The following is a 72,089-nucleotide window of genomic DNA, read 5'->3' on the forward strand; positions in this document are numbered from 1 at the left end:
CCCCCAACTAGGAAGTGTGCCATCAGCTCCAGATTTATATGAACAAAGACAATCTTTGAGGAAAATGCCCGCAGTTCCCTCGGGCGAAACCCACATACTAAAGGATAGAAACTCCCTTTTCTACAGGACTGAAAGCCTGCTTGTTTTCATACATCTGCATGCCTATTGAGCTCCAGAGTCTAAGGGAGTGTGATGGGGGGAACCCAGCCTCTTATCAGCATGCTCCAGACCAGCAGAGCCGTCATATCCGAGCTGGAAATACACTGCGCATCCAGTAACACAGACCGCGCCCCTCACAGCACTATCCCAGCACTGAACAAAAACTGGCCTCTTGTTATGACAGCAGACTTGAATTATACTGAATATGAATAATCCTGAAGTCTTCAACACCATCAATAGTTTCATTATGTCAAGAATGTTAGTCCATTCCAAGTTGGGAAAATCAGATGCATGCTTGAATTACATTCCACTATGCATTCATTTAACATGCGAAACAGCAAGCTACAGAGGCACATCATATTTTCCAAACTATCATTCAATTATATCAAGGTCATTCCAATACATTTCCTCATGACCTCAATGTTATCTGGGTGGATTATTACATTGTTGTAGGTTTGAAAAATATGAAAATGTGATTTGGGATGGTTTACATAGAATCCTTCCAGTCATATAAATAGGTCAAATATCAACATTGTCTAGGCACTGCTACTGAACCAGTTCTACATTGGAACATGAGGGCAATTCCACAGTAACAGAGCGGCAGTGAGACTCCGATTTTTCACTTATTGCAAAGTTAAATAAACCAGATAACTCTATTTACAAGGACTACTTTTAACAATTTCCACTGAACATTTGACAAAAACATACTTAGTTGAAGAACAGTGCAGATGCAAAGTTTGGTAACAGAACGACAGCACAAACCGTCATTCTGTTACCAAACTTTACATCCGCACTGTTCTTCAACTAAGTGTGTTTTTGTAAAATATTCAGTGGAAATTGTTAAAAAATAGTCATTGTAAATAGAGTTGTATGCTTTGTTTAACTTTGCAATCATTCGTTTTTGTTTGGCACACAACGTCAAAAAAATCTGAGTCTCATTAACACTCTGTTATCATGGAATTTCCCATTACAGTAGCCAGGACAAGCTCCTGAATCTCCAAAGTTTAAAGGTAAAGTGGAATTTCAGAGAGCCTCTCTTCACTTCTCTACCACGACATATCAAATGAATTGCATTTGATAACAAACTATATAATAGAAACCATAAACAAAATGAATTGTTGGTTAAAATCCAGGTCACAGAAAAAGGTTGATGAGTGGCTAGATTCACTTTTAAAAGGTCTAAATACACTGACATAAGGACCAACAAACAACAGTAGCAATAGCCTACCAGCTGACTGAAAGAATACAACGAGAATAGAGCAGAGTTTCAGAGTAACCCACTAATACTATATGAGTAGAAATACGTTTTTAAATGCCCAGCAAAAGTCTGTTTACAAATGAAAACGAAACTTTCTGTTCTTCAATTCCCTCTGCGATTAAGCTATTCGTCACCATAGGCTGATCAAAAAAACATTCCTGTTTGGCGATTTGGATAAAGTCCGTTTGGTGGTGAGGAGGATTACTATTGCATACCTCTTGTATAATCAAATAGGCTATTTACCTGCTTACGATACGGAGTCCTCAATGAGTTCGCAGAATTCGCAAAAATCATCGTCGGTTTCCAAAGTCCCAAAACAGATTTATTTCGAACTATTTGTATCCAATGGCTGTTTAGGATAAGTTGTACATTTGACCAGAGATGTGTTTTTAAAACAAATCGTATCTTTGCTACACTAAAGCATAGACTATAGGTTACTGTAGGCCTAAATGGTATACTGTATTTGACATATACTACTGTACTATACAGCGATGGCAATGTATCCGCGAATCAGTCTGAACTTCGTTTGCCCAACCCCGATCTTTTGACTGAGTTCATTGATTTGCATTGAGTCTTCCGCAGAACGGACCCAGCTACGGTGGGAAAAACCATTACTCTATCCGGTATAGGGATTATGACTTCACTGGATAACATGAAAACAACACTATATAATAACTTTTTCTGCAAATTCCAAGGAGATAATCTACAACAACATAGCCTATATAAGATGTAGAGGCCATGCTGGTTAATAGCTGGTATGATAAAATAATAGGTCTATAAACGATAGATTGTTACAAACAATGTTTCCCTGTTTTGCTACACTTTGTCTAGTCTGAAATGCATACCATACATTCCATAGTGCGGCCATCAGATAGTTAAAGGAGCAGTACGATATTTTTGATCGATTCAGGACTCGTATCTTATTACAATTTGAAGAATATTTAAGAAATGGAATGAACGCAGGCCACAACTTAGTCCATTAAACACAAATGATTGAATTGTTATGAAGATAATCAACACTGAAAGAAAAAGTACATTGGGGGTTATGGCCATAGGACACTCGTTGAAATAAGTATTAATCCGACTGATGAAAGCAGACAAAAAAGAGCAAACAGTGAGATGAAAATACACATGGAAAAATGTAATTGAAAAGATATACAACCAATTTGAAATGTCAACTGTTCTAATCCAGTAATAGTTACAAAGTATATTCTGATAGGGTGACCCCGCTTTTTATTATAGCAAAACATACACTTAGAGGCTGCACTAGGCTATAAATCAAAACCAATTCACCTGCCATTCTCAGTCTCTGATTGGAAAACCAACTGTGGTGATGTAGTCAGAATGTGAATGCATGCTGACCTTAAGGTGGTCGTTGCCTTTGTGGTCATCTTTTTGACCTCTTTCTTGTTCTACCAGGCTCTTTCTTTCACCTGGCTTGTTGTCATCCTTTACATCCTTTCCCCAACTGCATTTCCTGTCTTTAACTAAGTCTATTCGTTTTGTTCGCCCTTTTGTGTCAGGGGCTTTGAACCAACTGCTAATGAGATTATGCAACATCTGGTCTTTTGACCACTGCAAACAGAGCAATGTCAACATTGGTCTAAAACCAAATCAGCCCAAAAACCCAATCACAATAAAACGTTTCCTTTTGGTTTCAGAATGTGCTCACTTTAAACCACGATCTACCAAAAGCTCCAATTTGAATCTTTCCTTCCTCTTTTTTTCCTTGCTGATTTTTTGGGAGGTTGTCCAAGTGATACCGTATGTTCATTTTGAAACACACAGACGTTTTAACATATGGTTTCCTAAAAGACACTGCAGAGTCATATAGATCGAGCATGTAGGGAGGTCCTTTGGGCCACCATGAGGTGTCAATATATGTCACCCTTAAAGGGAAAAGAGAGACCTGAATTAGCACTCCGTGGAGGTCACTGAGAAATGGGGACCAGGGCAGGGAGAGCGACAGACAGTGCAACTATCCCTTTTATATAGGAGTCAAAGGTACATATCTCTATTGCCTTAAAGTTGTTACATAAAACACATAGCCGCCTGTAATTGTTCTTTCGTGTGAATGCATTTATTGACCTGAAGCTTCATTCATTCTTTTCTATAGGAATTGATGCTGGCAATAATGTCATCTAATAATATATTCCATTTAGCAGATGCTTTTATCCAAAACAATTCACAGTCATTCGTGCATGCATTTTACGTACACTACCGTTCAAAGGTTTGGGGTCACTTAGAAATGTAGTTGTTTTTGAAAGAAAAGCATTTTTTTGGTCCATTAAAATAACATCAAATTGATCAGAAATACAGTGTAGACATTGTTAATGTTGTAAATGGCTATTGTACCTGGAAACGGCTGATTTCTAATGGAATATCTACGTAGGCGTACAGAGACCCATTATCAGCAACCATAACTCCTGTGTTCCAATGGCACGTTGTGTTAGCTAATCAAAGTTTATCATTTTAAAAGGCTAATTGATCATTAGAAAACCCTTTTGCAATTATGTTAGCACAGCTGAAAACTGTTGTTCTGATTAAAGAAGCAATAAAACTGGCCTTCTTCAGACTAGTTGAGTATCTGGAGCATCAGCATTTCTGGGTTTGATTACAGGCTCAAAATGGCCAGAATCAAACACTTATTTCTGAAACTTGTCACTCTATTCTTGTTCTGAGAAATTAAGGCTATTCCAATGCGAGAAATTGCCAAGAAACTGAAGATCTCGTACAATGCTGTGAACTACTCCCTTCACAGAACAGCGCAAACTGGCGCTAACCAGAATAGAAAGAGGAGTGGGAAGTACATTAGAGTGTCTAGTTTGAGAAACAGACGCCTCACAAGTCCTCAACTGGCAGCTTCATTAAATAGTACCCGCAAAACACCAGTCTCAACGTCAATTCACCTGTCCAGTGTCTGTGTTCTTTTGCCGATCTTAATCTGTTCTTTTTTTGTTGGCCAGTCTGAGATATGGCTTTTTCTTTGCAACTCTGCCTTAAAATGATCAACTTGGATTAGCTAACACAACGTGCCATTGGAACACAGGAGTGATGGTTGCTGATAATGGGTCTCTGTACGCCTATGTATATATTCCATTAAATATCAGCCGTTTCCAGCTACAATAGTCATTTACAACATTAACAATGTCTACACTGTATTTCAAATCAATTTTATGTTATTTTAATGGACCAAAATGTGCTTTTCTTTCAAAAACAAGGACATTTCTAAGTGACCCCAAACTTTTGAATGGTAGTGTATGTGAAATAAAACTAAAGATTTGGTCCTCTACAGACTTAAAGCAACACTTCTAGTGCTTGAGAATTGCTGTTATACATGACGTATGACAAATATCTCACCTATGTGTGAACCTACAGTCACGGAAAGGCCTGCAGTGATATCCAATTTCCCACGGCCACAAATCAGTTCCTAAGCAGGCTGTTTTGACATGATACAGTCTCTGCTGAATCAGCAGAGCTAACAAATTATCAATTTAATTCTGGCTTTATGTCAGACCAAACCCTACAGACATCAGGGCTTTTACAAAGAATCTAGCAGCTTGCCTAATAGATGATAACTATACACACCATGCCACTATACATGCCAATTTTAGCCATTTATGAGAACGGTAGGTTTAAGACTGCAACAGGGAATTGCTGGTAAGGAAATCAGCTACTTCATCATTCAAGGAATCAGGCACCCACAGCCCATATAATTATAAGAATCAGTTTGTCTGGAAACTAACAGCAGCTATACGGTTTAACACAAGAGTTTGTCCTCTTTGAAAGGCTGACATCTCCCATCCATTTCCTTCCTCTCCGTTAGCTCGCTCAGAGTGAGATCCAGCAATACCACAGCACCCTGAAATTCAAGTGGAGGAAAGAGAGTCCCAGCAGTACCAGGAAGGCTTTACAAACAGCTCTGTATATTTACCTTCCTGCCTGGATGGAAGGGGTGAGTTCAGGGGACTGCCCCTCTGAGGCAGCAACAGAATCATTTTTGACGACACCCAGCGAGTTAGGGTGGAAGCAAGTAAGCCACAAAGTGTGTGTGTGTGTGTGTGTGTGTGGAATGGTGGTGGGGTAAGAACAGCTCAACCTAAAGTTGTCATTATCCAGGATTGGGAGTAGATTAATGGAAGGTCTTTCCATACTTCCAAATTAAAATAATATGATGATAAGTCAGTTAGGAAAATCTCACACAAAACATGATCAAGGTATTACATTAGATTAGCTATAAAGGAGACTCTGCAAGGTATCAGGAGTGTCAAATTGCACAGACAATTCAATAAAAGCTTGTAGAGTGGATGCTACACTCGTGACAATGATGGTCTTACAAACTTTTGCTTTAGACAAACAAAACTTCCCAAATGCCTGATCCTGAAAATGTGTGTCAATCTTGATTTTGACAGAAGTCTGCAGACAGTTTTGCAATGATAAACGAAGAGTAGCTTGGACAGGACAGTACAGTACAGGGTAAACATGGTGTACTGCCCATCTGTCTGAAGCACTCACTGGTCATGTGATGTCAGCACCAGGGATGGGATCATGTGGCAGGTGATCTAAGTTTGACTTACTGCACCAGCACTGAGGGATAGAATATCAAAAACGGATGTTTTGCTGTCAAGAGCACATTGCTCAATGAGAGATCTTTGGCTTTATTGGTGGTCAGTTGAGAGGGGTTGTAATAGAACATTGCAAATTCCCTTTTCACGTGTTTTTTTTATGTCATACTCAATGCCACATTCATATAAGAGCACTTCTAAAACTGTGAAGAATGTTTCATCTTGTGTACTGACTAAATGTAGAGCATGCAATGTATTCCAAGTAGGAAACAAATATTTTCATGTCATACTACTCTATATGGCAACAAATTAGATTTGTATTATTATTATTGTTTTACTGTGAAAGCAAATAGGAAACATTGAATAACCCACATCCATTCGTTAATATTCATTTGAAATCATTCATATCCATATTGCTTGAAAATAAATACATGATTGACATGAATGCACCCATTTTCAATTACCTTTCCTATTCCCCGCCTCAGATCCAGCGAGGTGTTTCATAAATAATTCAAGAAAGGGGAAATTGATTATCAATGCAATAGCCTGATACGAGATGTTTATGTTTTTCTTATAAGATATGTTCTCATGAAAAAAAGACAAGGGCCTTGATGAGAAGTGAAAATCCCAAATTCTAAAACCCTGACTACAGTCTGCCTCTGTAATAATTGACTTTGCAAAGTGAAGGAAAAAAAATTGATTGAAATATTCCTGCTATATTACAATTGATATAACAGCCCCTGTTGCTTTATTTCATTGCATGCTCATTTCAATTGTTTCACGCAAGAAGCAATGAATAAGAAATGATTACCTTGATGGCCTATGTGTCACCATTGACATCTTTCTAACTCTGATGAGGCTTTTCAATCTTTTCTCTATTTTTTATGAAAGAGCCTCTTGGCAGAGAGAGCCTCAACAGCAGGGTGGGTATTATTGTGCACCGTGTAAACCCACATTTTGTTCATGTCAAAAGTCCCCAAGAATGAGAATCATAGGAGCACAATGGTTGCTCTTTCAGCCCTGCACCAACATAAAGAGCAGCGACATTGTGCTGTTCAACTGTGTACATTCAGCTGCTAGGCAACTCTCCAAACTTTATTGTAAACATTGTATAGGGCTTTTTCAGCCTCGGCGTAATGCCATTGTTCACAGTCTCTGCATGTAATGTCCGATGGCAGTTAATGTGTTTACCTTCAATTGATTACTATAGGCTTGTGTTGACAACAAACAAGAATACAAAATAGTGATTTAATTGGATTTTAATCATTATTTAAGCTTGTAAAAGAGTATTTCCTTCAATGTAAACACTTCTTCACCAGTAAGGACCGTCTGTTCTTCAAACTATTGTAAATCTGTGAACCCCTAGTCTAGTGGATCACTGAAATACTGGATCACTCACATAGATATTCGACACCAGTTTGTACCAAGCACTTTGTTCTGAAACTAGAAGCAGTCTGTTCTGCTCCACTTGAATTACTCTATCAAAGTACTGTAGCTAGTCTCCTGCCGAAACAGAAATCCAGTTGCTTGACAAACATGCTAAAACACGCTATGAATTTCTGTGCTTTGTCAATGCGATTCCTGTGAGACTATCTCAAAACGTAACAACAAATGGAAGACAACAAAAGCACATATCATGAATAATGCAATATTTTGGCGCTTACTGAACATGATACAGCTCTTCTATACAAAATCAATATCACAACAAATAACATACAATATCACTAAACCTTTAAAGACTCCCAACATCACATACACACCAAAATAGACGAAAAATCTGTGCCAGGCCCCCTCAATAAGATCATAATAGGGTCATTGCATTTGGATTCAAGCAGAGAGGCCAGCAGGACAGAGCAGGACAGTAAAATGTAAACCACCATGTCAGCTATCCACAAATCCATGAGCAAGGCCCTGTTTGAAGTGGACAAGCCACTTCTGTACTAAGGCCACCTCACACATATATGGTGTGTCATAAAACAAACTGAAAGGGGCCACATCCCTTTCCATGTGTAAATCACATGAATGACCCTATTTTTAAATCGAATTCAAAGAATGACTCTTTAGCCAATGGAATAGTGAGATTTGAAGGGGAAAAAACACATAGTATTTTGCTCATCAGTAGGAAGATGGAGTTGGGTGTCTTTTATAAAGTCAGCATTTTATGACTAAATTTCACCAATGAATGCAGGTGCCATTTTGACTAACTTTGGCGAATAAGCTAATACTTTCTCTTCAAATTATATCGTCAAATAAAAGAGAAACCTGCTCTTGCTAGTATCACTTAGTTGTATGGAAGCTCTTCAAATGATATCAAAATGGAAAATAAATCGCCCATGCATTCATAACACAGCTATAATAGGCTGTGTAGCTAACACAACGGCATTGCAAAATCCCGTTTAAGGTCTTTTTCATTGGATCGACACACTCAGATGTCTATCTCTGTTTGAAAACATATCCTCATTTTACTGTTGCATACTAAGCAGCCTATAGGGCTGCCGCTCTGGGACCTTGTCTTTTAATAGGCAGCCAAGCTGATTAAACATGTATGGAGCTTAAGTGAGGCAAAGTATTCTGTAGGAGCCTCTTGATGATCAGTGGTGATGCCTGTAGGTCAACTGAGGACTGTCATTTGACCCCCATATGCCCTCTGATTTTCAACACATAATTCATTAATGATGCTGTAAAGAATTCGATCAAACCTGACTTGCGCTCTTATGATCATTCATCAATACGAAATAGCATATCAAAAACTACATAAACAATTCACAATAAAATTAATTGGGTTGGGAGATGCTATCTTGATCTAACACTTAATTATACATGGCAGTGTTTAAGGGATTTAGGAATAACAGTAATCCTATAAATTGTGCATCGTTTCTATTAGCTAACCCTGGAGAGCCACAGTCACCCCAATGTAAATCCAAATGATCCAAGTCAATAGTGAACCAAAATATCTGTCAGAAGAGTTTTACAGGTGTTGAGATGCACTAAAGCTGTCCAGGGTGCTTAAGTCAGAAAGTGATCTCAATCTATTTTCCTGAATACATAGGCCTATGCGTTTCAAATGACTTAATAAACAGAACCCCAACGAACAAGAAATCTGACAGACAAAATAGAGTACAATAATCTACCGAGGCAGATGAAGAACATGTTCTTATCAACTGTCGAATCTAACCGCGCATTGATCATTTTACGATGTAGAGTCAATCGCCCATTTTCAAGTATATAGAGCACTGTTTTACTGTACCTTCGCTTGCAGGTATCGGGGGTAGTAATATGAGTACTGGGGGTACATCTGTTGTTGCCACACTTTTCCCATGAATATAGAAAGATGAACTAGTCGCGCAGGAACTGAAGGTTACTTCAGTATTTCCTTCAATTCGGTTTTTCGTCAGTCAATTCTCTCGTTGTTGGGAGACCTCACCCTGGAACCAAACAGCGAAACAGTGGGATATCAACCAGCCTCTGCGCAAATGAACTGCGTTTCTGCGTGGGCGTTGGACTTGCTTCGGGTGATGGGTTCTCTGCTGTGGGCACATTCTGACTGGAGCCAAAGTGGTCACTGCAAATGCTGACCAGTTGGCTATTCATGCAATCTCATTCGGAACAGTGTCAAGAGAACAGTTTGATTAATTTTGATAATACATTTTGTATTTGAAGATACAATAAGGACGTTTTAGTCACTGATGCACCGGAAGTCCATAGGCCTACTCTCCAGACATCAGTCTCCAATGTTGGACAGGCACTCTCACCTTTGCACCAGCAATACAAACATTGCCATGTGACATCAATAAGTGCTTCACTGTAATGACACACTCATATTGGTTCAAGGAGTGATGGTACATTATATAAGGTACACTACCTTTCATGGCATCCAGACAAGGCAATGCAACTTCATTAACAAAAAAAACGAAGCCTGACATGATCACAATGCACATGTACTTAAACCAATCTATTACAGTTGCACACCAACAAACATCTGCCAACTGTGTCACAACAAGGTCCATGATTCTCCTTGGGTAGCTTATAAGGGTTTAAATCACAATCATATCTTCACACATTATTCATGGGAACTGCAAGGGAAGGGAGCATCTCATATCCGATATTTGTCAGTGAAACTCATTTATGTGTTCACAAGGTCACAACATGAAATGCGGTGGTCGACCCGATATGGCCCCAAGGCTGCTCTCTGAGTACAGTCTGAAAGTACTACTGAAGAACTATTGCATGCATTTGTCATCAACAAATTGTTGAAATAGCGAGGACACATAGCCACATTGTACATTTCTTATCAGGGGGAACCGACTAAGAAGCACTGTGGATGAGAATACAGAATGAGGAACTATGTTGTGTTTTTGTAGGGCGGGGTTTAGGATACAAAGCCACAGTATCACGAAGGAAGCTCAGAGAGGTTACATACAGGCAACATGATATATCGTCTGCTTTCCCTCGCAAAGGGAGAGAAATAATGCATGAAAATTAACGCATTTTCCTTCTCGGGAATATGAAGCCCTGACCTTTTGGTTCTTGATTGTTTCGAGCTTTTCGTGAATTCCTCCCCAAAATATCCAAACGCATTAGAGTAGTAATGTTCATCTTCATTAAAGCGCAGGCCACCAGCTGATGGTGTGAAGATGTCTGGGGATGGTCATATTGCTGTCTGTTGCAAATGTTGTTTGAATCCATTAATGAGGATGAAGACCTTCTTCTATCCTTTGATCCTGCAGTAATTAGAGCATGCTAGAGCCACATGGAGCCAAACTAACCTTCCACAGGTTTGCAACAGTGACTGTTTAGGCAACTACTACAGTACATAGTACTACTACATACTATATTGTAGTAGTGGTTATGGCTCTTTTCTGTCGAGTACAAAGTAGTCCTCCTGAACATCAAAATGATCAATTTTCATTCTTCTTCACCATTGCCATCTAACCCGGAGTGCTATAGGTAATGGCATGACCATGGACTTGGTTGTTCCTGTTACGTTTTAAAGGCTCAGGGGGGTCTGTTACGTGTCACTGGTGGTCTCGGTGCTCCCCTCATTGTCGATTTATTATCTGCTGTCTATGTGTCCTGCTACTCACTTCCAGATGTATATGGATGACATGCCTATTTATCAAATTGAATAGTCCACTATAGAGGCCAGGGCAAAATGTGCACAGGTGAAAAAATAGCCCATACCCCACTCGCGTTATTTCCCACACACTGGATACCGACTAACAACTTAATCACTCTACTGTTGGATCAACAAATAAATATATTTGAGTAAGGGGAATATTTTTCATAATTGGATGTTTTTAATTGTGACTAAAAGGTACAAATGCTTTATAATACTCTGAACACAAATATAAACACAACATGCAAGGTGTTGGTCCCATGTTTCATGAGCTGAAATAAAAGATCCCAGAAATGTTCTCTTATTTGCCAAGATAATCCATCCACCTGACAAGTGTGGCATATCAAGAAGCTGATTAAATGGCATTTTGTGCTAGGGACAATAAAAGGCCACTCTAAAATGTGAAGGTTTGTCACACAACACAATGCTACAGATGTCTCCAGTTATGAGGGAGAGTGCAATTGCATGCTGATTGCAGGAATGTCCACCAGAACTTTTGGCAGAGAATTTAATGTTCAATTCAATACCATAAGCCGCCTCCAACGTCGTTTTAGAGAATTTTGCAGTATGTCCAGGCGGCCTCACATCCGCAGACCACGTGTATGGCGTTGTGTGGGCGAGCAGTTTGCTGATGTCAAAATTGGGAACAAAGTGCCCCATTGTAGCGGTGGAGTTATGGTATGGGCAAACATAAGCTACAGACAACGAACACAATTGCATTTTATCGATGGCAATTTGAATGCACAGAGATACCGTGATGAGATCCTGAGGCCCATTGTCGTGCCATTCATCGGCTGCCATCACCTCATGTTTCAGCATTATAATGTACGCAAGGATCTATACACAATTCCTGGAAGCTGAAATTGTCCTAGTTCTTCCACGGCCTGCATACTAACCAGACATGTCACCCATTGAGCATGTTTGGGATGCTCTGGATTGACGTGTACGACATCGTGTTTCAGTTCCCGCCAATAGATTATGGCATAATGAATTTATTGGAATTAGTTGTAACTCAGTAAAATCCTTGAAATTGTTGCATGTTGTGTTTATATTTCTGTTCAGTATATATTTGTTGTGAAGATTGTTTTTGTAATTGTTCTGAAATTATTGAAATAAATAGCAGATTTCATTGAATTGGTTTTATGAGTGCTGAGTCTCAGGAGCCAGTTGAGTTTGATGCTTACTGCCATATTGACAAAAGCTCTGTGTTGTCATAGGGGTTATAGCCTACAGATGGATTGTCTCATACAACCATCAGGTTGTCCTCACCTGATGATGAACTCATCTTGGTGAGATGGTATGTGCTGAAAACATCATCATATATTGGCTGAATACTGCCACGTTTACATGTGTCTAAAGTTGGTATTATTTTAAATGACTCCTAGCACAAACGCATGTCATCATACTATTTTAGAATACAAAATGTACAATTTCTCAGTTTAGGAAAATAATGGAATTACATGCATCAACAGAATTGGCCATGCTACACATTGCAGAATTTGATTTATATGTAGTATAGATTAAATTGGTTCCATTGGTTACTATGTTATTCTCTGTAATATGCAATTATCTCAAGCCATTATTCTGCAAACATCCCAAAACATATCTCCCCAAATCTCCTCTCTAATAGCAGGAATCCCCTGAGGCCAGAGTCTCCACTAAAACAACAATATTACATCCAGCTCTGCCCTATGTTATTGATGGGAACCTCTGGCTTCACAGCCTTTTGTGGGGGGGTTGTCTGATTTCCTGTTGGCGGCCATTTTGTTTCCCCAAATACATAACTACTCCTGCAGTTTGAAAGACATGATTTTGAGGGTATTTTGACACAGACGGTGAGGGCCTAATCATTGTTTAATTACATTTGAGGCACCGTTGCAATGTTAGAGTTAAAAATTAAATGAAAAGCTAATGAAGTTGCATCCTATACCACTCTCTGCGACCTCTAACTCTTTGCAGATTTAATTTGACCTTAGTTTCATTTCAGGGCCGCTTCTTAGACGCTTATTCTCCAGGTTCCTGAAATATGATCTTTGAGTTTTCTCCGTGCATTCCTCTTCACTTCCCCTGGCATGCCTGAGCTTTCTGTCGCTCGGCTCTGCCCTCCGCCTGATCTCCCGTTTCTGCAGACCTACAGCAGTTTGTTTATTTGACTAGCTTCGGAGGCATCAGATTGGCCAAGATTTACTTGCATGCTTATGTCCAGATCCAGAGGACTATGCACCCAACAGGACAGACCACCTCTCAACAGGAAGTGGAGTGTCCTTTTTATGGATGTCATTCATGACACACACACGTAAAGAACATGGTGCAGTAAAAGCATCTGGAGTTCCTTGTCTGAGATCTGCAAAACCAGAAGAAGACACCCGTGCGTTGCATGCATTCATTGACGGACTAGCGGTGGAGGTGTAATGAATCATGCTGAAGTAATAGCCTCCACGCTACAACCTGTTAATGGTGTGCCGTAGCAGGTGTAGCAGAAATTGAATTTACGGATTGTGCCGTCAGTGTTTTAATTCAAATGGGGCCCGGCCATTTAAACGTTCCAGAGGAGTAATTTAGCTAAGAAGACAGTTGAGGAATGTACTTTGGTGTTGCCTACACTCAGTACCTTTTAATTAAAGTCAAAGGGGATTGCAGACATTGAACGTGCCCCATTAAGAGGCATCTCTCACTTATAATCTTGTCACATGTTATCGCATGATCTGCTTGCCAGGAGAACAAGGGCAATAATGAACCCTATTTCAGCTCACCACATTGGTTCTTCTGGCTGAGTTAAAATACCCCCCTTCCCCTTAAACAAGTGTTATAATAGTCATTAAGAATTGCTATGTTGTGTTGCGGTTGGGTGGGGCTGGTGAAGGACAAGTCCTCAGGCAGAGCCAAGCAGAAACATCAGACTCCGATGGCCATATTTGTGCTGCATAGTTACAAATCATCACACTCCTGCGTGGAGGGCCGTCAGCTAGACATTCTGAGAGAGAGAGAGAGAGAGAGAGAGAGAGAGAGAGAGAGAGAGAGAGAGAGAGAGAAAGGTTCTAGATCAAACAGGACAGATTTGCACATGAAAGGGAACAGAGTGTTCCTCCTAGAGTCTTGCATTCTGCTTATCAGTCTCTGGATCTCTCCACAGACCTGCTCACCTGCTCGCCCACAGACTGTGTTCAAACCTAATGAAGTGGGTTGGATTTATCTAGAAATAGGAGACGAGGTTTGAGTTACAAAACACGCTTGATTTAAGTATAGCTTAGACATTTAAATGGACAATTTGTGTTTTGGAGTTGTCAAATTGACACAAAAATGCTAGGGGGAGGGGCAGCGCATGGCAGCTGTCATAATTAATTTGCATCTCGTTAATTTGGGAATATAAAGTATTTCTGTCTGCATAATTACAGAAAGCAGGAGGAATATTGATGATCCTTATACTTATTTCAGGAAGTCCAGCAGTCGTTACTGATCTGTTGTCATAAATCTTATGGTCAAAGCATCCACTAAGACCCATGTTGTGAGTTGTGGAGCAGAGTGGCAACCCTATTGCTGTATATTCCCCTCAAGACAGGGACGCTGGGCTGATCATAATTGGGGTTGTTATTGCCAATCTGCACTCTTAGAAAAAAGGGTTCCAAAAGGGTTCTTTGTAAGGCAAAGGGTTCTACCTAGAACCTTTAACACCCTAAGAACCGTTTTTGGAAGAAAGGGTTCTTTGATAATTCTTTGGAAGGGGGGAAGGGTTCTTTAGAAGGCAAGAATGATTCTTTAGAAGGCAAGAATGATTCTTTGGAAGGCAAGAATGATTCTTTAGAAGGCAAGAAGGGTTCTTTGGTAGGCAAGAATTATTCTTTGGAAGGCAAGAATGATTCTTTAGAAGGCAAGAAGGGTTCTTTGGTAGGCCAGAAGGGTTTTACATACAGCATGCTCTATTCCAGGGTGATTTTCAGAATTGTTTGTTTTAATATCTGTGTTTTTGCATGTACATTGATTGGTTGATAAATGTTATGCTACACAAAGATAAATAACATACATATTTCTAAACTAATCCAATCCGTTAGTATTTATTTAGACTTATAGCATCTGTTACTGACATGGTTGTTCCAGTTAAGATGAATGAGGTAGTCTCAGTATTCAATCTTCCCTACCCTGGCAGTCATTCTGAATGCAAGTTGCGGATGATAAAAATGTCGCCTTGTTGGAAATCCTGATTCTGGCTGGATTCCAATAGGAATTAACATCACTTTGCAAGTCAGCATAATGTGACTTGCAGAGTTGGTGGGGTGGGGGTGGGGGGGGGTGGGGGGTTGGAATGTCTTGGAACCACACCAGGTGGAGAGGTGTCGGGTTGGAGGGTCATGGATGACAACTACAAAGCAGGGCTCCCAAGAAGGTGATCCCTGGCTAGGGTTTGAGAAGCAGGAGCCATGTCTAGGAAGCCCCCTCTGTGCCAGGCTGCGGGCCACAAAGACCAGCAGCAGATACATGCTGAGCTTCACCACAGACCGAGGACAGAAACAGACAGGACCTTCCAATCCACTTTATTCCATTCTCCCTAGGTCTTATAAATACAATACAAAACAGCCATGGCTATCAGTTGTGTTTTCCTCTCTGTACCTCATTGTACAAGTCCTCTATTGTATGGCTAAACACGTCTTAATTGTTAGAACGTGCAAACAAAATGCATTCGTCCTTTCACAGGGGGAATGTGTCAATCAGAGCCACAGCATCTCCCCCCTCTGGCCGTGAATACCAGGGCAACAGATAGAAGTGGCAAGGCTGACAAGGCTGACAAGAATGCCAAGAATTCAGATACCTCTCCAAAAGTCCATGTGGCTGAGGTTGAAGCATGTAGAGCAAGCAGTGGTGTGGTTACTGACCTCTGGTGGCAATGTGCATTATGTTCCTGAATGAACATTTTTCAAGAGGTGGATAGTTTTTTTCTTCTGAAGAGCACATTCCTTCCCTCTGTCTGAGACCATAGAAGTAGTTTAGGGGTGGGGGTGCTTCACAGGAGAGGCATTTGAACATTTTTAATTACAATATAGAAATTCCTTCTGGAACATGTGAACTTTCATGTGCCTTAATAACAAACTTTACGAGCCTAGTTGGTTTAGCCACGGAAGAATACAGGATATTATTGGTCCACTAATACAGGACTTGTAAAGGCCCACTGCACTACTTTTGTGAAAAAATGTAAACCAAATGTATTTGAGTGTTTACCAGCATTTGTAACTCGAGTCTGATAATTATCTGTACAAAACAGTTAATCTGATAATACTTGTGGAATATAAAAATACTTGCTTGATATTTGTTTTCCATTTTCTTGAAATACTTTGCAAATGCAACTTATTTCTATGTAAATCTGTCTGAGACAGTTTGGTCTGAAACAACACTGCTTAGACTCAGAGGGACACGCTGGGAGACAAAAACAAATCAAATCAAATTAAATATTTTCACATGTGCCGAATACAACAGGTGTAGACTTTACCGTCAAATGCTTACTTACGAGCCCTTTCCCAACAATGCAGAGTTAAAAAGTAAGAAAATTAGCTAATTAAAATAGAAAATTGCCATATAACAATAATGAGGCTATATTCAAGGAGTACTGATACCGAGTCAATGTGCAGAGGTATGAGGTAGTTGAGGTGATTGAGTTAATATGTACATGTAGGTAAGGGTAAAAATTACTAGGTAATCGCGATAGATATTAAACAGAGTAGCAGCAGCGTATGTGGAGAGTGTGTGTGTGTGTGTGTGGCGTCAATATGCATGTGTGTGTGATTTGTGTGTGTGAACTAGACAACTCACTCTACCAATCGATGGGGATAAACTCTCAAACTGATGCCCTGTTAAGGGACCAGCTAAGTAAGTGGAAACTTTTAAGTATGAATATTGACAACATTCATTATAAGCATTCTTTCACTAGTGCAAAAATCTGCATATCTCTTTTTCTTGAGGGAGAAAAATAAAGACAGCAACAACAGAGAGTAGGACAAAGGATTCTTTGTCAATCTGGTGTGTATCTAGAGCAGGCAGTCATGGGCTCATGACACAGTGGCACAGTAGCATGCACATCACACATAAACCTTTATTACCAATCATTGGCTAAAATACAATCAAATCCACACAGCAGAAACCTTCATTACCAATCATTGGCTGGAATACAATCAAATCCACACAGCAGAAACCTTCATTACCAATCATTGGCTGGAATACAATGAATCCACACAGCAGAAACCTGAACGGTTTACAGTAATGTGTATTCATTTGTAAGACATACTGTTTGTTCATAGTGGCCAATATGTTGTTCTGATGTGTTTTACATCGATGAAGATGGAGCAAATGTGTGGAACAAATGAAGTGGAACTAATTAATTTGTAATGTGGAATATGCACTTGTGTTTTCTGAAATAAATTGGAACATAGAGTAAAATGTTGAATTCGTAAATGCTTGTTTTATTTAAGGTGTCCTGATACTTGAAAGCGGCAGCTCTAGCCTTTAGCTCGATGTGGATGTTGCCTGTGCTTCTGGTTGGGATATGTACGTACGGTCACTGTGGGGATGACGTTGTCGATGCACTTATTGATGAAGCCAATGACTGAGGTAGCATACTCCTGAATGCCATTGGTTGAATCCTGGAACATATTCCAGTCTGTGCTTGCAAAACTGTTCTGTAGCGTAGCATCCGCGCCATCTGACCACTTCCATATTGAGCGAGTCACAAGTACTTCCTGCTTTGGTTTTTGCTTGTAAGCAGGAATCAGGAGGATAGAATTATGGTCGGTTTTGCCAAATGGGGGCGAGGGAGAGCTTTGTATGCATTTCTGTGTGTGGAGTAAAGGTGGTCTAGAGTTTTTTTCCCTCTGGTTGCACATGCTGGTAAAAATGTGGTAAAACTGATTTAAGTTTGCCTGCATTAAAGTCCCCGGCCATTAGGAGTGCCGCTTCTGGGTGAGCATTTTCTTGTTCGCTTATGTCCTGATAGAGTTGGTTGAGTGCGCTCTTAGTGCCAGCATCGGTCTGTGGTGGTAAATAGATGGCTATGAATAATATAGATGAGAACTCTCTTGGTAGATAGTGTGGTCTACAGCTTTTCATAAGGTACTCTACCTCAGGCGAGCAATACCTCAAGACTTCTTTAATATTAGACATCGCGCACCAGCTGTTACTGACAAAAAGACTCACACCCCCACCCCTCGTGTTACCAGACGTAGCTTCTCTGTTCTGCTGGTGCATTGAAATCCCCCAAGCTCTATATTGTCTGTGTCGTCGTTCGACTCGGTGAAACAGAGGATAATACAGTTCTTAATGTCCTGTTGGTAGGATAATCTTAATCATAGGTCATCCATTTTATTTTCCAATGATTGAATGGAAGTAGAATTGAACCATCTCAGTAATAGGTGCAATCAGTCCAACTACTAACAGATTGGATCAGTATAGAAACATTTATGTTATATATACTAAACAAAAATCTAAACGCAACATGTAAAGTGTTGGTCCCATGTTTCATGAGCTGAAATAAAAGATCCCAGAAATTTGCCATACGTACAAAAAGTTTATTTCTCTCAAATTTTGGCAACAAATTTGTTTACATCCCTGTTAGTGAGAATTTCTCCTTTGCCAAGACAATCCATCCACCTGACAGGTGTGACATATCAAGGAGGTTAGAGGTTAGAGCATTGGGCCAGTAACTGAAAGGTAGCTGGATCGAATCCCCGAGCTGACAAGGTAAAACATCTGTCGTTCTGCCCCTGAATAAGGCAGTTAACCCACTGTTCCTAGGCCGTCATTGTAAATAAGAATTTGTTTTTAACTGACTTGCCTAGTTAAATAAAGGTTTAAAAAAAAAACTGCATGATCATTGCACAGGTGCACCAATAAAAGTTTTGAGGGAGCGTGCAATTGGAATGCTTGAATTATCTAAAATGTTGTTTTAGATAATTTGCCAGTACGTCGTGTTGGCGAGCGGTTTGCTGATGTCAATGTTATGAACAGAATGACGGTGGGGTTATGGTATGGGCTGTCATAAGCTACGGACAACTAACACAATTGCATTTTATCAATGGTAATTTGATGGCACAGAAATACTGTGACGATATCCTTCGGTCCATTGTGAGGCCCATTTTTGTAAGGTATCTTTGACCAACAGATGAATATCTGTATTCCCAGTCATGTGAAATCCATAGATTAGGACCTAATTAATGTATTTCAATTGACTGATTTCCTCATATGAATTGTAACTCAGTACAATCTTTGAAATTGTTGCATGTTGCGTATATATTATAGGGAGGTATATCTTTGTGTAACATACAATTAATCAACCAATCGATGTACATGCAACAACATAGATATTAAAACAAACAATTCTGAAAATCACCTGGCAGTAGAGCACTCTAGGAAATAGATACATTGTTCTATGTAGAATCCTTCTTGCCTTCCTAAGAACCCTTCTTGCCTTCAAAAGTATTATTAAAGAATCCTTTTCTCCAAAAAATGGTTCTTAGGATATTAAAGGTTCTCGGTAGAACCCTTTGCATTACAAAGAACCTTTTTGGAACCATTTTTTCTAAGAGTGTTAGCTGCCCTCTGTTGGTCACTATTGGACTTGGCACTTAAAAAAATAGATGTATTCTCACATACTGTACACCGGATAGTTGTAGTGAAATGTGTTGTTTTACAGGGTCACACAGTAATACGGTGCCCCTGGAGATAATTAGGGTTAATTGCCTTGCTCAAGGGCACATCAACAGATGTGTAATCTTTCAGTTATTGGCCCAACGCTCTAACCACTAGGCTACCTGTCGTCCCATTTTCACGTTGCACTTTATTCTGCACAAATAAACTCTTTCAATGATAAGTGTGAAACAGCAAACATCATTATGATTGCATTTTCATTATTACATGGTAATAAATGTGTGATTGCATATTGTGGGAGAATAAGAGTAGGCTTATATCTTCCAGATACAGCACAGAAAGATGTTGATATGTATCTGTGTGCTATGTTTGTGCAATGAAAGCAGATCTTTGCTGTAGGCTACAGTACACAGTGGCATGCCCCTACTGTACATCTTTCAGAATCATTCAAATAACACTATAAAGTTTACTAAATTAATAAGGCCTAGTGCATAGACATAAGAATAGCTCAGCTAGTGATATTTCTTTTTTGCAAAGAGCATGTGTTGACATATTTTAATATAAACTATCTTTCAGAGACCAGTAAGTGTTCACCACAATTTGGGCAAAACACATTTCACACCAACACTGAGGGCTGAAATGTTGGGTTCTGATTAATTTAGCTAGCTATGCTTAACATTGTGAGAAAACACTTATCAGCGAAGGTCACAATAAATTCAACACATTTTTCTGCCACTTAACTTTGTTTTATCGGATTACTTTTTACATGCACAACATTGCAGACGTGTAGGCAGCAAGAAGAACCCTCAATTTGCTAAACCACCTAGCACGAATTTAGTACCTCAAAGTTGATTGGTCAGAATCCAGCAAGGCGGAAGTCTAACAGGCGCGGGGGATTCCCCGAGGGAAGTTCCCAACGCTTTATAAAACATGTAAAATGTACATTTGTTCGAAATACACCATATCCTCTCCCGCACGTCGTACATATAGGCCACTCGAAGAATAAGAAGCTGTCGCAGTATCAAAACAATAGTTTGGCAATTTTCGAATGAAGGTAAGATACTGTTAATATAGGCTACAATCAGATACCAAAGTTGAGGGCGAACTGACCTAGGCTAGATCTGATATCTAACTATCTCAACTTGCTAACTATTGACATTCAATACGACAAAACAGAACTATACCAATTTTGTATAGTCAACGTTCAATTTATGAGTGTCAACGTTCTGTGTAGCCAGTTCGTGCTTGATAGAATGTTGCTAGAAATGTAGAACTATTTGGCTGCTTCAGGCTACGGTGTAATCTTCATATCATGTAGCCAGCAGATTTGACCCGCTTGTTTACAGCTGCACTAGGGTCGGACAGGTTTCCTGTTTAGATTAAGACACAGCGGAGCTGGCGCGAGATATGGCTCAGAAAATATACTTCAATCCAGGGATGAGAAATGCGTTGTACTCCGAATTGTCTAGCAGTCGTTCAATCTTCTAAATGGAACAGGTGGGATAATGGGACAATTTGGGGTACGACGCATTTCTCATCCCTGGATTGAGGTACATTTTCCAAGCCATATCTCACACTTTGGTGTTTTAATCTACGCAGGAAGACTTTCTGGGTCAGAGTTACTGGCTGCATATCGTGCTACTTGGTCTGCAACCAGTGACATACAATGACTGTTTTAAGCTTGAGTGTGTTTAAAGTAAATTACTAGATAGAGAATGGGATTAGCTGTTTAATCAAATGAAGTAACCAAACATATTACCATGCTCATTATTCATTGTAAATTCAAAGTTAGAGAATGGGATTAGCTGTTTAATCAAATGAAGTAACCAAACATATTACCATGCTCATTATTCATTGTAAATTCAAAGTAAAAAAAAAAAAGATTCAGAACACCCAGGAAAAACAATACCCAACCGAAAAGCATTAGAGATGTCAAAGATTCACAGTTTAGGTCAGGGGTATTTAACCGGGGGTCCATACTGCAGGGGTCCGCTATAAACAAATATACATATACAGTGCATTTGGAAATATTCAGATCCCTTGACTATTTCCCACATTGTTACGTTACAGCCATATTCTAAAATGGAATAATTTTTTTTTTTCCCTCTCTCAATCTACATACTATTATACCCCATAATGACAAAGCAAAAACAGAAACATATCACATTTACATCGGTATTCAGACCCTTTACTCTGTACTTTGAAGCACCTTTGGCAGCGATTACAGCCTCGAGTCTTCTTGGGTATGACGCTACAAGCTTTGCACACCTGTAATTGGGGAGTTTCTCTACAGACAATTCCTTGAACCTCATGGCTTGGTTTACTCTGACATGCACTCTCAACTGTGGGACCTTTATATAGACAGGTGTGTGCGTTTCCAAAGCATGTCCAATCCAATCGAATTTACCACAGGTGGACTCCAATGAAGTTGTAGAAACATCTCAAGGATGATCAACGGAAACAGGATGCGCCTGAGCTCAATTTCGAGTCTCATAGCAAAGAGTCTGAATACTTAGGTAAATCAGGTATTTCTGTTTTATTTGTAATACATTTGCAAATATTCCTAAACCTGTTTTCGCTTAGTTATTATGGGGTATTGTGTGTAGACTGCTGAGGACTTAAAACATTTTTTAAATCCATTTTAGAATAAAGGTGTAACAACAAAATGCGCAAAAAGTCAAGGGGTCTGAATACTTTCCAAAGGCACTACATATATACATACATACAGTACCAGTCATGTTTGGACACACCTACTCATTCCAGGATTTTTCTTTATTTTTACAATTGTCTAATAATAGTGAAGACATCAAAATTATGAGATAACACATATGGAACCATGTAGTAACCAAAAAAGTGTTAAACAAATCAAAAAATATATTTTATATTTGAGATTCTTCAAAGTAGCCACCCTTTGCCTTGATGACAGTTTTGCACACTTTTGGCATTCTCTCAACCAGCTTTATGTGGTAGTCACATGGAATACATTTCAATTAACAGGTGTGGCTTGTTAAAAGTTAATTTGTGGATTTTCCTCTTAAAACCTCTTATGGCTGCAGGGGCAGTAATGACTAGCTTGGATGAAAGGTGCACAGAGGTGCCCATAGTAGACTGCCTGCTCCTCAGTCCCAGTTGCTAATATATGCATATTATTATTCGTATTGGATAGAAAACACTCTGAAGTTTCTAAAACTGTTTGAATTATGTCTGTGAGTATAACAGAACTCAGATGGCAGGCAAAAACCTGAGAAGTTCCACTTCCTGTTTGAATTTTTTCTGAGGTGGCAGATTTTCAACCAAGCTCTCATTGAAATTACAGCGAGATATTGATGTGTTTTCACTTCCTACGGCTTCCACTAGATGTCAACAGTCAATAGAACTTTGTCTGATGACTCTAATGTGAGGGGGGCCGAAGGAGACAGGAATTAGTCAGGTCTGCCACGAGCTGACCATGCATTCACTCTGTTCCTCCGCTCTTCTGAAGTCAATCTAATTCTCCGGTTGGAACGTTATTCAAGATGTATGTTAACAACATTCTAAAGATTGATTCAGTACATCGTTTGACATGTTTCTACTGACTGTTACGGAACTTTTGGACATTTCGTCACGTTATAGTGGACACGCTTTGTGACTTWGGAATTYTTTACCAAAKGRGCTAACCAAAMTAGSTAATTGGACKTAAATAACYGACATTATCGAARAAATCAAGCATTTATTGTGGACCTGGGATTCCTAGGACTGCATTCTGATGAAGTTCGTCAAAGGTAAGGAAACATTTATCATGTATTTTCTGGTTTCTGTTGACCCCAACATGGCGGCTAATTTGGCTATTGTTCTGAGCTCCGTCTCAGATTATTGCATGATTTGCTTTTTCCGTAAAGTTTTTTTGAAATCTGACACAGTGGTTGCATTAAGGAGAGGTATATCTATAATGCCATGTGTATATCATCTACATTTATGATGAGTATTTCTGTTGAAACGATGTGGCTATGCAAAATCACTTGATGTTTTTGGAACTAGTGAATGTAACGCGCCAATGTAAACTCAGATTTTTTGTTATAAATATGAACTTTATCAAACAAAACATGCATGTATTGTGTAACATGAAGTGCTATGAGTGTCATCTGATGAAGATAATCAAAGGTTAGTGATTAATTTTATCTATATTTCTGCTTTTTGTGAAAGCTATCTTTCGCTGGAAAAATGGCTGTGCTTATTGTGGTTTGGTGGTGACCTAACATAATCGTTTGTAGTGCTTTCGCTGAAAAGCATATTTGAAATCGGACACTTTGGTGGGATTAACAACAAGATTACCTTTAAAATGATAAAAGACACATGTATGTTTGAGGAATTTTAATTATGAGATTTCTGTTGTTTGAATTTGGCGCCCTGCACTTTCACTGGCTGTTGTCATATCGATCCCGGTAGCGGGATGCAGCCATAAGAAGTGCCAATCAGTTGTGTTGTGACAAGGTAGGGGTGGTATAGAGAAGATAGCCCTATTTGGTAAATGCCAAGTCCATATTATGGCAACAGCTCAAATAAGCAAAGAGAAACAACAGTCCATTATTACTTTAAGATATGAAGGTCAGTCAATCCGGAAAATGTCAAGAACTTTGAAAGTTTCTTCAAGTGCAGTCGCATAAACCATCAAGTGCTATGATGAAACTGGCTCTCCTCAGGACCGCCACAGGAAAGGAAGACCCAGAGTTACCTCTGCTGCAGAGAATAAGTTCATTAGAGTTACCAGCCTTTAAGTAACAGACACATGTCAACATCAACTGTTGAGAGGAGACTGCGTGAATCAGGCCTTCGTTGTCGAATTGCTGCAAAGAAACTACTACCAATAAGAGGAATGGACTTGATTGGGCCAAGAAACAAGAGCAATTGACATTTGACCAGTGGAAATCTGTCCTTTGGTCTGATGTGTCCAAATTTGAGATTTTTGGTTCCAACCGTGTGTCTTTGTGAGACGCAGAGTAGGTGAATGGATGATCTCTATATGTGTGGTTCCCACCGTGAAGCATGGAGGAGGTGTGATGGTATGGGGGTGCTTTGCTGGTGACACTGTCTGTGGTTTATTTAGAATTCAAGGCACACTTAACCAGTATGGCTACCACAGCATTCTGCAGCGATATGCTTTCCCATCTTGTTTGCGTTTAGTGGGACAATCATTTGTTTTTCAACAGGACAATGACCCAACACACCTCCAGGCTGTGTAAGGGCTATTTGACCAAAAAGGAGAGTGATGGAGTGCTGCATCAGATGACCTGGCTTCCACAATCACCCGACCTCAACCAAATTGAGATGGTTTGGGATGAGTTGGACCGCAGAGTGAAGGAAAAGTGGCCAACAAGTGCTCAGCATATGTGGGAACTCCTTCAAGGCTGTTGGAAAAGCATTCCAGGTGAAGCTGGTTGAGAGAATGCCAAGCGTGTGCAAAGCTGTCGTCAAGGCAAAGGGTGGCTACTTTGAAGAATCTCAAATATATTTTGATTTGTTTAACACTTTTTCTGGTTACTACATGATTCCATATGTGTTATTTCATAGTTTTGATGTCTTCACTATTATTCTACAATGTAGAAAATAGTAAAATAAAGAAAAACCCTTGAATGAGTAGGTGTGTCCAAACGTTTGACTGGTACTGTGTGTGTGTATATATAGATCTACAGTGGGGCAAAAAAGTATTTAGTCAGTCACCAATTGTGCAAGTTCTCCCACTTAAAAAGATGAGAGAGGCCTGTAATTTTCATCATAGGTACACTTCAACTATGACAGACAAAATGAGGAAAAAAAATCCAGAAAGTCACATTGTAGGATTTTTAATGAATTTATTTGCAAATTATGGTGGAAAATAAGTATCCCCCACTGTATACTGAACAAAAATATAAATACAACATGTAAAGTGTTGGTCCCATGGTTCATGAGCTGAAATAAAATATCCCAGAAATGTTCCATGTGCACAAAAAGGTTATTGCTCTCACATTTTGTGCACACATTTGTTTACACCCTTGACATCTCTAAAATGTTGAGCACAAATTTGTTTACATCCCAGTTAGTGAGCATTTCTCCTTTGCCAAAATAATCCATCTACCTGACAGGTGTGGCATATCAACAAGCTGTTTAAACAGCATGATTATTACACAGGTGCACCTTGTGCTGTGGACAATAAAAGGCCACTAAAATGTCTCAAGTTTTGAGGGAGGGTGCAATTGACATGCTAACTGCAGGAATGTCCACCAGAACTGTTGCCAGAGAATTTAATGTTAATTTTTCTACCATAAGTTGCCTCCAGTGTTGCTTTAGAGAATTTGACAGTACGTCCAACTGGCCTCACAACCGCAGACCACGTGTATGACATCGTGTGGGTGCGCGGTTTGCTGTGGTGGTGGTGGCGTTATGGTATGGGCTGGCATAATCTATGGACAACTAATACAATTGCATTTTATCGATGGCAATTTGAATGCACAAAAATGCTGTGACGAGATCCTACAGTGTAGACATTTCCTTGTTTTGAAAGAAAAGCGAATTATTTTGTCCATTTAAAATAACATCAAATTTATCAGAGGTAGAGTGTAGACATTGGTAATGTTGTAAAAGCCTATTCTAGCTGGAAACGGCTGATTTTTAATGGAATATGTACAGTTGAAGTCGGAAGTTTACATACACTTAAGTTGGAGTCATTAAACTAGTTTTTCAACCACTCCACACATTTCTTGTTAACAAACTATAGTTTTGGCAAGTAGGTTAGGACATCTACTTTGTGCATGACACAAGTAATTTTTCCAACAATTGTTTACAGACAGATTATTTCACTTATAATTCACTGTATCACAATTCCAGTGGGTCAGAAGTTTACATACACTAAGTTGACTGTGCCTTTAAACAGCTTGGAAWAVTCCAGAAAATGATGTCATGGCTTTYGAAGCATCTGATAGGCTAATTGACATAATTTGAGTCAATTGGAGGTGTACCTGTGGATGTATTTCAAGGCCTACCTTCAAACTCAGTGCCTCTTTGCTTGACATCATGGAAAAATTCAAATAAATCTGCCAAGACCTCAGAAAACAATTGTAGACCTCCACAAGTCTGGTTCATCCTTGGGAGCAATTTCCAAACGCCTGGCGGTACCACGTTCATCTGTACAAACAATAGTACGCAAGTATAAAAACCATGGGACCACACAGCCGTCATACCGCTCAGGAAGGAGACGCATTCTGTCTCCTAGAGATGAACGTACTTTGGTGCGAAAAGTGCAAATCAATCCCAGAACAACAGCAAAGGACCTTGTGAAGATGCTGGAGGAAACAGGTACAAATGTATCTATAGCCACAGTAAAACGACTCCTATATCGACATAACCTGAAAGGCCGCTCAGCAAGGAAAAAGCCACTGCTCCAAAACCGCCATAAAAAAGCCAGACTACGGTTTGCAACTGCACATGGGGACAAAGATCATACTTTTTGGAGAAATGTCCTCTGGTCTGATGAAACAAAAATAGAACTGTTTGGCCATAATGACCATCGTTATGTTTGGAGGAAAAAGGGGGCGGCTTGCAAGCCGAAGAACACCATCCCAACCGCGAAGCATGGGGGTGGCAGCATCATGTTGTGGGGGTGCTTTGCTGCAGGAGGGACTGGTGCACTTCACAAAATAGATGGCATCATGAGGATAGGAAAATTATGTGGATATATTGAAGCAACATCTCAAGACATCAGTCGGGAAGCTTGGTCGCAAATGGTTCTTCCAAATGGACAATGACCCCAAGCATGCTTCCAAAGTTGTGGCAAAATGCCTTATGGACAACAAAGTCAAGGTATTGGAGTGGCCATCACACAGCCCTGACCTAAATCCTATAGAAAATCTGTGGGCAGAAGTGAAAAAGCTTGTGCGAGCAAGGAGGCCTACAAACATGACTCAGTTACACCAGTTCTGTCAGGAGGAATGGGCCAAAATTCACCCAACTTATTGTGGGAAGATTGTGGAAGCCTACCTCAAACGTTTGACCCAAGTTAAACAATTTAAAGACAATGTTACCAAATACTAATTGAGTGTATGTAAACTTCTGACCCACTGGGAATGTGATTAAAGAAATAAAAGCTGAAATAAATCACTCTCTCCTACTATTCTGAAATTTCACATTCTTAAAATAAAGTGGTGATCCTAACTGAAGTTAGACAGTGCATTTTTACTAGGATTAAATATCAAGAATTGTGAAACTGAGTTTAAATGTATTTGGCAAAGGTGTATGTAAACTTCCGACTTCAACTGTACATAGACGTACAGAGGCCTATTATCGGCAACCATCACTCCTGTGTTCCAATGACATGTTGTGTTAGCTAATCCAAGTTTATAATTTTAAAAGGCTAATTGATCATTAGAAAACCCTTTTGCAATTATGTTAGCACAGCGCAAAACTGTTGTTCTGATTAAACTCTTAAAGGAACGGTTCCTTTTTTTTTTCAATTTTCGCCTAAAATGAAATACTCAAATCTAACTGCATGTAGCTCAGCCCCTGAAGCAAGGATATAAATTTTCTTGGTACCATTTGAAAGGAAACACTTTTTAAAGTTTGTGGAAATGTGAAAGGAATGTAGGAGAATATAACGCATTAGATCTGGTAAAAGATAATACAAAGAAAAAAAAACGTTTTTTGTATTTTTTTTGTACCATCTTTGAAATGCAAGAGAAAGGCCATAATGTTTTATTCCAGCCCAGATGCAATTTAGATATTGACCACTAGATGACAGCAGTGTATGTGCAACGATTTTGTCTGATCCAATGAACCATTGCATTTCTGTTCAAAATGTTGTATCAAGACTGCCCAAATGTGCCTAAGTTGTTTATTAATAACTTTTCATGTTAAACTGTGCACTCTCCTCAAACATTAGCATGGTATTCTTTCAGTGTAGTAGCTACTGTAAATTGGACAGTGCAGTTAACTTAAATTCTTGTTAATCTTTCTGCCAATTTCAGATATGTCTATGTCTTGGGAAATGTTCTTGTTACTTACAACCTCATGCTAATCGCATTAGCCTACGTTAGCTCAACCATCCCACAGGGGACCCACCAATCCTGAAACACCAGTCTCAACGTCAACAGGGAAGAGGCGACTCCAGGATGCTGGCCTTCTAGGCAGAGTTCCTCTGTCCAGTGTCTGTGTTTTTTCCCTTCTTAATCTTTTATTTTTACTGGCCAGTCTGAGATATGTATTTTCTTTGCAACTGCCTAGAAGGCCAGCATCCTGGAGCCGCCTCTTCACTGTTGACGATGAGACTGGTGTTTTGCGGGTACTATTTAATGAAGCTGCCAGTTGAGGACTTGTGAGGCGTCTGTTTCTCAAACTAGACACTCTAATGTACTTGTCGTCTTGCTCAGTTGTGCACTGGGGCCTTCCACTCCTCTTTCTATTCTGGTTAGCGCCAGTTTGCGCTGTTCTGTGAAGGGAGTAGTTCACAGCATTGTACGAGATCTTCAATTTCTTGGCAATTTCTCGCATTGGAATAGCCTTCATTTCTCCGAACAAGAATAGAGTGACAAGTTTCAGAAGTAAGTGTTTGATTCTGGCCATTTTGAGCCTGTAATCAAACCCAGAAATGCTGATGCTCCAGATACTCAACTAGTCTAAAGAAGGCCAGTCTTATTGCTTCTTTAATCAGACCAACAGTTTTCAGCTGTGCTAACATAATTGCAAAAGAGTTCTCTAATGATCAATTAGCCTTTTAAAATGATAAACTTGGATTAGCTAACACAACGTGCCATTGGAGCAGAGGAGTGATGGTTGCTGATTATTGGCCTCTGTACGCCTATGTAGATATTCCATCGAAATTCTGCCGTTTCCAGGTACAATAGTAATTTACAACATTAACAATGTCTACACTGTATTTCTGATCAATTTGATGTTATTTTAATGGACAAAAAACAAGGACATTTCTAGAGTGACTCCAAACTTTTGAACGGTAGTGTATATGATACATTTGGAAACTATTTAGACCCCTTGACTTTCCACATTTTGTTACATTACAGCCTTATTCTACAATGGGTTAAATTGTTTTTTTTCTCCCATCAATCTACACACATTATTTTTGCTAATTTATTACAAATAAAAAACATAACTTACGTAAATAAGGTTTTAGACCATTTGCTTTTAGAATCGAAATTGAGCTCAGGTGCATCCTGTTTCCATTGATCATCCTTGAGATGTTTCTACAACTTCATTGGAGTCCACCTGTGGTAAATTCAATTGATTGGACATGATTTGGAAAGAGACACACCTTTTCTATATAAGGTCCCACAGTTGACAGTGCATGAGGTCGAAGGAATTGTCCTTAGAGCTCCGAGACAGGTTTGTTGAGGCACAGATCTGGGGAAGGGTAATAAAAAATGACTTCTGCATTGAAGGTTCCCAAGAAGACAGTGGCCTCTATTATTATTGAATGAAAGAAGTTTGGAACCACCAAGACTCTTCCTAGAGCTGGCACCCTGGCCAAATTGTGCAATCGGGGATGAAGGGCCTTGGTTAGGGAGGTGACCAAGAACTCAATGTTCACTTTGCAGAGCTCCAGAGTTCCTCTGGGGTGATGGGAGAACCTTCTAGAACGACAACCATCTCTGCAGCACTCCGCCAATCAGGCCTTTATGGTGGAGTGGCCAGACGGAAGCCACTCCTCGGTAAAATGCACATGACAGTCTCCACCTAAGGACTCTCAGACTATGACCAACAAGATTCTCTGGTCTGATGAAAGCAAGATTGAACTCTTTGGCCTGAATGCCAAGCGTCACGTCTGGAGGAATCCTGGCACCATCCCTACGGTGAAGCATGATGGTTGCAGCATCATGCTGTGGGGATGTTTTTCAGCGGCAGGGACTGGGAGACAAGTCAGCATCGAGGGAAAGATAAACGGAGAAAAGTACAGAGGTCCTCGATGAAAACCTGCTCCAGAACGAACGCTTGGGACCTCAGACTGGGGCGAAGGTTCACCTTCCAACAGGACAACAACCCTAAGCACACAGCCAAGACAATGTAAGGGTGGCTTGGGGACAAGTCTCTGAATGTCCTTGAGTGGCCCAGCCAGAGCCTGGACTTGAACCCGATCTAACATCTCTGAAGAGACCTGAAAATAGCTGTGCAGCGACGCTCCCCATCCAACCTGACAGAGCTTGATAGGATCTCCAGAGAAGATTGGGAGACCCCACCCAAATACTGGTGTGCCAAGCTTGTATCATCATACCCAAGTAGACTCGAGGCTGTAATCGCTGCCAAGGTGTTTCAACAAAGTACTGAGTAAGGGGTCTGAATACATATGTAAATGTGATATTTAATTAATTTTTTATTTTTTTATAAAGTTGCAACAATTTCTAAAAACCTGTTTTTGCTTTGTCATTATCGGGTATTGTGTGTAGATTGATGAGAGGGGGGGGGGGAACGATTTAATCAATTTTAGAATAAGGCTGTAACGTAACAAAATGTGGGAAAAGTGAAGGGGTCTGAATAATTTCCGAATATACTTATACAGTGCATTCAGAAAGTATTCAGATCGCTTCACTTTCTCAACATTTTGTTACGTTACAGCCTTATTCTAAAATGTATTCAATTGTTTTAAAATGAATTCAATGATTTTATGAATATCGCTAGCAACAACAGTAAAAAAGAAGAGAATATCTTTTTTCTAAGGATGTCAAACTTTATTTCCCAACTCCTAATATTGAGCAAATTACACTCATTGGAGCCAATTACACTCACTGGAGTATATCTGACATAGGCCTTGAAAAACTACCCTCAAATAGGCTACTGGTTCGGCAAGTGCCACTGGCTGCTGGTAAGCTTTCTTGACTTGGACATAGATTTTTGTCAGCACATGGCTACCCTTTGTTTAACTCTACCAATTATGTGTGGAAGTCAAAATAATGAAAAACTATATTCCAAATCTATTTATTTTAAAATGTTGATTACTTCTCCTTGCCATTATCATTCACCTGATGCTAAGCCCTTTTTTTTTTTTTTGCCCTAACGTATGTTGGGGGACCCTGGGTCGCCGGTTTGCCTGGGAGGGCTCCCTGGGCAAGAAAAGGTTGAAGACCCCTGGTTTAGGTCATTGGCAATTGACTTTATTGTATTAGTAGCTTAATGTATTGATCATGTCATAATGCAATTGTATTGATAGAGATACAGTAGGTTATTTGGTATTAGTCATTAGCTATCATAATAATAGCTAACAACATTGAGGTACGTTTACCCCAAATATTGTACATTCCATTTATAATTTATGAAAACCTATTATTTAGTAGAGTTGTTGCAGCCATTGGTCATGTATGAACCAAAGATGTCAATAGATGTCATCAATTTATTTAAGTGATGTTCTTATCATCATGAGTACTTAAACATTTATTTCTTTAGTAGATCTTTTGGATGTTTGTTTTTGCTTTCTCACCAAGAGGCTATTTCTACACAGGCCACTTATGATCATCCTGAAATGTTTACCGTACGTTTCTAAAATTAGCAAGTACAGGCGTAAAAGAGAAGTATGCACTGGCCACAGTTTCATGATTAGCGAGGAGGACTTCGTTTTTACAGCAAATCATGTGATAATGTGCTTTAATGCTGCATTGTGCCCCTAAACATTGGTTGTGTGATATGTTGCCACAGGGCCCATGACTGCTGTGTCAGTAATGATTGTGGAGCACACGGCATGGAGAGGAATATTGGAGACCAGCTCAACAAGGCATTTGAAGCTTACCGCCAGGCCTCTATCGAGCGAGACAGCGCCAAAAGGGAACTACAGAACACGGTATTATACCTAAATCATTGCGATAGAAATCTAACTCTTCTAATTTACCTATGAGACTTCAACCCCATCCAGTGCGATGTGGCGTAGCCTTCTATACAGTGCTTTGATATAATTAAGTGCTGTAGCATGGTAATTACAGTGATTTACAATAGAGGCTACAAAAGGCTACCTACCTAGTAAGTGATGACATTCATGATTTAATATGTAATGGAAGGTTAACTTTTGCAGAATGAATATTATCAACGGCACACTCAGAAACTTCAGAAACAGATAGAAGACCAGCAGCAGTTGATTTCAAAACTAAAAGATCAGTTGATAGCAGCAACTAAGCAACCTTCAGGTAAATGACAAGCATAATTGTTTTTTTAATACTATTGTTTGCATGATGACATATTCTGACATATTCTATACCATACCGTTGAACTATAGTGAAAGAAACAGTAAAACCGTAGTCTATATTGGGCATGTGCATGCATTCTGTTATATTTTCGGTTCCCCTGGAGATAAATTGTGCTGTAAGAAATATTATTGCTGTTTCGGGACATTGTACACTTCCCATCGCAAATGACACTTCCCGTGTTGACTGTGGTTGGGCTGCTACATTATATTTTTTATCTAATTTGATTGTTAGGAGAGGTGAAAGGTGAGGCTGTTCCTAGAAAACAGGAAGACGAAACCCTGTCTCCTTCCAACCATCTCTTTGACAACCCAAGCAGCTCCTTCCGGAAGATTCATTACTTGGTAACCATGTTTAACACAATTAGTAATACAATCCACATAAGAGGATAATTAGATATTGTTTATTTATGTTTACAAATATGATGCAGACAGGCAAAATGCAAGGATGTGATAGGGTCAGAGTGCGAATTATATTGTGACATTTGGGGTGTCTACATTTTTTTCACGGGACCTCCTATGTGTGAAAAAATAAGTAAATATAGCAAAGACATGTCATTTAACGGTAAAAAGTGTAATGACGTGCCGATTTGTCGTTTGGTCTACACTCTTGTAGCCTGAATAAATTGAATCGTCTTGCTGACAGAAGGGCCTTTTTTGTAGAAAGAAAAGGGACACCTGAAAAGGGACTGAGATGCGGGAGTATCCCAGGAAGTGCAGCCACATGGGGGGGAGGTTTAAATCATGACGTGGGGGTGTTTGTTTAATTTGAAATAGTAAAAATAGCATTTTAAATAAATAGGATAATGGTTAAATGAGCATTATTTAGAGACCCCCCCCAAAAGTTTGACTTTGTTGCATTTAGGGGGCTGTATGTCTCATTCAGGGGTTCACGCTCTGGATAGGGTGCGAACATGGCATCCCCGGTTGCTGCCTCATAATTATTTTATTTTGGTTTTCTTTCAAATGAGCTCAATATCCTCTTTTTTTAATTTTAAGCGAGCACACATACAGCCACACACACAAACATACGTTGTTCACCAATTGTACATTGCTTGTAGATATCCTGTTTCAGCAGGGCCTGAGAGCAGTAGCATAGCTCATGCCAATGCACAATACAATAGCTCCACTTCCTGTGACATAGGTCATCTTTCATTTTGTTGCGTCACTCTAATAAAGGTCGCAAGCTCTAATTTTTAGCCAGATAACAAATTCACTGAACCTGTTTGACTAATGTAAAAGCATTATTTTCCCCCCTTAATCAAAAATAAAACATGTGTTTTGGAATTTGTTATTTTCTAATATAATCATAACTCGTTATCATGTGTAATTTGTGTAATTTTAAAAGAATGAATACACACATACAGTCTTTCATCAACAGGTGGCGCTAGAGGATAACATCACCAAACCTCAGGGTCTGAGGCCGTAATAAGCCAGCTTTCTTGTTGAGAAATAATTCCCTAATCGATCACAAAGCAGCAACCATTTTAGTAGATTCATTAACAATAATCGGATCATTTTTAGTTTGAATGGTGGATGTTCTCTTGCCATGTAAGTCCTCAATGCCATGTGTGTCTGTTTTTCAGAAGGGGAACATGGAAACGGCAATGATTGTGTCACCTTCACCACACACAGCACCTGTAAACAGCAGTTTTGAGAAGTATGTGCTTTAGTCACCAGTATCTTTACTTCATTGTTGGCTGAAAAGCAGTTTTCTTACTTGTATTTCTTTGTCTCTCAGAAAATATGTTTTTGAGGCATTTCAAGCTCTTCAGGGGAAATTCCAGCAGATACAGACATTAACCCGGAGACAAAAAGATCACCTGAAAAAATTCTACAAAGGAAATTACATGGCAAATGGTAATATTAGTCCGCACAATAGTAATTTTAGATTGGAGAAATTGCTTATTATTCCAGCACTGTTGAAAGGCACCCATTGCCTGAACTCATGTCCAGCTTGACTCTAATTTAATTACAATAGAGAAAGTATGTTGACTTACAATTGCTTTGGATATGGCATAACACTGTATTAGTGATTATAAATTGTAGCTTTAGCTTGATTCCTGTATACAATTAGATAGCAACACACTAAGCTGAACCGTACATTAATGCCTCATTGGCCTATTGACCCATGGCCCACCCACCTACCTGTGTGGAAATAGAATGAGCAGATAAACATGTTTCATTATTCCACAGACACATGGTGTGGTGTAGCGCTGGTTAGTTGAATGAAAAGCAAGTTGGAATGAAATAATGTTTTCCTATTATACTTATTGTGTGAAATTAGAAGATTAAATTAAACAGGCAAAAGGTTCTCGGCGTTATTCATTATTACCTGATTATTCATCATTACTTGGAACTAATCGCTACTCAATAGCATAAGTTAATATCTCAATGTTGCAAGTGAATGTCGATTATGTTACATAAACAGTATGATAAAAGCCTTGTGTTTGCCATTCGACAGAGCAGCAGTTCTCCATGCCAATTCAGTGTACAGACGTGACCGCGGAGCAGGCGGAGAGGTCCTTCCCCTCAGCCTCAGCCTTAAGGCCAGGGGTCATCCTCCAGCACCCGCCCACATCCCTGGCATCCCGCGGTGCCAGCCAAGAGGACAGGGATCTAGTGGACTCCCTCACCAGACTCAGCGTCAAGTTCCCCCCCTCCACAGACAGTGAATACGAGTTCTTGAACAGCGCTCCAGAGAAACACTTTGACCTGTCTATGCCAAGGCAACGGGCAGCAGTCAGCAGTATCCCTGCCGTCATAGAGGAATCGTCTATGGAGCTGGCCATCCCATTCCTGTATCCTACGTCTCCCTCTCACCCCACCTCCCCCTCCACCTCACTCTCACACGAGAGTGTGCGTGGGCCCCTGCAGGTGAGATTCGCGGGAAATGCTCTTTCCTTTATTTGCAGCAGGTAAATGTAGGAAATTCACAACACCTGATTTGTTCTGGCAAATGAATGGGAGAGAGAGAGAGAGCGTATAAGTAGTGAAAGACAACCTAAAACATCAATGAAAGTTGTTGCTCGCGATAAAAGGCCAATTTTTCTCTGATTACCGAGTTGAGAGCTCCAGTCAAACTTTAAACTAACATGGAAATGCCATTAATTGGTTAGATTCAGTAGATGTATACCTGCTAAAACAGAGGTGAGTTGAGATGTGATAGGCCTATGTGTACGACAATGCTTGTTGCATATTTATTACAATGTGTCCTACCTTGCTATTTGTCATTGACATACAATCAGCAAATAGAGAAGTAACAAATTATCATAAAACACACCAATTGTTTTGGATGATAATGCTTTTTTTTGCCATGCAGTTTAGTAGTTGGTTATGTAAGTCCATGTTGATGTCAGAACCAAGGTAATGTATATTTTATGACTACCATTATCAGTACAACTGCACCCCCTGTGAGGTCGTGTATGCAGAATTATAGAAGCAATCTTTCTTTTTTTATCTATTGATGCAGTACAAATTTTGATAATACACAGCAATTGGCCTCCCAGATTTCTTGGCTCATCTGAGTCCCATATTGCTGGATGTGTACCTCAAATTGATATTTAGCTGTCATGTATTCTTTGTTGAGTATTGCTTAACCAGGCTTTTGGTTAAAAATGACACAGAAGAAATGCACCTTTGTTCAGACGCGTATCTGGGTTGTGATTAACACCTACACCGATGGTCGAACATTTCATTGTTTGGATTTCTCTGTTTCTAACTTAACAAACGTTGCCTCAGGCATTAACAATGCCAGGAACAAGTAACTACTAAATCCTACCGTAGCAAATGCACAGCATTACAATAGTACAAGTAGTGGGGCAGGAACTATAGATGTTGAGAAAGCGGGTTCAAGTGGGACACTGCTTTGCTTGTATTCCCCGGAGCAACATATCTTTCCTCAGTGGAGACCCAAGCACATGGCCAACTGTAAGTGGGTGAGTGTAAGCAATGCAAAGTGTATGAATAATGGAGTATAAGTGGTGTGTTTGTCCCTCCATGTAGCCTCTGTGGAGCCCTGAGCTTTGTGATGCAGTAGCAGCGGCAGCGCAGGCCGTGAGAGCGACGCCACAACAACAGATCAACAACAGCCCTGATATCTGTGCCTACTGCAACGCGGAAGTTCCCCAAGACCACATGAAGAGCCACCTTTATACTCATTGCCAGAGGGAGAGTGAAGCCAGCAATTGACACTAGCAGACAGTGGCTGCCCAATGGAACGCCTCTAGGCTTAATTCATGGTTTATTCATGTCTTTGTTGCCACGCCATGAATTACACGCGCTGGGCTGGATGTCACATGACACTGGTGTTTGCAACGGGACTAGAATCCACTCTTGATCATATATTTAATTTGTAAGAGTTGAATGGTACATTTTACAGTCGTCGTCTTAAGATATTACTTTGAAATTGTACATCGCTAGACCTATGAAATTGAATTGTACAGTATGTAGGTTTAAGTATAATAAAGCAATAATTTAATCTTGATTTTTCAGTTGTATTATTTTGTTAGTCTTTATAAAACACAGGGACTTGGCATGTTGACATACAGTATGTACATGTAGGCCTACTGTACACGTCTCCCCCAAAGCAGTAAGATTTTGATACTGTATGTATTTTCAGGGAAACATTCAACTTTAATTCTCCACGTGGATCTGGAAATGCGTGTCGTGAAAATTATTGAAGTACTGAACAATATTTTTTGTAGTTATGATATATATATATATATACTGAACAAAACGCAACAATTTCAAAGATTTTACTGAGTTACAGTTCATATAAGGAAATTAGTCATTAGGCCACTAATCTATGGATTTCACATGACTGGGCAGGGGCTCAGGAGGGCGTAGGCCCACCCACTAGGGAGGCAGGCCCAGCCAATCAGAATGAGTTTTTCCACACAAAAGTTTTTTTTTTACAGACAGAAATACCCCTCAGATGATCCCACAGGTGAATAAGCTGGATGTGGAGGTCGTGGGCTGGCGTGATTACACGTGGTCTGCGGTTGTGAAGCCGGTCGGACGTACTGCCAAATTCTGTAAAATGATGCTGGAGGCGGCATATGGTAGAGAAACGAACATGCAATTCTCTGGCAACAGCTCCATTGGACATTCCTGCAGTCAGCATGCCAATTGCACGCTCCCTCAACTTGAGACATCTGTGGTATTGTGTTGGGTGGGAAAATGGCACATTTTGGTGGCCTTTTATTGTCCACAGCACAAGGTACACCTGTGTAATAATCATGCTGTTTAATGAGCTTCTTGATATGCCACACCTGTCAGGTGGATGGATTATCTTGGCAAAGGAGAAATGCTCACTAACTGGGATGTAAACAAATTTGTGCTCAACATTTTAGAGAAATAAGCTTTTTGTGCGTATGGACAATTTCTGGGATCTTTTATTTCAGCTCATGAAACATGGAACCAACACTTTACATGTTGCATTTATATTTTTGTTCAGTGTATATAACACATTTTTCTATACTAATCCAATCTCTTAGTAGTTTGACTGATTGCACCCATTACTGAGATGGTTGTTCCAGTTTATATGATTGAGGTAGTCTCAGTATTCAATATTCCCTATCCTGGCAGTCATTCTGAATGCAGGTTGCGGGTGATTTAAAATGTCCACTTATTGGATATCTTAACACTGGCTGGATTCCAATAGGAATTGCACATCACTTTGCAAGGCAGCATAATGTGACTTGCAGGCCTGATGTGGCCTGTAAACCAGGATTTCCCTAGCCACTATATTTTTGTTCAGTACAGCACCCATTCATACATTTGAGGAGAATAATTACAGTATCTGCATTACATAAATCCTTTCAATCTACAATACATAGTCCAGCATAATGTGTTACTAATCAATTTACAGTGAGGATCTTTGGCAACTTTTAAATGATTAGGCTGTCTGCATAGTAAAATATTGGTCAGAAGTTGTTATTAAAAGTAGGCTTTGGCAATGCCTAAATACTAATAGGATAAATTTGCTTTTGTAATTTGTAGCAGCTGTATGGTATGCTTAGAACAGGATGTGAAGTCATTCCAGTTAATTAAAACAATTTTATAAGTTAACACCATATGGTCATTGAAAGCAGATGTGTGCAGGTAAACATGTTAATTAAAACGTGTTACTCAACATAACATCAGGTACATGCTCAGTTATTCAATTACATGCACAATTATCTTATAATTTGTAGCGTAATGTTTTTATCCTTGGCAAAGATTAGTTTTATACATATTTAGATTTTAGGTAGTGCATTATTAACAGATGACTAAACAAATGAGCATGGTTTATTTTGTATTCCCCTGCTCCCTTTTTATGGGTTGGTGATTAGGCTTACACTATTAGATCTACATTTTAAATTTGATAGTCTTTAAATCTATCAATGACCAGCTAGTAACAGTATACTAAATACACAAGCTGTTAGAAACACGGGAGTTTTCATGGCGAGACTTAGCCTCTTGCCTACAAATAGCTTTTGACTTCGGCAATATTTATTCACAGCTTTGCAAATAATTGTAGTAATTTTCACTATCTTGTGTGACGTTGTCTTAGGGAAATAGGGAAAATATGTGTATTAAAACACATCTGTGTGCATTGAGGACCTTGCAGCCCTTCGGATATGGGCTGGTAACACTTGTGCTGTGTAGATGAGCTGGTGTGAAGACTGCAAACGGGATATTTTATTAATCCCATTTTGCATGCTTTACTCAACACCGATACTGCATTTTATATTTGAGTCATTTAGCAGAAGCTCTTATCCAGTAGTGAGTGCATACATTTTAATTTTTGTACTTTATAGCTATTTAATTGATTGTACATCATTTTGAATCATATTTAGATGTGTTTTATGGATGTGATATTCACAGAATACTGTCATTGCTTTATCACTGACAGTATTGCCTGATTTATATAGAACTTCAACAATCTTTATAGTTATGCTCAAACCTTCTGGACCAAGAGAAAGGGATCAGGATTTAATATCAAAAGGGAGAGGAGAGCCTATTCATTCTCTTTGACCTATGCTAATAGGTTATTAGAACACTTTGTTGCTGTTCAAGTGGACACCACACAAATACAAAAACAATACATTATCTGAGGGGGCAAAATAGCTGAAACAACATGTCCTTGTGCTGTATTTACAAATCTCAATATTACATTTTGGTCATGTACAATGTGCCAAGCATAATGTGCTATGCCTAATTTGGATGAACATAAACTGTAGAATTTTCACATCAAATTATGGACAGTGAAGGAGAGAGAATTTATTCTGAAAAATGTAGCAAATACAAATACCCAATCTCCCTAATGATTGTGCCTTGTAAATCTGTGAAGAGTTGAACACAGTGCAGACTGTATGGCTCTCTCTCTGGAATCATCGACAGATGCTTGCACATAATTATGTTGTCTCTGCTTGTTATTTGGAAGGGACTGAGAGCTAGGCTTATGATTTTTTTTTCCAGTCTCTTTTGTATGTTTACCCACTTGTTAATAAAGTAATGTGGACAGCGAGATAAGATAACTCACTTCAGCTCCTGGGGATCCCATTGTATGCCCACCTTGAGGTGCACCTAACCTCTTGTTGTTCCATGTGAGTTGTGTCGGCTGTGTTTGGAGGGAACATTTGAGGAATAGGAGGAAGAACGATATGGATCGGGAGGGGGAAGCAGCAGGCTGATTACGAGGTGTCAAAATTGCCAGGAGCAAAAAGGTGAAAGCAATCAGGGGTGAGAAGAGTGCAGCATTCGTGAGGGGCAANTCTCTCTGGAATCATCGACAGATGCTTGCACATAATTATGTTGTCACTGCTTGTTATTTGGAAGAGGGAAGCTGCACTGACAGCTAGGTCTATGATTTTTTTTTATTTGATATGTTTACTCACTTGTTAATAAAGCAATGTGGACAGCGAGCTAAGGACGCTGACTTTAGCTCTTGGGAGCCCATTGTATGCCCACCTTGAGGGGAACAGCTTGTGTACCTAACCTGGGCCAGCTTGTTGTTCCATGTGAGCTGTGACGGCTGTGGCAGGTATGTTTGGAGGGAACATAGGAGGAAATATAAAAAAATCGAAGAGGAGGAGGAGGAAGATGGATATGGATCGAGAGGGAGAAGCAGCAGGCTGATTACGAGGTGTCAAAATTGCCAGGAGCAAAAAGGTGAAAGCAATCAGGGGTGAGAAGAGTGCAGCATTCGTGAGGGGCAACTAATTATCCATCTCATTTGTGGAGAGCAGCATTTGAGGCAGCGCTAGCCCGCTGAACGGTGACAGATTGGTGCGGAGGAGAGGGGAGGTGTTAGAACAATGGAGCCCAGCTCACCATCATTACCTCATGCTAATCAGGAGTGCTGCTGCACCGCCATTCTGAGCTACACAGAGTTCAGGGAAAACTAGGAAGTCACCAGCTTCAGGGGACTTGCAGTCAATTCCAACTGGAGGAGAGGGGGGGACTGACATATTTGTGCTGGCACCAGTTCTGCCAATGCATGAATGAGCCAAAAGGTCATCGTAGGCAGGAGTTGATTTGTGTGGCCTGTATCATCACATCTCTGTATTCTAACCGGTTCGGAAATGAATCTGCAGATTGTACATCTGAAGTTCTTCCATTTTCATTCAACTATCAAATGAATCTAATATAACCTGAATGAGGGATTTCTATGATCACAGTGATCAATTTAATATCTGACATTCCTTTCACAATAGCTGGTATTAAACCGTAACTACTAATAATTTGTATTTTAGAATGTGTATATATATATATGTTTACTCAAAATACAATTCTATGCTTATTGAGATTTTCATAATTACTGAACAAATTCCCGTAGTGGCAGACTTACAAAGTGTTTGGTGTAAAGTACTGTATACGCAATACACTGTCATGACATTACTCAAGGGCTTTCACGCCTACTTTAGGTGGAATGTAAACCAAGCTTGAAACAAGGAAAAAAAATTGTCCTAGCGAGATCACTTGTCAATCTCTCATTAGATGTAACTCCAGACTAACATGTCACAATCAGTGAAATATAGTACTGAGATATATGCTTCAAATCCATGTGTATTTGAATACTTTACACTAAGGTGCACTGTTTACATCTACAGTATTTTTTAAAAACCACTTGTTATTGATTATCTTATGTCAAAGACCAATTTATTCTGTGATCCTTATCAGTCAGGAGAGATCCATACAATGCTACCCCTACATTACATTGTAGTCATAAAGCCGACCAATATCCAGCTGTAATATTCTACAGCACTGTATGATTACATCGGACACAAACAGGTCAAACGGATCAATGATGAATAAACATACATTGCATATCAACATTGCATAAGGCCAACATATCCACACCATATCACACCACACTATATTTAGTCACTGTGAAATGATTGACTAAAATGCTTTTGATGGAAACCCTCTATAGAGCCGTGCCACTTCTGTTTACCAGAACGTCTGTAAAAAAATAGGAAATGTTTGTTAGATAGAAAAGGAAGACAGATTCTAGAATTAGTATGTAGTGTTAATTAACAGGAAGTTTGATCAGCCGTTTTAATTACCACCAACATTTGGGAAGTTTAATTAGTAGGCCTAGACTTCTAATTGCTGCATTGTTTACAATGGCTTCTTTCTCTGTCTTTTCTTGTTTACGTACAGTAGACAGACCCACCAGGTTGTAAATGCTATGACCCGGACAGGTAAAAATGTGTTCCTACTGTAACGTAAAAAGCAAACTATCTTGCTACTGAACATTATTCTACAGTTATCATATATTGTAATCTTCGAAGGACTGGTCTACTAGTTGAGGAATCATTTGTTTAAATGTTTGTATTATCTGTTACTAATTTTCTCCTCTTCTAGACATGTGTTCACCTTTTCCATCTTAACATTTAAAAAAAGCCTACAGTCTAGATGTCTGTCCACACATGCCCAGCCAGTGTAATAAGGCCACCTGTCCAGAACAGCGTCTCAACATCAATGTCACGCAAACAATTAACAACTCATGAGAGAAACATATTCAGTTATCTGCAGGCTGGTCACAATGGGACTGCCAAATCTCCTGGCATAGTGAGCCCAGCGTATCACCTCACAGTTTCCATACCATGCGCTGGGCTGCATCTTGCTCTTTGTGTCAAAGCGGTAGGATTTACCAGTGTCAGATTAAATGTGTTGAAGCCATTGTTGCCTTTGGAAAGTCTCAGAACGGCCCCTCTCTCCATGGTGTGTTTGTTGCAGTGCTGGTTTGAGAGCCCTGATTTCTGGAGAACAGATTTGGCAGTCACAGCAAAAGATGACAGAGGCAGTGGTGAGATCGCACCCCGAACCCCAAAGGAGCCTCCGATTTCAGGGGACCTGGAGGCTGGATGGTACACATGTTCGCATGAGTAATGATCAGTGTGATTTTGATAATGCCATTGTTAAAATCATTTTTCAACATCACGTTAACAGCTCCAAGGGTTCTGGCCCTTATTGACATGGCCTCATAGAGTATATGAAAATAACATCTCATGTCTGTGTTGTAGAAAGATTATCATGAGAATAGTTGTCAGAATAATTGGTCGATACTTAGTGCAGAATAGTTGGTAGATAGTTGGCATTACGGTTGTGCCATTAAAAGCCATAGCCCAAACGAAATGACTTCTTCTTCGATGCCCCTCTGTTGCATCGATGTAAGTTGTTTTTCACCATAACACATGGGGGTGGGTTGGAGCTTGGGGGGTGGGGTGGAGGGGGTTGTGGAATAAAATGATAACTTGCATTTCAAGGGTTAAGGCAGCATGAGAGAATCCATTCTCAGTTTAATGACCTAGCCTTGCTGGGCGAGGACGACAGGGAACATGCTCTTGACTTGTACTGAATTTGCCAATTAACACCTTCAATAACAGGCTGCCTCTGCACATCACCAATGCCAGGAGAGGAGCAACTCCTGCTATTCATCCACTGATTTTGTAATTTTTAGGGACTAGAAATTCGGCATGCAATACAAATAATCTTTTGCCCACGCCATTTCTCCTTTTTTGTTGTTGTTGAATTTGTCTGCAGAGTCATTTTTGTGTTAATAAACCTGTCCTTTTGTATTAATAATACCGTCATAATAAACCCGTCGTTTGTTGAGATATTTGAGAATTGAGTATCAGACTGGTAATACTGGAAATGCTGTGTTTTTTCACGTACCTCATGAATCCTTACGCACTTCTTGGACATTCTTTTTTCACACTTGACGGACATTCTATTTTCACACTTGCCGGACATTCTATTTTCACACTTGCCCATATGGCCATGTTCAGCTTCAATTAGAACAACCACTCTGGTATCTAAGATACACTGCTGCTCTACTGCAAATGTTTTCTCTCCTCTTTTTGTTTTACATGGAGATTAAGAAATGACAATCTCAGCCTCAATATTCTCTTGATTTCTGTGTCATAAAATCTATTTTGGGAAGAAGAATCCATTCTACTCCACCCCTTACATTTCACACATGTTTATCAGCCTTAAAAACAACACCTCATATAGGTGTGAATTTCTAAGCCCTTGGTGAAAATCACACTGGGCACTCCTTTGTTTTCCTCCGAGTCCCTCTGCAGGTAGAGTGTCCTCCGCTTTTGGCCTGTAATGAAGGTGGCAAATAACAAAACCAGAAACACCTTTGTCTATGTGTAAGGTGGACACCCTCACACCAACTACTGGCCTAATGAATGAAAACCACTAAAGATGGACTGTAATTGAAAAAGGTGCTTGCATACCGTTGTAAATGTGGTGAATCGTTCTAGTGGAACTGCCACAATCACACCATAAGACTTGGTTTCACGATTCATTAGCAGGTATTTGAACAATACATCCTAATTGAAAGACAGCTAAATAATTGATACCGGTTCACACCATAGGAAAAGGTGGAGTGAGCTATCTAATGACGTTAACAAATTGAAGTGGAGGAGGACTTGGTGGATAACACTTTTAGGTGTGAGCTGTGTACAGTTATGTTGACAAAGGTTCCCGTCTTAACACTTTGTCAACATAACAGCTTTAGAGACTGTGAACATGTTAGTCGACTTCATGAGCGGCAGAAACCTTTCCTCGGTAACACGCGCTATCCGGGTTAGTAGATCATAGCTTGATTCTCCTTCTGATGACCATCATGTTTTCCTGTATATATGTACATGATCCCTGCTATAGAGGTCCACACATACATCCAGTTATTTATTCAGTGTTAACAAACCATCTGGCTTGGGTAGAACTGAAAGCCATTCTGGCAGGCCAGTTGCCTGACTGACACCTCATTGCATTAGTGGGAGGATGATGGCTTCATTAATGCCCAGTCTCTTTGCTRTTCTACACAGACATTATTGTATCCCTGTTGAATATCCATCTCTCTCTTCACTATTTGTTTGTGGTAAAATGGGCTTAGTTAATTCACCTGGAGTCTTTGTTGCCATGGTAAACCTGTTTATTGTTTTAACAGGATTGGATAGTGAGAGGTAGCACTTAATGTGTTCTCTTTGTGGAAGCTGTGAAAATGGCACCCCATATGTAATGCTCCTGCCTGCTGTTAGCCACACCAATTCCCCATGGATCACTCTATCTCTCTCTTTGTCTGTGTGATTAGATTGAACTTCATGGATTTTATATATATATACATTTTTTAAATCTCTTTCATGCTTAATTTTATGTTTGGTAGTAGTTGGAATCTGTGTCTGACAGTATATGATGATCCAGAATATATGCAGGTTATGTTTTTCTCAATTTTGATTCAGCACAAGACAAATTGGCTGCATATTTTCTTCACACCTTTCTCTATCTGGGGATAGCAAGCGCAAATCTCCCCCGTCATACCTGTGACGAGACCTGCAAAGTGCTCCCAGTGCCCTAATCTGCAAGTTAGGGACCCTGTTCTGCCGTTGCATCGAGACAAGAAAGATGTTGTTCGTTTTCTTCTTCCTTCATTTCTTGTCCCTGTGGTTTTTGCATTTACACAACCCATAGAATTACATAAGATATAACAATATGTGGGTGTCTTATAGGCCAGTCTTCTTCAAGCAAATGTGTTAGCTACTGTTTTGCACAATACATTTAGAATTGGCAGTCGAACCATGATTTAGATCAACAGATGGCCGATAGATTGATCTAAATATATGTAGCATAGAACTGTTTGGGATTTGGAGTAACTTCAAGTTATGTGATACTACTCCTTAATCTATGGGACTATCTCAATGTCTCTGTGTGTGAGGATCTTGTTCAGAAACACTATAGCTCCACAACACAAACCAGAGCTACTCTGCCATGTCTGTAGAGACCTGCACTGGGAGATCCCTGTCTAGTTGCATTATTAAACCACACTCCCTACCTCTCGGAGGGAAAAAGCGACTGTTGAATATTTGAAGGAGATATTWGATTTTTTATTTAAGGATATAGATTTAGATGGGGAGAAAATGAGAGATGCACAGTGACAGTATCGGCAGAGAAAATACAGTGAGATGTTGTTGTTCACCCGTTGGGATATCTAATGCTGTTCAGTGACATCTTTCAATTTCTCACAAATGTGCAGCTGTGAAGATGATGGGTTTTTTGTTTTCTATAGCTCTGCCTGTCTTACTCATTTGTTTAAGTCATCCTTCCTGCCATGCACGTCACATCACCTCACTTGCAGTAACCGAAAGGTCACCATTTGAACAGACCTTTAGAACGTCTGACTGGAACCTCTACCAGGCATTCTATAGTTTGAAGATTAAGGAACCTCACAAATTATTACGACTTAATTCGAAAAAATGTAGTGCTACTGAATCTGGTTGGACAAAATATTGAAGCGGATAAACATTGCAGTATAACTGCTCAGATGCCCACTGAGCTAAGCTAAGTATCGATCCCTCTGGCTCTGAAGACACTGTCATGTCACCTCTGTGTTTAAGTGTTATCTTGTCAGGATCCAATGATCTCTATGTCAGATTCGGGAGATGTCCCTGTGACGTATACATGTAGCTGAAACTCATATGTGACCGACCGGCTCGATTCGGTCTTATGTAGCAACATTTGAAATTGTGTTTTTTACATTGGATAAAAGTAGAGACTCAGAGCTAGAAAATCGACTTTCATACACTGCAGTTGAAGAACAACGGGAAAGTCATTCTGCTCTGAAAGTTGATAAACTTGTAACCTCACTTTTGAGAAAATGGTCCTTGAATAATATGGTACACCTACTGGAGAGCTCTTCTCTGTCAACACCCTCTTAAGACTTAGCCCCACCCATCTCATTAAGGATTCACATGTGAGGCCATGTGCTAAACAGAGTGAGTAGTGTAGTAAACAACCAAAGAGTTCAAGATAAAGGCTGGTTTATACTATGTTACTGCAGTGCATAATTATAGAATATGATACATTTGTGTATAATTGTGAACAGGCATAATAGCTGTGCACATTTGTGTTTGTGTCTCTTTATTTTATTGCATTGTATTATCATGTTTGATAGAAAGGTGGAAAGCACATGTGATGAGGATTAGCACAATCTATTTCAGTTACAATAATTGTCCATTCTGTTCCCTTCAACAGTTGTCAACCACTTCTTTGAATACCTTTTATCTAGAAAGAAAAAAAACATTAAAATGAATGTGAACAAAGGCTCAGCAGCAGAGCAGCGTAGTGCAAATTGCTTCATGATGGATTCCTTAGTCCCASTGCTGATTTAATTGATACTTAAAGGGTGGGTATCCAGTCTCGGGTGCTGAAAGGCTACAAACTGTCTCGGCCTAGGTGTGGTAACAGGGTGAAAAATTGAAAGCAAATTCTTCCACTGCTAATGTACACCCCGCTTAATGTAAGCACACCTTCCCGCAATCCACTTGCAGCGCTCATTCTCACGTTTTCACTCAGGCATGTTGTAAACGACAACTCTAAATGTCCTTTGTTTTATTTTTTTCACACCCTCAATTTCTCATCAGACCAATCTGCCCAATTTATACCCATTTTGGTGCAGGTGTCCGGTCATTTATGGATTGGCATAGCTACTCGTAAGTCCTTCGTGTGCTGCAGGCCTGAGATGGTACTGGTGACTGGCTATCAAAGCCACCCTGGTTGTAACTGCAGGCTGTCTGGAGACCATATTAACACCTAGCAGAGGTTCTTGTCGGAGCATGCAGGTGGTGCCATGGTGATGGCGGATCCCTTCCAGAGTGTATATCTACCAGGTATTCTTCTATTCCTCACCTTTACCCTTGTGTATCTCATGTCCACATGAGAGGCAATGTGACAGTCTAATTCTGTGTAATTTACTCTATGCAATATATACTGGTTAATTTGTAACATATAACTTAAACACAGTGAATTTTCATGTGAGAAATCCAATACTCAGTTTCAGGTCATCTAGTTAATTCAATGTCAATTCAATTCGACATCGCTTGCTGCAGCAGCCTACATTACTGCTGTAGCTTGTTTTTTAAAGTGGCATGAAGATATTACTGTTTTTCACCTGTGTTTGTTTGTCATATAGAAGAGATGTACGTCAGTCTGACAGTCATGTCACATTTTTTTTCCCTCTCAACTTGGAGCGTAGTTTCTCCCTGTAGAATTCAGAAATGATCATTAACCTTTCTTATGGTTTCCTCCCTTGCCTGGGCGCCTCTCCTTTCTACTTGGTTCCTGGCCCCATATGCCGCTTTCCTATTTCCTGCCTGCAGACAGCAGGGAGTAGTTCTATTATCACCTTCACAGAGCTGTCTTTGAATGTGAGAGGCAATTCCATTTCACTTTGCCATGGGGAGGAGGAAAGAGTCAGGTACACCGTACAGCACACAGAAATTGGTTGAGGGCTACCTCTCATAGTTGAATGGCAAGGACACGGTTTGTCTGCTTTTGTTGCTTCGATTTTTTTTTACATTTTATTACTATTATCAAACATATTGTGTGTAGGCCTATAGTGCTGGCGTAGGTATTCTTCCTGAAGTTTGAAATTACTGCAAAGGTTTAACATATCATGTCTAGCTGTTGCGTGAACACCTCATTGGTAACTTCACTTCGAGATGGGGCTCTTCCTGAAATATGAATGGACATAAACCGGTGATATGACGCTGCTGTGAAGCCGTGCTTAACATATTGAAGATGTCTCTAATGCTTTCACTCTCAAGCGTTCACTCAGCCATTTTGTGCGGTGACTGTGTGGCTGTGTTATTTCTGGCCTTGCCTTTTTGGGTTGGATTCCAGGTTTTATCAGTCACTATTRCTTTGACAGAGAGGGAGCCGGACTGTATTGCTGTAGGATAAATGAAACATGAGTTAGAGCGATAATCTGTGGGCCTCTCTTTTCACACTGCATTCCCAATGAGCCGCGTGTTGGCCTGCTGTTGTTGCTTGCTACTTTAATTAAGATTATTCTTGTAACACCACAATCGGTTGTTTGCTCCCATTTTCAAAATGCCCTCCTTTCTGCACCTTGCCTGAGAATATTGTATTTTCTGTGCAGAGGGGAATTTTTATTGTGCATTTAGGGGCYGATTCCCGGGCACAGATTAAAACTCCTCCTGTACTAAATAGCAAGGTCAATAGAGAATCTCCATTGAAAGTGCTTTTTAGTCTAGGACTAGGCTTACTTAATCTTTGTCCAGGAAACCGCCCCTCAATTTCATATCTTGGTGTTACGCAATATCCACACATTTTCCATGAATATGATTTGCAGGTTGTTGTTTTTATCACAAAATATATAAATATGCTTAAGTGGTTTTCAGGTTAACATTTTCTTAACATTCCGTCAAAAAAAAAAAAGGGAAAATACTTCTAATAGTCTCACTATCTCAAAGCAAATGTTATTATAATGTGATTTTACTTGTGTCTCTTTGCAGATATTGGGATTGTAGCAGCTTCTACCGCCATGCTTGGTATGATCTATTAAAAGGGCAATGCTACGGATACTGGAGTTTTTTTTACATCATTAGATTTAGGCCCAGTGTATAAAAACTCTCTGAGGAGYCTGAAGGAAAAATGTCCACACTTCATGGCATCGGTACTGTTAAAATGAAATTGATGTTTTATAAATAATTTCAACGTTACAAACATCAACCCCASAATCACAGCGATTCAGTGATATTCATTTGGCATAAGTCAGTTTCATTTCTGTGTGCTTTTCATCAGAAAGGGCTTTAAATTAGAGTTGGCCTGAATRTTTTATGCCATGGGCTTACTAGGGACAGTGGCCGATGTTCTTCACTTGTAGACGTCTGACAGTGCATGGCAGCAGAAATAACAAAATGGTCACAAACCCCAGCTGCACTCACAGGGTCACACAGTCGGGTACATTTTTAAAGAGACTAGCAACAAACTGAACAGTTGATAACAGGTCAGTAGCAGGTGATAAAATAAGTTTTAGTTGGAACATTAGCCATTTTCTACACTTTGGGATTTCTGACATTATATCCTCCTAGACCCAATAACCCTTTCTAATACACATCAGTGATTTAGCTTGGCCAAGCAGTTGTAGAGAATCCTATAATCCAAAGGAATATCGTACTAGCTATCTATAGTGCTCTTTGGTATTTTCATATATAAAAATAAAATAAATAAATTGTACAACATTGATGATTTTGGTGAGTTCACATGTGTCAGGAATTCACATGGCTGTATATTGGTGTTCAAGTCCAAGAGCTTGAGTTCAAACATGGTGAAATCCGGACATCTGGACACTCAGTGCCACACACACTGAGTGTAAAAAACATTAGGAAAACCCACTCTTTCATTGACATAGACTGACCCACGTGAATCTGGTTGAAAGCTATGATCCCTTATTGATGCCACARGTTAAATTAACTTCAATCAGTGTAGATGAAGAGGAGGAGACAGGTTAAAGAAGGATTTTTAAGCCTTGAGACTATTAAGACATGGATTGTGTATGTGTGCGATTCAGAGGGTGAATGGGCAAGACAAAATATTTTAGTGAATGGGGTATTTGAACCGGGTATGGTATGGGGTATGGTAGTAGGTGCTAGGCGCACCGGTTTGAGTGTGTCAAAAACTGAAACGCTACTGGGTTTTTTCACACTCAACAGTTTCCCGTGTATCAAGAATGGTCCACTACCCAAAGGACATCCCGCCAACWTGACACAACTATGGGAAGCATTGGCGTCAATATCGGCCAGCATCCCTTTGGAACGCTTTTGACTCCTTGCCCCAACAAATTGAGGCGGTTTTGAGGGCAAAAGGGGTGTATTCAATGCCAAGGGAAGCCAGGCTTCCCCAAAAAAACACATAAAATAATTGATCTTTCGTCTCTCTCTGTTTCATAATTGTCCTTCAATTCGCAAGAGGCTGAATGTATCTTACCAGACAAAGCATCCGAGCGAGCGAAACAGCGCCTCTCTGTGTCTGTATGTGTAACCCATCTATCTGATGCTGTCTGGTCGAAAAGAGTATGACATTGTTGCTGCCGTAGCATTGAACGCAAGGGAAGCCAGCGAGCATTTGACCAATCAGCGTAGTATAAAAATAATAACTAATCAGCATTGAGCTAAACTGAGTGAGCTCAACTGTGAATGGTGCTGGCGCACCAAAAAAAAGTGTCAAGGAKAGCCAGTTTGGATAGGGCTTCACACCAATCAAATCACATCGAGAGCAAAAGATCATTGACAGAAAAAACTTGAATTGTTGCATCTCTTTGTGTTGTTGTCCTCCAGTGGATAGCTATCTAGCTAAAATGGTCCCTTTCCTAAATTAGCCATGGATAGAGATAGGGATTTGGACTTGTGGTTTTACTTAATTCTCTGTACCGGCCAATGATTATAATGGCGATTCTGATCCAACCGTAAATTCCTACATTGTGCCCCTGGCCTGAGAGGATGGAAGTTCAATAATTGTCTCTAGAAGGGGTAAGAAGGCTAATGTTAACTAGCTTGGCTCATCGTTGCCCATGAAAGGAAGTTAGGCTAGCAAGCAAGCATTTTAGCTAGGCCAGACTAGGACAACAAAATCAGCACACACGCCGCACGCACGCACGCACGCACGCACGCACGCAACGCACTACACAACACACACACACACACACACACACACACACACACACACACACACACACACACACACACACACACACACACAACACACAGAGATATCATAACCATGGACAGCCACATATTTACCTTATTTAGCTTGTTTTTGGTGTATTTTAGTTGTCACTGTATGAGACAAAGCAGAGGTGATTTGATGATGTTGAAATGTTGAAGTTGAAATGGTGCAGGAATAGTGGAGGCAGCTCCTGTTTTTCTTTGCGACATGTGGTTACTCTCTCGTGGTTCTAAATCAATAGTTGTCTACAGTATTAGTCGAAAAATGTTGAAACATTACTGCTTGACCATGCTGTAGGTCATGTAACTGTTTGTTACTGCGATATGCTTTGTGGACTTCAGCGGACAGAGGTTGCTCTCCGGTTTTGTGATGAAACACAAAAGTTTTCTGCCACTGTGTCTTCTTATTGTCTTGGCCTTAGGCTTATATACAGTACAGTTGAAGTCGGAAGTTTACATACACCTTAGCCAAATACATTTTAACTCAGTTTTTTCACAATTCCTGACGTTTAATCCTAGTAAAAATTCCCTGTCTTACGTCAGTTAGGATCACCACTTTATTTTAAGAATGTAAAATGTCAGAATAATACTAGAGAAATTATTTATTTAAACTTTTTTTTATTTCATCACATTCCCCAGTGGGTCAGAAGTTTACATACACTCAATTAGTATTTGGTAGCATTGCGTTTAACTTGGTTCAAACGTTTTGGGTAGCCTTCCACAAGCTTCCCACAATAAGTTGGGTGAATTTTGGCCCATTCCTCCTGACAGAGCCGGTGTAACTGAGTCAGGTTTGTAGGCCTCCTTGCTCGCACACGCTTTTTCAGTTCTGCCCACAAATTTTCTTTGGGATTGAGGTCAGTGCTTTGTGATGGCCACTCCAATACCTTGACTTTGTTGTCCTTAAGCCATTTTGCCACAACTTTGGAAGTATGCTTGGGGTCATTGTTCATTTGGAAGACCCATTTGCAACCAAACTTCCTGACTGATGTCTTGAGATGTTCCTTCAAAATATCCACATAATTTTCCTATCCTCATGATGCCATCTATTTTGTGAAGTGCACCAGTCCCTCCTGCAGCAAAGCACCCCCACAACATGATGCTGCCACCCCCGTGCTTCACGGTTGGGATGGTGTTCTTCGGCTTGCAAGCSTCCTGTCACATCTGCTCCCGCTTTTCCCTCCCCTGGCGCTTGAGGGCGCCAGGCTGCCCTGCATCACGCACTCCTGTCATCTATTACGCACACCTGCCTTCCCTCGTCATGCGCATCAGCGATATTGGACTCACCTGGACTCGCTCAATCATCTGTTTATTTCCTCCCCWATATCTGTCAGTTCTCTGCTCTGTTCCCTGCTGATGCATTAATTGTTTTTTGTCTGTGTTACCTGTTTGCTGACGCTGTTACTGTCTCGTTCCATGTCTGTTCTATATTAAATGTTTTACTCCCCGTACCTGCTTCGTCTCTCCAGCATCATCCCATGTGACACCTCCCACTTTTTCCTCCAAACATGACGATGGTCATTATGGCTTAACAGTTCCATTTTTGTATCATCAGACCAGATGACATTTCTCCAAAAAGTACGATCTTTGTCCCCATGTGCAGTRGCAAATCGTAGTCTGGCTTTTATATGCCGGTTTTGGAGCAGTGGCTTCTTCCTTGTTTCAGGTTATGTCGATATAGGACTCATTTTACTGTGGATATAGATACTTTGTACCTGTTTCCTCCAGCATCTTCACAAGGTCCTTTGCTGCTGTTCTTGGATTGATTTGCAATTTTTGCACCAAAGTACGTTCATCTCTAGGAGACAGAACGCGTCTCCTTCCTGAGCGGTATGGCGGCGGAAAACCATGGTCCCATGGTGTTTATACTTGCGTACTATTGTTTGCACAGATGAACGTGGTACCTTCAGGCATTTGGAAATTGCTTCAATGGATGAACCAGACTTCTGGAGGTCTACAATTTTTTTTCTGAGGTCTTGGCTAATTTCTTTTGATTTTCCCATGATGTCAAGCGAAGAGGCACTGAGTTTGAAGGTAGGCCTTGAAATTCATCCACAGGTACACCTCCAATTGACTCAAATTATGTCAATTAGCCTATCAGAAGCTTCTAAAGCCTTGATATCATTTTCTGGAATTTTCCAAGCTGTTTAAAGGCACAGTCAACTTAGTGTATGTCAACTTCTGACCCACTGGAATTGTGATACAGTGAATTATAAGTGAAATAATCTGTCTGTAAACAATTGTTGGAAAAATTACTTGTGTCATGCACAAAGTAGATGTCCTAACCGACTTGCCAAAACTATAGTTTGCTAACAAGAAATTTGTGGAGTGGTTGAAAAACGAGTTTACATGACTCCAACCTAAGTGTATGTAAACTTCCGACTTCAACTGTATCACGATGGCAAGGCATACGAACTAGCAGGTTATAGAGCAAACAATGCAATTATCACAACAAATTGGTTGTAATATGGCTTTTTTCCCCTGGCTTTGTTTCCCCAGTGATTTTARCCACACACCGCTACTGGGTGCAACTCAATATTATGAAGGTGTTCCTAATGTTTTGTGCACTCAGTGTGTATAAGAAAGTGTAATATGATGATCTCATACTAACTTTATCTTTGGCACTGAAAAGGTTAGGTCTCTTATTAGTTTCAAGATTCCAAGTGCAAGGGTTTGTAGGCTTGTGATTACAGCTTGGCGACTAGACTTTCATTTTAGTTTGGAGTCAAGAGTGTTCGAAGAGACACCTTATGTCATCTGCCCTTTTATGTAACTCACTGACAGCTAAGTAAAGGGTTGTGGTCAAGAATCGGCGGGATCTCTGACTTGAGGACCCAAAAGGACATCAATAATGAGGGCTATAGGAGTGCACTTCTTGGGATGACATGGTCGGGAGGATGGRTAATAAGGCTTTAAAAGCCACAACTGTCCACCTGGRCCCTTAGCAGACCACCAGCTGTCTTTTTCCCAAAGTGCACCCTGATTCTTTCTGACAGTGGGAGATCTGTGGTTGCAGGATACCACAGGGGCCAACATTTATGTTAGCGTCAAACAAACAAAGGCTAAAGAGAAATTAGTTGGACTAATTAAGTTTAGGGGGAATTTATTTGCTTCCTCTCTTTTTTATTCAAACAGAGAAAAAGAGAAATACTTACTTACTAACTTGATTTATTGATGAAAATTCCAATGTGATGTCTGGCAAACAACATATAAATAACTTAAAGGGCATCTTAAATGCATTCCCATGAAATTTTTAGTGCCACTGTAATATAAGCCACTACCTGTCATGAATCACAAATAACCTTGGCTCTATCCTCTTAGTTCAGCTCAGTGTGCTTCATTCCTTATTACTGGCCTGACAGGGAAATGTTTACCCATCCGACAAGAGAGATGCCATTTCATAGTCACAAAAAGGAATTGCATCTGACTGGGGCAGCACACTCTGTCCCCATATCCTTGCTGGCTATAATTTTGTTGTCATTTTGTGTGCTGTGATCACATCATTGATGTGACAGTGCCGGGCATTAGGTAAAGTCCCTGAGCTGGTGCTCACTTTCAGGCTTTTTCTCTCCTTGTCATCCACATTGATTAGATTAGACCCAGGTGGCAAACATAGTTCTTTGGGACATCAAGGAAAAGGATGATACTGTTCATGACTGAAAATTCAGAGTTAAAATGTTCAAAGATTATTCATATGTTATTATTATGTATTTTAATATTTACAATAATTGTTAAAAGGAGATACCTTAATACCTTAAAAAGAGACCTGGCTAGCAACCATAGGCAGATTTGTTGGTGCGGTGGATAGCTCCCCTTACTGTAACTAACGTTTATGCTTTCATTGATGGTACACAGTACATTTTGCAGTGTTAAATCAACACTTAAAGAGTTAATTTGAACACTTTCTCAGATAACATATGGTCCCACTCTACAGAGTGTAAAAAGTACTCTGATTATAGTGTTATATACACATCTCCATAGCGTCAAAATTAAAACTGCATTACACTTGCCAGTGTTATTTTTATTTAACACTACGGTTGACCTAGAGTTAACTCATATTAGTGTTAAACAAAAACACTGTGACAGTAAGTCATTTTCGGGTGTTGTTTTAACACTGTTTGTGTAAAGCCAAATTTGCACAAATTACCACCCATGACTGTATTGGTTAATGACAGAGATATGGTTGTTGAATTCTTTCCTATTGAAGGCATGTGGTTTTCACCAAATGAGTATCTAAGGTGAATGTTATCATAAACATTTTACTTTATGACAACACATTACATATATCATAAGGTGTTACTTTGATGGCCTAGTTTACCCTAACACATTGGTGTTAGGAAACTCCTGGTTTGCAGGCCACATCAGGCCTGCAAGTCACAATATTCTGGCTTGCAAAGTGATGTGTAATTCCTATTGGAATCCAGACAGAGTTAGGATATCCAACAGTTGGAATTTTTATTCACCCGCAACCTGCATTCAGAATGACTGTCAGGGTTGGGAAACTTGATAAAAAGACCATATAAACCTTTTAAACCAGAACAACCATTTTAGTAACTGGTGCTATAAATCTAACTAARTGATTGGGTTAGTTTAGAAAATAATTATATATACACATGTTTTTCTCCCCAATTTCGTGGTATCCAATTGGTAGTTACAGTCTTGTCTCATCGCTGCAAATTCCCATACGGAAGGTTGAGAGCCATGCGTCCTCCGAAACACAACCCAGCCGAGCTGCACTGCTMCTTGACACAATGCCCGCTTTACCCGGAAGCCAGCTGCACCAATATGTTGGAGGAAACACCGTACACCTGGTGACCATGTCAGTGTGCACTGTGCCCAGCCCACCACAGGAGTCGCTAGAGCACAATGGGACAAGAACATCCCTGCCGTTGGGCCAATTGTGCGCTTCCCCATGGGTCTCCCGGTCACGGCCGGCTGCGACAGAGCCTGGACTCGAACCAGGATCTCTAGTGGCACACCACCGCGCCACTCGGGAGGCCTAGAAAACAATTATGTTATTTATCTTTGTGTAGCATAAGATGAATCAATCAATGTATGTGCAAAAATACAGATATTAAAAACAATCCCKAAAAATCTACATGCAGAGCATGCTGGGAAATATGATAATGGTGGGTGTGCAGAATGYATTTAACTCCTGAATCAACACTAGAAATGTTACACTGGCCAATTTGCTGTGTATTAGTACGTTTTGGGGACATTAACTTTAGTTGAACGAGCTGTCCATAGGCATACAGGTAAATATATTTTAAAAAAGAGATATCAAATGGATTGAACTGAAGACATTAGCAGGCAGTATTGTTCTTTATATCTCCCATTATAACCATGCATTTAAATAATGCTTATGGTTATAACAGATTCAACTTTCATTCTTTCATATTGTCTTCATATTGTCTGGTCAGAGGAGGGTGTGTACCAAGCCTGAGGTCCCTCCTTAACCTGCACAATGACCTCCTGAGGGACTGACTGGCCGTGGCATGGATAATCAGCCGGATCCCTCTGTGGTTATGGCTACTAGCTGGGCTAATAAGAACAAAGTACTGGGGCTAATAACAAACAAATGGGAATAGAGCGTGGGGAGAAAACAAACGATGGTGCTGCTGCATGGATGATTCAACCATTGGTTGGTTCGAAGAAAAAAAAGCAAGCCCAGTTTGCTTATTAAAGATCAGTGATGGAAGTGAACCATAATGCTGTAATGAGGACGGGAAGGCCTGCACCAGCTCCTGGTTGGAGGCACAGGCAAGCCCYTGCTTGTACGTTTTACAGGAATAGATTACGGGAGCCTATTGCCCTGCTGTAATGACCTCTCTTGTTAGCCTCAGATGCATGTCTCTTCATTAGAATGCAAAGCCTTTCACCTCTCTGGATACCCCACTAGCATAGATGGGGGCTTGTTTTGCACCGTTCAATTTGGCTTGTTTAAGGTTCAAACACGGACTTTATGCAACTTTATTGAAACAGAATGCAACATTTATTCAAAGTGATGTTCAGTATGCTGATARTTGATACTTTATTTCAAGTCTGGCTGTTTTCCCTCGGAAATATAATGTTGATGACTCAAGAAAACACAGGAACTTTTTATACATCGAAAGTATTCCGTATATTTTACTCCGGTTCAAACCTGACTGATTTCTGCCAATAGGCTATGCTGGCTATTTCAGTTATTAGCAGCTCATCCTCTCACTTTCACTAGTCAATTGTCTTGACCTGTAGGAATGGTATTTAACCATGCAGCTAACACAGCACTTCTTCTGATTGTTCACATTGTGTTTTCTCCCCTATCTTGGTAAATGCATTTTCTGAACTTGCTAGAACGTGCAAGGGTCTACCATAAGTGTATGGTAAGGGTATACAATTATGTAAACAGTTGTGCTGATCTCTCTGAGTTGACACACATCTGTGAACACTGCACATGGTTACTGAGTTGAGTTCTCTATTTCAAGCTGTTGAGGGTTGGGGAGGAGGACAATGGCAGGCAAACAGCGGGCTCTGAAGTTAGAACAACGACATGTTGTCTTYTCATGACCTCTACCAATGAGCTTTGCAATGACCACATGTTGAGGAACATGCTATTTTAGAAAAATACTGTAATATCAACGACAGTTACATTGTGTTGATGTGGAGCATAAAAACACAATGCAATTTATGCACTTCAAGAAAACATTGGAGCTAGGAACACAATTATTTCGCTACACCCGCAATAACATCTGCTAAATACGTGCATGTGATAAATAATATTTGATTTGATTTTTGCGAAATGTTTATAGAATTTGGGGCTGGCCTTGTGATATTTATCAAAACAAAATGTCCATGTATGCATATTTTGATTAGTCTTACGTATTTCAATCGATAAGTAGACTTAAGTAAAAATGTGGAGTTTTTCCAACCTTGTKAAGCAACACACAGCATCGACTTGGCTCATTCTGGACTACAACATTCATGTTGGATTTTGTCCAATGACCCTGTCACACTGCCACACATCAATGAAGCTCTAATACTGAAAAATAGTCAAGATGACAAGATGAGATCGACCTTTTTCTGCAGAATAGTTCCCTCTAAAGTTAGTCTATATATTTGAGGAATATCAGATTTTTTCCCCCCTGTGCATAATTAATTAGGTCTATAACTGCTAATCAAACAATACAACTCAAAAGAGTCCAATTGTTTAATAATTACAGTGATATCTTATTATATCATTAAACAGAATCGCATGAATTCTTAAGTTTTTACACATTTGTTAGAATTCTGAAATACAAATTGGGTGAAATAACTTCCTTTGGCTCAAGTCCATCGAATTTAAAAATTATTTTCAGAATGTTATTTGATTGGTGATTTTGTTTTTTCATTCTTGCTGATTTTGATGATGTTGTTTTATCTGTCTGGGCACTCGCGTGGAGTGCCCTGATTCAAAACTTTAGACCAGAGTAATAAAATATTTACCTGCCTTGGGACTCATAAACACATCTTCAGATGAACGGCATGATTTCACGCTATATCACAAACATTTTAAAGCATGAAGTGCACTGCCTGTCATTGCCTGTCATTTTTGCTGTGTTAATAATATATTTTTGTTTCCCCGGTAAACATACTTTACCACTCTTACCACATTAATAGGTAAATAACGCACGTTTTCCTTAATAATGTCAAAATCTACAGGGGGAAAACYTAATTGTATGTTTCCGGCACGCCCATTTGTATTGCTGTTGGTTTCTACAATCAACATGAGCATGTGGCAATGCACCACAAAGATATGAAATAGTTAACATATAGATGTGATCTACATCACATAAAGTTCTAATTTGATCAAATTAGGACATGATGCTGATTGATTGTCTCTACACGCAAATGAGGTTTATGCACAAAGCCATGATGATTATCCCAATTAAGAGCTGTCTTATTAAATTACTGTCTTGAGCTAACCAATAGCAATAGTTGTTTCATTAGCAAGGAAGAGTGTTGAAAAGCAAATCCTTCCTGATTGCAGGATGGTGTCAATTGGCTTWTTTGCTCTCTTACTCAAAGTGCCTCAAACCATAGGAAGGCGTTGTTTTCGTTTGCTAGATTACAGTTATTAGGCGTGGACAAAAGCTTACATATAGTTTGCCTTAATAGCGGTTTGTCATTGAGAGCTATGCAGCTCGAGAATTGCATCTTGCCAGCTAGTGTGCTCTCCAAGAAATGTCTGAATGTGGGCAGTGGCTACCCATGCTCTGATGGGTCTGAGCTCGCAGGACCATACTATTATATCTGATAGTGACAACCTGGAGAGAAGTTCACCTCTGAAAAAAAATTCCATGGGGATGACGAATCAGTCAGAGGCAGACAATTTTTCCGACTCCAAGGACGCATCAGGGGACGTCCAGAGAGGCAAACTCTCTCCTGATCTCCACGGAGTCTCTGAAATTCGTCATAATTTCGATGGATCTTCAGGAGAAAGGTATATCCTTTCTCAATCTAACCAACCACAGTCAGTCTCAGCAACTCCAAGTGCTATGTTCCCCTATCCGAGTCAACATGGACCAGCGCACCCGGCTTTTTCTATTGGGAGTCCGAGTCGTTATATGGCCCACCATCCAGTCATCACTAATGGAGCGTATAACAGTCTTCTGACCAACAGCTCCCCGCAAGGCTACCCAACCGCGGGTTACCCATACGCGCAACAGTATGGACACACTTATCAAGGAGCGGCGTTCTACCAGTTTTCCTCCGCGCAAGCTGGGCTGGTGCCTGGGAAAGCGCAGGTATATCTGTGCAACAGGGCCCTGTGGCTGAAGTTTCACAGACATCAAACAGAGATGATAATCACTAAACAAGGACGGTAGGTATTCCTCTCCAGTTACATCCTTTTCAGCACAAGTCTGGAGGCAAATATTGTGATAATAGCCTAATACGCATTTTTTTTGGGGGGGTGGGGGGGGTATGGAAGGTAATTGCAATTGTAATACGTTCAATATATTGGCTATATTCTCAATATAATTGATCATGTTTAATGTATTTTCTTGGATTGTTTCACAAATCATTTCACAATTTGATAGATCACCAAACGTGCTGGTCTGTTACGCATGACACGTCGCCTGATATCACATCAGCGCACAACATTTATATGATTATTCTTTGTATTATTACAGACGGATGTTCCCCTTTTTGAGTTTCAACATTTCTGGTCTCGACCCGACGGCGCACTACAACATATTTGTGGATGTTATTCTTGCTGATCCAAATCACTGGCGATTCCAAGGTGGCAAGTGGGTACCATGTGGCAAAGCGGATACAAACGTGACAGGTATGTTCCTTTAGCCTACATCTCGGTGAAGTATACAGTGAAGATAACGGTTGATAATTAAGATAAACGTAGGCCTTGATTCTGCAATAGCAAGCTAACGCGCAACATTGAACTAATACAACCAAACAAATATATGATCTAATTAATATKATTGAAAATCAATATTTGTATGATATTTTCTAATAGCAGTGCATTTCAATGTATTTAATGTCTTTATTTTCCACAGGAAACAGGGTGTATATGCACCCTGACTCTCCAAACACCGGGGCGCACTGGATGCGCCAAGAAATCTCATTTGGAAAGRTGAAGTTAACGAACAACAAAGGAGGTTCAAACAACACAGGACAGGTCAGCTACGACATTTTCATTTGAGATACAGGCTATAAAACAAAACGTTAAATACTATGACCAGAAACGTTCAAAGACCCTCAACTATTGAGCAACGAGAGTTTGTTGTGCTTACACCTACAGTTACATAATAGTTTGCTTATTATGTTCCCCCCAATAATTGATCATAATCTAAAGTCTAAATAACAATTTTTATAAAATGTGTTATTTTTCTTCAAAACGAATGTCTTATCCTGTCTTCAGTGTTGGTCCTTTWGGCTCTATCAAGAAAATACCATGGCTCCAATTTTAAGTTCGAAATTGACTTTGGTCATTTATGGAATCTCTTRCTTACTTGTACCTCCAGATGGTGGTTCTACAATCCCTTCACAAGTACCAGCCCAGGCTCCATGTWGTGGAGGTCAACGAAGARGGAACCGAGGACTCCAGCCAACCTGGAAGAGTACAGACGTTCACRTTCCCAGAGACACAGTTCATCGCAGTCACAGCTTACCAGAATACCGACGTAAGAAAATCCTTTTGAAAAATCTTATTGACGATAATTCCATTCGTTAAGTATTARAGTATTGTTGCCTATATCCAAAAGCCACATTTCCTTCGGTATATTAGGATTTGGAACGGTAGAAAACAARAAACACCTGTTATTCGTTCAAATCTGCCAATTTTTTTTTCTGTGCAGATTACGCAGCTAAAAATCGACCACAATCCATTTGCTAAAGGATTTCGGGACAACTATGACACGTAAGACTATTTGTCAATTACTATTTGTGCTTTTATTCTTTGTGTTTAATCCCGTTTGTTTTGCTTGGTTCTGCCTCTCTCCGATTAGAAATTAAATTAAATGATATAGGTACATTAATTGGAGAGAATCCATTTGAGGCAATTCAAATGATAGAGATCATTTTTGTGTAAATTAAGTGTAGCCTAATCATGCCTCATTKTTTTTTTGCTCATGCTACATTTGAATCTAAAGAAATTTCAATCGCAGGAAAACGTTTAACCAACATTTCTAATACAGCAAGTTTTTGGTTATATTGTGAGATTGTTAGGCTTTTCGTTAGGCTATTGCAAATGAACAAAATAGGCTATTCATGAGAAGCCATATAATATATGATATAGGCCTATCAAATTCTTGGGACGTGCGTTCATTGGGTGCGAGGATTGGTATATAGTCTATGTTGTGTCCACGTTGGCTCTTCAATATCAATAATCTTAAAATGTGATCAGCATCGATAACGAATTAGCCTATCAAGGTTCAAGTTTCCGTTTAATTTTAATGGGAACACATTAATAAGCATATGCCATTTTATAATTTGCAGTAGGCCTCAGTCCACTATAATAACCACATTATGGTGACTTTTTTATCAGGCCACTGGTTAGATGATAATAATTATTTGATGATGTCCCCAAAAAATGTAGGTAGTCCTAGGCCTAGTTCCTTCTGCATTTGTATCAAATTAGCATTTGTGAAAGTTTGTTCCATTCTTGCACATTGGCAGTGACGGCTATTTCTCATGATTCATAATTTGTTTGTATGTTTCTCCCTCATCTTTTCAGTGTCTACACAGGTTGCGACATTGACCGGTTAACGCCATCACCGGGTGACTCGCCTCGCTCTCAGATCATGCCTGGTGCGAGATATGCCATGGCTGGTTCTTTCCTACAGGACCAATTTGTCAGCAGTTATGCCAAATCTCGCTTTCACCCTGGCGTAGGGACTGGTCCTGGCACGGACCGCAGCGTCCCACTTTGTAACAGCTTGCTATCCCCGCAACCAACCGAAGAGCCCACAGTTGCATCCCCGCAGCGATGGTTTGTCACCCCTGCCAATAACCGACTGGACTTTGCCGCCTCGGCATACGATGCCGCCGCGGCTGCTGATTTTGCCGGTAACGCGGCCACCCTGCTGTCATATGCAGCCGCTGGAGTAAAGGCCCTTCCCCTGCCCACTGCAGGGTGCTCAAGCAGACCTCTCGGTTACTATGCCGACCCATCCGGCTGGGGCACACGCACACCACCCCAGTACTGCAGTAAGTCTAGCCCTGTTCTATCCTGCTGGCCCACAAATTCTGTTGGTGGCAGATCAGGCACCTCTAACTACCTGGTTGATGAAGCCGACACCATCCCAACAGAAAGGTCACCCATCGGAGGGTCTGATGAGGCAAAACCAAAAGACTTATCCGAATCCAGCTGGATAGAGACGCCGTCTTCAATCAAGTCGATTGATTCAAGTGATTCTGGTATTTTTGAGCAAGCTAAACGGAGAAGAATTTCACCGTCTGCCACACCGGTTTCGGAAACAGTGTCCCCGTTGAAATCTGAGATCTTGCCTCCAAGAGAGTGTGAGAAAAATTGCGCCAAGGACATTGGTTACTACAGTTTCTATCCACACAGTTAAACAACCAGACATCTGGAAAAAAAACGCATGACCCATGTGTTATTTTTAGATCCATCTATCTGTAGCCTATATCCAACTAATAATATCCAACGGATAGGCCTATCAGTTGCAATGCACACCCTGTCTTGGACCAACGTTGACGAACGATTTAAAGARGTTGCCTCGTAGCGCATAGGTCTACTAGGCACATTTAGGCGAGATTCTTCCATTTAACAGTATTAGTTTGCTATCTGAAAGGCCTTAATACAGTAGGCTATTTATTTAATTTGAAGATTTTTCACCAACAGCAATTGTCTATTGTAATTATGAAAATAATGTACATAATATTTAACCCTTTAGTGATACTGTGAAATTAATGTAAACTATTGAATTAATTTGTAATATTTRTAAGTATAGACATACTCGTTGGTTGTGTTTTAAAACGCATATCGTAGGCCTAAACTATAAACAAGTGATCTCATACAATGTGTTAGATAACAAAAAAAAATAACTATTGCGAGTCTATGATGGCTATGTCGTTGTGTAGCATACTTTTACTGGTAGGAGCGAGATCTGAGTGTATGTAGCCTAATTATTTCTGAACTCATTGTAGTAGGCTACTCTTTGCCTATCATGTTCAATCACAGTGTCAGTACAAAATATCCAGATGTTAGACATTTGAGGACGCAGCCATTTTATCTTACGCAAAATAAGATGGAAATTCATTATAGGTGTGGTAATAAACGTTCTAAATGTTGATATAGTGTACTTTTTACTAGGCTACATTAATAAGGGGAGAAAACAATGTTGTAATTTTTACGTCTTTTTCGGACCTTCCATTATTTTTTACAGATTGTGTACTAGTGTATGTGGAAGCTTCTGTATCTGCTGTAATGTGCTTCATTGCAATAAATTATAGAAACGTTGGACCAAGATGCTTTCATCCTTCTAAATCCACTGTAGCCTATGCATGGACCAAACGTGACGTACCCAAAACATTTCCAACATAAATGACCAATTTTTCATAGAATGGCAAAATTCTTGGATTTTGTGGCTAATTACAAGTTAATATAGGTAGGCCTGGAAGTCACGGGCTTAAAACAGCACGGACCATAAAACCAGGTTCGTACAGAAGGGAGTGGAGATGCCGGACCACATTCCGAAAAGGTGCGAAATTATGCGAAAATGCGAGATACGAGCGCATCTCAGTGAACTCAAGGCCATAGATATGAACGAAGTTTTTTTATTCATTGTTTTTTCTACTCAAATGTATATACTGAGAGAGAGGAGGAGAGCGAACGGGCGGGGGGTGGTTATCCCGTCTGAAATGACATCCTAGCACTACTTTTGAACAGAGGGGTCAACTCTGCCTGATCAAAAGTAGTGCACTATAAAGGAATAGGGTGCCATTTAGACGTAGAGAGAGAAGAGAGAGAAGAGAGAGAGAGAGAGAGATAAAGAGCGAGAAAGAGAAAGAGAGAAAGAGAAAGCAAGCATTATAAGTTATCCTCACAGATCCACCGATCATAAAGATATAGGGCTAGGCTATGCAAGCCATTCAGGGACGGGCCAAGTGCGAATTATAGTGACATTCAGTGGTCACATTTTTTTCCACGTGAGTTCATATTACATATTTATGTGCTAATAGTTAGGACATGTATTTTAATGTAAACATGTTTGACCTATTGTGGTATGAACACAACCAGTCAAATGTTCTCATCTGATTGTCTAACAAATCACTTCAAAAAGTAGGCTACCTGCATACATTTGTCTACTCAAAATAATCAGCATCCAAGCAGTACATCAGCCATTGGATGAATGGAAAGAGACATCTGTTACAAAACACCGAAACTTGTAATGACATTCAGTGATTGTCATTAGAACTACACTCTTGTAGCTGAATTAATGAATGCGTCTTGCTGACAAATTGATACATTTTTGCACAAAGAAAATTCGGGACACCTGAAAGGGGGCTGAAATAGGCGAAACATATAGCTGTCTTGTCCTGAGCTGGAAACTGTGAGGCCCAGTTGAAACAAGGCAACAACATTTAACATGTCATCCCCCATACAGAGCCCCCCCCCCCCCCCCCCCCCCCCCCCCCCCCCCCCCCCCCACCCCCCCCCCCTCCCCCCCCCCCCCCCCACCCCCCCCCCAACCCCCCCCCCCCCCCCCCCCCCCCCCCCCCCCACCCCCCCCCCCCCCCCCCCCAGCGACAAATTTACATATTGCATGTGACTAACACATTTCAGTTAATTACTATAGCTCCCACCTTGGGCCAATCAGTGTAATTTTGTAAATGCCGGATCTATGGCAAGACCCCCCCTCCCACCCAATTGATACAATGTTGCAAGTTTGCTAGCGAAAACTCAAGACAGACAGAGAGAGAGGCAGACAGGCGGGGCAGTGAGATGAATGCAATTGAAACAACCTGAACCAAACGTCACTGGTTTAAACCATGACATAGAGCTGGGGGTGTTCGTTTCATTTGAAATAAGGTTTAATTTTCATATTTACCACTGTATCAGTGCAACATTGCCTTTTAAACAAATTGGAGAATGATTAAATTAGAGACRCCCCTAAAGTTGGACTTTTGTTGCATTTAGGGGAGCTCATGTCTCATTGGGGGGTTCTGAGCCCCCCTCTGTTACTCAGGACCMGTAGGCCTATACAGTATCTGCACCACTGACATCTTGTGGCTATCATGTTAAATTGCGTATTTTATTGTTTATTGTCTTTTAGGTAGACAATACAAACATTCACTACCAGTCAACATTGTGGAAAGTAATACTGCATTTGAGAATGCCTTGCATAGCTAAATAGTCTTCATATATCTAAATCATCATGACGTACAGTACCAGTCAAAAGTTTGGACACACCTACTCATTCAATGGTTTTTCTTTATTTTTACTATTTTCTACATTGTAGAATAATAGTGAAGACATCAACACTATGAAATAACACATATGGAATCATGTAGTAACCAAAAAAGTGTTAAACATATCAAAATATATTTTATATTTGAGGTTCTTCAAAGTAGCCACCCTTTGACTTGATGACAGCTTTGCACACTCTTGGCATTCTCTCAACCAGCTTCACCTGGAAGGCTTTTCCAACAGTCTTGAAGGAGTTCCCACATGAGCTGAGCACTTGTTGGCTGCTTTTCCTTCACTCTGCGGTCCAACTCATCCCAAACCATCTCAATTGGGTTGAAGTCGGGTGATTGTGGAGGCCAGGTCATCTGATGCAGCACTCCATCACTCTCCTTCTTGGTCAAATAGCCCTTACACAGCCTGGAGGTGTGTTGGGTCATTGTTCTGTTGAAAAACAAATTATAGTCCCACTAAGTGCTAACCAGATTGGATGGTGTATCCCTGCAGAATGCTGTGGTAGCCATGCTGGTTAAGAGTGCCTTGAATTATAAATAAATGTCACCAGCAAAGCACCCCCACACCATCACACCTCCTCCTCCATGCTTCACGGTGGGAATTACACATGCGGAGGTCATCCGTTCACCTACTCTGCGTCTCACAAAGACACGGTGGTTGGAACCAAAAATCTCAAATTTGGACTCATCAGACCAAAGGACAGATTTCCACCGGTCTAATGTCCATTCCTCATGTTTCTTGGCCCAAGCAAGTCTCTTCTTCTTATTGGTGTCCTTTAGTAGTTGTTTCTTTGCAGCAATTCGTCCATGAAGACCTGATTCACTCAGTTGATGGTGAGATTTTGATGCATTTATTTTAGCTGCAATTTCTGAGGTTGGTAACTCTACTGAACTTATCCTCTGCAGCAGAGGTAACTCTGGGTCTTCCTTTCCTGTGGCAGTCCTCAAGAGAGCCAGTTTCATCATAGRGCTTGATAATTTTTGCGACTGCACTTGAAGAAACTTGCAAAGTTCTTGACATTCCCGGATTGACTGACATTTCATGTCTCAAAGTAATGATGGACTGTCGTTTCTCTTTGCTTATTTGAGCTGTTCTTGCCATAAAATGGACTTGGTCTTATAGCAAATAGGGCTATCTTCTGTATACCACCCCTACTTGTCACAACACATTGATTGGCTCAAACYCATTAAGAAGTAAAGAAATTCCACKAATTAACTTTTAACAAGGCACACCTGTTCATTGAAATGCATACCAGGTGACTAACTCATGAAGCTGGTRGAGWGAATGCCAAGAGTGTGCAACGCTGTCATCAWGGCAAAGGGTGGCTACTTTGAAGAATCTSAAARATATTTTGATTTGTTTAACACTTTTTTGGTTACTACATGATTCCATACGGGTTATTTCACAGTTTCGATGTCTTCACTATTATTCTACAATGTAGAAAGTAGTAAAGTAGTAAAGTAGAAAMTAGTAAAAATAAAGAAAAACCCTGGAATGAGTAGGTGTGTCCAAACTTTTGACTGGTACTGTACGTCATGATGATTTAGATATATGAAGACTATTAAGCTATGCAAGGCATTCTCAAATGCAGTATTARTTTCCACAATCATTAGTGACCAATATTCTGGTCTAAAGGCAAATACTGCTTCAATAGCTGTGTCTCATTGATGCCATTCCATTTGTATACACCAGAGGGCATCAAATACTTTCCCAAAACTATGCTTTATGAGAATGAACAATAGTTCAGATGAATCAGTCAAAACAACATCAATTCTGCCAGTTGACTGAACGATTCTATGACTTGATATATTTTATATGATGAATAGCAGCAGGTARTGTGCCCAGAGGAAAGGAGTGATGATGTTTGAGGTGGATGGTGAGGACATGGGACTGGCYCCGGGCATAAGAGATGTGTTGTTTAGACTGGAGCACAGCTGAAACCTAATGGAGGGCWACGTGGGCTCCCCCTTTGATGCTGAGAGTCAAAGGAGAGCTGCTGCCATGCTTTCGAACCAAGGCCAAGTCGGACTCTGAATTTGGATGACGGGATCATTGCCTAGTAATGGTCAGGTGTGACCAGTCTGAGTAGTGTGATGTCCTATCTTGGTAACCTCCAAGGCCTGTCCATGAGATCCTAATCCATTTTGATCCACTCCTAATCTGAGACAGTTTATGAGGATGGGCCCTGATCTCTGTGGTGAGTGAGCGAGTGCACAGGGGGAGCTGCTGGTTGTGAGATGGATAAATGTTCAGAGTTGGACTGTATATGGTCTGTAAGGGCTTGGAGAAGCAACAGTTGTTGTGGAAATAGGGCATGCTGCTTTCTAGAGGAGGGGACTAGGGAAAGTGAGACATTATCATGACCTATGACCTGAGCATTGCATTTGACCAGCCAAGAGGGGGCAGAATATGTTATGTGTAGATGGACTTTTTTCTCAGCCACACATTTACTGCCATGCATTCACATCTATCCTTAATACACTACCCATTACACATTTGAATAAATAAAACGAATACARTTAAAATAAACTTGACTTTTGAAAGACATGGACATTTAAAATGACATTATATGCTCTGGTTTCTAGCCTAGTACTGTAGTTTGAGTCAGAGTTGTGTAAAGTTTGTCTCCTGTTTTGAATCTGTTTTGTTCTTTAGAATTGTAATTTTGTTATCACAAAAAACTTAAATGAGATACGGTAGCCTACCAACATCATCCGTTCAAGAGGTAGCCTACCAACATCATGGGTGAGAGAAGGGCCCCGATAATCTATTCTGCCGCATCACGACAAAGCAGAAGGGATGCTCATGGTTTGTTAGCATGGATATAATATAAGCTGCGCCTCTGTGAGGAATAATTATCTYGCAGGGCTTCACGACTGCTAAACATGTGACCATAGCTTGTCAATTCGTGGTTCTTCTGCACCGCACTTTTCAGACCCGACAGAAATAGTGAAAAGAACAGTTGACTACCACCATTCCATACACACGGATCCATTATTGTTCACGCAACAGAACATGGACATCAAGGACCAAGGAGCTCAAATGGAGCCGCTACTGCCAACGGTAAGGAGCCACTCACCCCCCATCGCACTGCTCTCAGCGGACGTTATTTTCTTTGTGGCGCACATTGACTACATCCCGCGTGCATTTTTATGATCCAGAAATTTTGGCGGTGAAAGTGATTTAGATGATGACAAGTAGCATGTGGAATGTACTACAGCGTCACAGCCGATATCACCACAGACATTGATACAATTAGATAAACAGGAAAGCCGGTATCATTTTTAAAACCTGCTACAGTGGTTATATCAACCACCTGCAGTAGCATAAAATATGCCATATTCTTTTCACACACCAAGCGTTCTAACCTATGCATAACTGTGAAATGCAATTTTGGTCAAGGAAATATTTTGGACAGCTTTGATTGATGTTACGAAGACATTCTATTATAGGCTTCACATTTTTTCATTATAATATCAGTGCATTTAGATAGAGGTCTCTTTTCGTCAATAGTCTGTAGACTCGTGTTATGTAGAATATAATAGAACAGAATTCTTCATTTTCTTCTAGGAGGAAATTCCTTGCACAAGGATTTGGTGAGTCAAACAGGACCAATTATACCACTGGGTTATAAAATATGAATATAAACATATTGCTCATAAATAAATGASTGAATCTGAATAAAAAAGCGGACTTTCTGTGACTGAAGAGTGTAGCTTACCATTGCAGGCCTATACACATTTCATTAATTTCCTAATTATTGTTAGTAAGTGCTTCTTCTCTGGCAGATGACATTTGATTTTAATTTGGTCAAACCAGTGGTGACCCCATGCACCAAGGTCATGTAGTACTGTATATGAACCCAGGGAAATAGATTGTACTGGATGTTTACACGGCCATTCACCGATTCACCAATTCACAGACACATTAGTGCAACCTATGAACTCATAAGCCTGATTGATCTATGAGGTTGCTTAATGATATATTTGTGGATAGTCTCAGGGTGCCTGCCAAGTGCCCTGCTAACGATCAGAGAGCCTTGAGTTAAGTGATCAGACAAGTTGGGTACATCCCAAATGACAGCCTATTCCCTTCACAGTGCACTAATTTTCACCAGGGATCACAGGACCATGGGTGTCTGTAACGAGGCTGAACATTGTATTCAATAATTGCTTGTGGGCAAAGTTATAGCTTGTAGCATATAGCGTATTGCTTATATCTTGCACTGCATAGAACTGGGACAGTATTTGGGTTGGCTGCATTGGGGGGTGATGGGCTTCCTAAGGGAATATCCAGCAACTGCACGGGCCTCTGATGTCAACCTCAGTTTAGCATGTCTGCGAGTGCTTGTGGAATTGCTTAGCATCCGACCGCAAGGCGCTACAGAGGGCAGTGCATACGGCCCAGGACAGGCCGAGCTCCTTGCCCTGCCATTCAGGACCTCTATACCAGGCTGTGTCAGAGGACGGACCTAAAAATTGTCAAAGACTCCAGCCACCCTTTTCATAGACTGTCCGCTCTGCTACCGCACGGCAAACGGTACCGATGCACCTGGAACCAACAGGACCCTGAACAGCTTCTAACCCCAAACCATTAGACTGCTAAGTAGTTAGTTAATTAGTTAACCAAATAGCTACCTGGTCTATCTGCATTGACCCTTTTTGCACAAACTTTTTTTGATTCATCACATACACTGCTGCTTCTGTTTAGTATCTGTCCTGTTGACTAGTCACTTTATTCCTAGTTATATCTACATATCTACCTCACTTACCTTACACATCGACTCGGTACTGGTATATAGCCAAGTTATCGCTACTCATTGTGTATTTATTATTACTTTTATTATTACGTGTTTTACTTTTKTATTATTTCTCTATTTTCTTTCTCTCTGCACTGTTGGGAAGGGCCCAAAAGTAAACATCTCCATGGTAGTCTACACCTGTTGTTTACAAAGCATGTGACAAATGATGTTTGATTTGATTTGGAAGGAAGGATGCAATGAACATTTTGCAAACTAGTCCAGATTAAATTAAAAACAAAAATGTTTATGCACTACCGGCATCTGTGCTGCTATAATCACTTCCAAAGAGATTTGTTTTCATTATCCATTTGCTGTTGACAGTAAAGCAGCTTTTTGTATAACCCCCAAAATACAATCTTCTATCTGCATTGACTGGTGTGGTGACTGACAGGTGGATGAGTCTGTTCTGATCCTGTGCTTAATACTGTCTTGTACCTATG

General features: G+C 40.2%; 4 protein-coding genes across 7 annotated transcripts in view; 3 read left to right on the forward strand and 1 right to left on the reverse strand.

Annotated features, from left to right (window-relative positions):
* Positions 1-9,580, reverse strand: part of LOC111972725 (RNA-binding motif, single-stranded-interacting protein 1) — a 43,343-nt gene extending 33,763 nt beyond the window's left edge. Inside the window, exon 1 of the mRNA XM_070449337.1 lies at positions 9,230-9,580. Coding sequence (XP_070305438.1) covers positions 9,230-9,301 — 72 coding nt within the window. The 5' untranslated portion in view covers positions 9,302-9,580. The remainder of the gene's footprint in view (positions 1-9,229) is intronic.
* An 11,021-nt stretch (positions 9,581-20,601) lies between these two features.
* LOC111974646 (TRAF family member-associated NF-kappa-B activator) lies at positions 20,602-37,389 on the forward strand. 2 transcript variants are annotated; one of them, XM_024002543.1, is made up of 8 exons: positions 20,602-20,777; positions 32,366-32,507; positions 32,736-32,847; positions 33,139-33,248; positions 34,490-34,563; positions 34,645-34,763; positions 35,368-35,780; positions 36,909-37,389. In XM_024002543.1, the coding sequence occupies exons 2-8, from the start codon at positions 32,409-32,411 to the stop codon at positions 37,092-37,094; spliced, it is 1,113 nt and encodes a 370-aa protein (XP_023858311.1). In that variant the 5' UTR covers positions 20,602-20,777; positions 32,366-32,408; the 3' UTR covers positions 37,095-37,389. The 2 variants fall into 2 exon arrangements, with proteins under 2 accessions (XP_023858311.1, XP_070303264.1); XM_070447163.1 differs by lacking the exon at positions 20,602-20,777 and adding an exon at positions 31,719-31,810.
* A 22,618-nt stretch (positions 37,390-60,007) lies between these two features.
* On the forward strand, positions 60,008-64,035 carry LOC111974656 (T-box brain protein 1-like). Its single transcript, XM_024002563.2, is given in 7 exon segments — positions 60,008-60,178; positions 60,180-60,770; positions 61,081-61,235; positions 61,462-61,583; positions 61,930-62,088; positions 62,263-62,324; positions 63,141-64,035. Coding segments are annotated over 7 exon segments (2,025 nt in total). The 5' UTR covers positions 60,008-60,083; the 3' UTR covers positions 63,982-64,035.
* A 5,600-nt stretch (positions 64,036-69,635) lies between these two features.
* Positions 69,636-72,089, forward strand: part of LOC111974664 (sodium-driven chloride bicarbonate exchanger) — a 41,492-nt gene continuing 39,038 nt past the window's right edge. For all 3 annotated transcript variants that reach the window (XM_070447170.1, XM_024002574.2, XM_024002583.2), the window contains exon 1: positions 69,636-69,911. In XM_070447170.1, the coding sequence (XP_070303271.1) occupies positions 69,864-69,911 (48 nt within the window). In that variant the 5' untranslated portion in view covers positions 69,636-69,863. The remainder of the gene's footprint in view (positions 69,912-72,089) is intronic.

Source organism: Salvelinus sp. IW2-2015, linkage group LG2 (assembly GCF_002910315.2).
Source record: "Salvelinus sp. IW2-2015 linkage group LG2, ASM291031v2, whole genome shotgun sequence".
NCBI classification, from domain to species: domain Eukaryota; kingdom Metazoa; phylum Chordata; class Actinopteri; order Salmoniformes; family Salmonidae; genus Salvelinus; species Salvelinus sp. IW2-2015.

Bases quoted from the DNA above. Each gene is read 5' to 3' on its own strand.
- LOC111974646 (XM_070447163.1), top strand. From the start codon at position 31,734: ATGTTGGGGGACCCTGGGTCGCCGGTTTGCCTGGGAGGGCTCCCTGGG. The intron at 34,564-34,644 runs GTATGTGCTTTA...TTTGTCTCTCAG, and splicing joins GTAAACAGCAGTTTTGAGAA to AAAATATGTTTTTGAGGCAT. The intron at 35,781-36,908 runs GTGAGATTCGCG...CCCTCCATGTAG, and splicing joins GTGTGCGTGGGCCCCTGCAG to CCTCTGTGGAGCCCTGAGCT.